Source organism: Eubalaena glacialis, chromosome 19 (genome assembly GCF_028564815.1).
Source record: "Eubalaena glacialis isolate mEubGla1 chromosome 19, mEubGla1.1.hap2.+ XY, whole genome shotgun sequence".
Classification (NCBI taxonomy): domain Eukaryota; kingdom Metazoa; phylum Chordata; class Mammalia; order Artiodactyla; family Balaenidae; genus Eubalaena; species Eubalaena glacialis.
Genome location: NC_083734.1, coordinates 38,357,293 through 38,428,928, shown reverse-complemented (window position 1 = coordinate 38,428,928; position 71,636 = coordinate 38,357,293). Strand labels below are relative to the sequence as shown.

At 46.4% G+C, this 71,636-nt stretch overlaps 1 protein-coding gene across 3 annotated transcripts; it reads right to left on the bottom strand.

Annotated features, from left to right (window-relative positions):
- Positions 1–17,201: 17,201 nt before the first annotated feature.
- On the bottom strand, positions 17,202–56,043 carry IGF2BP1 (insulin like growth factor 2 mRNA binding protein 1). Of its 3 annotated transcripts, none has more exons than XM_061175040.1 (15): positions 55,740–56,043; positions 54,496–54,556; positions 30,532–30,580; positions 29,962–30,013; positions 26,485–26,548; positions 24,917–25,198; positions 24,024–24,158; positions 23,378–23,500; positions 22,467–22,602; positions 21,678–21,800; positions 21,200–21,319; positions 20,296–20,370; positions 19,406–19,537; positions 19,027–19,140; positions 17,202–17,341 (listed from the first exon to the last, which is right to left on the bottom strand). In XM_061175040.1, the coding sequence occupies exons 1-15, from the start codon at positions 55,912–55,914 to the stop codon at positions 17,249–17,251; spliced, it is 1,734 nt and encodes a 577-aa protein (XP_061031023.1). In that variant the 5' UTR covers positions 55,915–56,043; the 3' UTR covers positions 17,202–17,248. The 3 variants fall into 3 exon arrangements, with proteins under 3 accessions (XP_061031023.1, XP_061031022.1, XP_061031024.1); XM_061175039.1 differs by having other exon boundaries at positions 21,200–21,316; XM_061175041.1 differs by lacking the exons at positions 24,024–24,158; positions 24,917–25,198.
- Between the last annotated feature and the right edge of the window lie 15,593 nt (positions 56,044–71,636).

Below are 71,636 nucleotides of genomic sequence, written 5' to 3'. Positions count from 1 at the left end.
ATCTACAACATGAATGAACCTTGAAAACATTATCATGTTAAGTGAAAGAAGCCAGTCATAAAGACCACATATTGCATGACTCCATTTATATGACTTGTCCACAACAGGCAAATCTATAGAGACAGGAAGTAAGTCAGTGGTTGCCAGGGGCTAGAGGATGTGACCTCTAATGGGGTTTCTTTGGAGGGAGAGACAAAAATGTTCTAAAGTTAGATTGTGGTAATAGATGAATATGAATCTCTGAATATACAAACACCACGGAATTGTATACTTAAATGGGTGAATTTTATGTTATGGAATTATATGGGTATATGGGACTATATGGTTACCAAAAAAACAAACAAACAAACAAAAAGAAGCAATGAGGGGACTGTCTTTTCATGGTGATTAATGCTGCATCTTACAACTGATATCATTTTGGCATTGATTAAATATGGTAGCTTGTTTTCTTAATTATCAAAGCAATCCTGGAACTTAAGTATTAATAGCCCTATCTTGCAGATGAGTGAACAGTCCTGGATTTGAGGTTAGGTCTACATGGCTCCCGCACTCTGCCTAAGAGTTTGAGTGATTGCAAACCCAGGGTTAGCGCATGGCAGGAAGGAGGCTGTGGTCTGAAGGAGCCAAAGTCAAGGCTGAGCCCATAGGGAAAGCAGAGCTGATTTTGACCCTGGGAGTCCAGGTGGAGGAGAATTAAACAGGTGCTGATTTCTTCTAGGCTGGTCAAGAAGATAGTTCCTAGCTTTGGGACATGAAAAAAATGGGGCTGGTGGCAGAGATAATCATCCTAAACTCAGTAGTCTCCTCAGGCCCCAGTCCAGGTGCCAACTCCTCCACTGAGTAAACACTATGGGCTCCGCCCCCAACCCGCAGTGTCAGGGCATCTTAGTTCTTCCCCTGGGGTTGGGGTCAGGGTCGCATACCAGCTCTGACTCTCCCTGGGAAGGTTTCACTCTTCTGTCGGAACACTACAGCCAGAAAGAAGGCTTCTTCTCTCCTCCTGGTGCAGGGGCTCTTCCCTTTCGGCAGGACTGGTTCTGTCCCAGGAGAAGATTGCAAATGCTCTCACAGGAGAGCGGGGCCTAGTAGACAGCTGTTTGGACAGTTTCTGGACCCACCTTCCAAGCCATGCCTTGAGACTGGCTTAGAATTTTGGCTTCAAACAATTAGTAAAACTATAAAAGCCATCTCGGCAAGGAGGAGAGAAGGCAAACGAGTTAGGTGTTTGCATCTAAATGTACGGTTTCACCTCCACATGATGTCCAGAAACCAAGGACCCTCTGAGCAAGACCCTTAATCCTGGAGAGTGAAAGTAATATGTAAACCCATCCTGAGTTCCCTCTCTTTCCTCCCTTCTCTGGATTAGGTTTCCAGCCTTTATCAGTTTCTTAGCCTGTTTTGTCCCCCACCCCAACTCCCCCCATATCTGCTGTTATCACCTTATTTTCCCTTCCGGAGGCTCAGTTTGTGCTCAGTGACATGGGTAGATTCGTCTCTGCCCTGGAAACCACTGCTGCTGGGAATGTTGCCACTTCCTTGTTCTTCCCAGCCTCCTGCAGGAGCGTCTGCTCAAAGCTCCCTGCCTCATCTACCCCTTCCCCTGCTGAACTGTCAGGACTCTGCCCTGGGCTCTCCTCACCCTGCATTCTCCCTCCGGAGTGGGGCAGAGGTAGGGCTCTCCGCTTCGGTCAGGAAAGGAAAGACACAACAGTTCAGCTGATTGGAATGAATGATGCAGCACCTGGAATCACATATCTGCACGGGTCAGGCTATCAGGTAGAAAGATGGGAGGTAGAATCTGCACACTTAGGTACCTTCCCTCTCCTTGCCGAGAGAGCGGCGAGACCCACTTGGTGGGATTAGAAATAATAGGGAGGCCTACACAGCCCCACAAACCTCTGCCCCACTCTGCCTTGTCACAGTGCCTGACAGCCTCACTGGCTAGCCTCTCGAGGTCTAAGATTGTCTCTCCCACCGACCCAAGTTCTTCCCTTCTTTCCACAGCCACGTGATTATATGACCAGTCTCTGCAGGGACCATTCCACCCTTTACCCAGTCCTCCCCATGTCTTGCCTGCATCGCACACTCAGCCTCATCCCTAGGTGGCTCAGCAATTTCTTTCTTATATAACTTGTACCATCCTAGACCATCTCACCTTGTACCTTACCCACTGTGTGAGCTCCACCACTCTGTGATCTATGCCAAGACCAGCTTAGGAGTTGTCACTTGTATTCTTGATCATTATCTTCAGTGTCCTTAATTGTCCAAATCCAGCAAGCATGGGCAGGGGGTGGGGGGTGGGGGCAGAAGAATCACCGGGTTGGCGATGCCTGATCTTCTCTGTTACTCTAAAATTCCAGTGGTCCAGTCCCCCAGGGGTAGATATGGAAAGGAAAAATGTGAAGTGAGAAGGGTTCATTACGTGGTTTGGGTCTCTTACAGCCATTCTGGGTCTCTTCCCCTCCTTCCCAACCTCGTAATTAAGCAATTTATTTAAATGGGAGGTACTCTCTAGAAAATTGCCACATTCAGAGACCAAACTGCCTTTCTTAAGTGTGCTTTGCTGGAAACTGAACCTCGGTTGTCTGGTTAGTTGTCTTTTCCAGTTTTTCCTTTAAGAGTCCATACTAGGGGGGCTTCCCTGGTGGCGCAGTGTTAAGAATCCGCCTGCCAATGCAGGAGACACGGGTTCAAGCCCTGGTCCGGGAAGATCCCACATGCCCCGGAGCAACTAAGCCCGTGCGCCACAACTACTGAGCCTGCGCTCTAGAGCCCGTGAGCCACAACTACTGAATCCTGTGCCTAGAGCCCGTGCTCCACAACGCGAAGCCACTGCAATAAGAAGCCTGCACACTACAACGAAGACTAGCCCCCGCTCACCGCAACTAGAGAAAAAGCCCACACAGAGCAAAGAAGACCCAATGCAGCCAAAAATAAGTAAATAAAATAAATAAATTTATTTAAAAAAAAAAAAAAAAAGAGTCCATACTAGGCATCAATGGCACCTGCAGCCTGGGGATGATATGGGGCATGAAAGATCCAGCGAATGTTCCAGCTGCTGCCCACTGCTGCTGTACTTCTTGCTGCAAAGGCAATGCCATTGTCTGATTGTATGTGTTCAGGGAATCCAAAAACATTACTCAGTCCATCTAAGAGTCCTTGAACAGTATGGCACCCATCTCTTGTGCAGACAGAGATGGTTGTGCCACCCCAAGAAGATATCCATGGACCCCCAAAGGTATCCACATCCTAATCCCTGGAACCTGTCCACATGTTACCTGGGAAGGGGAATTAGAGTTACAGACGGAATTAAGGTTGCTGAGTTTGAGGTGAGGAGATTATCCTGGATTTTCTGGGTGGGCCCAATGCAATCACAAGGATCCTTATAAGTGAAAGAGGGAGGCTGGAGGGTCAGCGTCAGAATGATGCACGTGAGAAAGACTGGATCGGCCATTGCTAGCTTTGAAGATGGAAGAAGCCAGGAGTCAAGGGTGTGAGCAGCCTCTAGAAACTGGAAAAGACAGGGAAAAGGGTTCTCCCTCGGAGCTTCCAGGAAGGAGTGCAGTCCTGCCAACATCTTGACGTTAGCCCAGTGAGACCCATTTTGTATTTCTGAACTACAGAACTGTAAGATAATAACTGGATGTTGACTTAAGCCTCTAAACGTGTGGCAATTTGTTACAGCAGCAATAGGGAAAGAACACAAGTCTCCTGCAGCCAGTGCCCAGCAGTGCCCTCAAGAAAGAGTAGGGGCCTAGGCAGTCTACTTGCCAGGGCCAGCCCTGTCTGATACCCCTAACTGTACACTCTGAAGTCCCCTCTGCTATTCAACTACGTAGCTGGCAGTCCAGGCACATTTTCCAGGCTTCCTTAGCCTCCTGGGCTGGAATCACTAGGCCTTGTTTTAGGGCCCAGTTCTGAATTGTACATGGATGACCACACCCTGTGTGACAGTGTATCCACAAAGTCGTGGTCCTCACCTGGGCAGTGCAGACCAGCTTGTCGATTCCACCGATGTTCATCCTTGAAGGGTCTCTTTCCCCACAGGTCATGAACAGGGGGTGTGGGTCTTGTGCAATCTGCTGCCATGGTGTTCGTCCCCAGAGGGCCTGAGACTTGATGATCCGGTCAACTCCGGCCAGGCACCACACCACACTGCCAGTCCCATGAGTTAATAAATAGATCACAAGGTACATTTTGGGGGGTGTTTTCAAAACAAGCACCGAAGTCTGCACTCTGCCTACTGAGCAGAATTCCTTTGCCCATGCAGTCTGAAACCATTTTCTAGGGCTGCCACAACAGAATACCACACACTGGGTGGCTTAAACAACAGAAATTTATTTTCCCACAGTTCTAGAGGCTAAAAGTCCAAGATCAAGGTGTCAGCGAGTTTGGTTTCTTCTGAGGCCTTTGTCCTTGGCTTGCACACGGCCACCTTCTCACCGTGTCTCCATATGGCCTTTCCTCTGGGTTGCACATCCCGGGTGCCTCTGTGTGTCCAAATTTCCTCTTTTTATAAGGACACCAGGCAGACTGGATTAGGACCTGCTCTAACACCCTCATTTTAACTTAATCACCTTTTTAAAGCCCCTCTCTCCAAATGCAATCCAATTCTGAGGTACTGGGGGTTAGGGGTTTTGTTTGGCTGTGCCACGCGGCTTGAAGGATCTTAGTTCCCCGAACAGGGATCGAACCCCTGCCCCCCTGCATGGGAATTCTGGGGGTTAGGGCTTTGACACATGAATTTTAAGGGGACACAATTCAGACCATAACAGTTTCCAAGAACTTTGGTTGGGTTACTGGTCCCAGATTCATGATGGGGTTAATCTTCCAGCCCTGTTCACTCAGAAACTGAACCATCTGCTAAGGCAGTCAGTATGCTGTCCTTAGCCCTTCCAGTCAGAAGAATGTCTCCATGTAATGGTACTGGACCCTGCTGGTGAGATGTTAGCCTTTTTAGGTCTCGATCTATCCACTGGTGACAAGTTGTGGTAGAGATTAGGCCGCCTTGCAGCAGCCCAGTGACAACATTGTAACCTAAGCCACGTGAAGGCAAATCGGCTCTGATCATCTGGATGCAGTGGGATGCTGGAGTCGGCGTCAGCAATGCTCCCCCACAGTGTATGAGGCTGCTCCAGTCTGCACAGCAGGGCACTAGGCCACATTGAGCTTGTAGGGGTCCACAGGAAGATGCCAGGTGCCAATGGCTTTTTCACTGACCACATAGGGTTATTATAAGGTGATAATACTTTGGGGTTTTTTAATTAATTAATTGATTGATTGATTTTTGGCTGCATTGGGTCTTCGTTGCTGCACGCGTGCTTTCTCTAGTTGTGGCGAGCGGGGGCTACTCTTCGTTGCGGTGCGTGGGCTTCTCATTGCGGTGCCTTCTCTTGTTGCGGAGCACGGGCTCTAGGCACGCAGGCTTCAGTAGTTGTGGCACGCGGGCTCTAGAGCGCAGGCTCAGTAGTTGTGGCGCACGGGCTTAGTTGCTCCGGGGCATGTGGGATCTTCCCGGGCCAGGGCTCGAACCCATGTCTGCTGCATTGGCAGGCGGATTCTCAACCACTGCGCCACCAGAGAAGCCGCGATAACACTCCTTAGCATATGACTGTGAACCATAGCATCCTGTATTGGTTCACAGTCATAAGAGTAGTCCAGGGAAGCCTGTTGGGCTCCTGACTATGGACTTGTCCCACTACCACTGTTCTAACTGTGGCATTTCCCCATTGGGAACATTCTTTGTAGTCAAAAGCAGTATCAGTGACAACCACTCGAGTGTGTATTGGCCCAAAGGGCCCACTCATTGAGTTACAGTTGTCCACTGTCCAAACTGAGAGTTAGTCCCAAATCCAGTGGCAGTAGTTTTCCAGCCATGTCCCTGGGTGTTTCCTGGCACCACAGACTTGTTTGTACCTCAGTGTCCAAAAGGACTGAAAAGGTTTGGCAACCTTGGTTGCCATCAGGTCCCCAGCACATCTTGACTAGTGCATACAGCCTCCAGCCCTCCTTAGGGAAGAGGGGATCTTGGCTTCTGCCATAGTCCTGTTTGTTCTTGAAAGGGTGACATCTGGTTAGACAGGCGAAGTGAAGGCATCGGACCAACACAAGTGTAAAGAGTGCAGACCTCAGCACGGCCTCTCAGCCCTCCTGGTCCTCCTATTTGTCCACAGTAAATGTCACAGCTGGCCAGGCATCTTCACCTGCTACAGCCCAGATCTTTAAAATTTGTGGCCCTCTAATGGCCCAAGAGTGAGAATTTCCTTCATGGGCAAGTCATCAATCTCCTGTTTGGGAACTCCCTGACGTAAATGCTAGGTCCACATTGTCCTACAGCCTGGATCTTCAATCTGTTTCTCTCCTCTTTAGTCTGAAGGGCATTTACCTCGACCTGTGTCAGGCCTCTGACCTGGGGAGTTGGTTACCCAGTAGCTAAATAGTTTTCTGGACTTAATTGTCCCTGACGATTGGTGCCAATTGACAAGCCAGTCAGTCTGACCCTAAGTAACTATCTCATCACCTCGGCACTCATGGTTTCCACTGAAATTCCAGGCTGGGGTTCCAGTGACCCTAAGGAAATTTACAGGTTCTCCTTCTGTCATCCATGGATGCTTATCAGACAAGGGAAGCTCCTGTAGGGTAGGCCATTGTTTCATTGTGGAGGTAAAGACCCACTAACTGGGCTTCCCTGGTGGTGCAGTGGTTAAGAATCTGCTTGCCAATGCAGGGGAAACAGGTTCAATCCCTGGTCCAGGAAGATCCCACATGCCGTGGAGCAAATAAGCCTGTGTGCTACAACTAGTGAGCCTGCGCTCTAGAGTCCATGAACCACAACTACTGAGCCTGCGTGCTGCAACTACTGAAGCCCGTGCTCCGCAACAAGAGAAGCCACGGCAACAAGAAGGCCACGCACCACAACTAAGAGTAGTCCCCGCTCTCCACAACTAGAGAAAGCCCAAGCGCAGCAACGAAGACCCAGCACAGCCCTCCTGCCACAAGAGGACACAGCTAGAAGACAATTGTCTATGAACCAGAAAGCAGGTCCTCACCAGACACAAAATCTGTGGGCAACTTGATCTTGGACTTCCCAGCCTCCAGAATAGTAAGAAGAAAATTTCCGTGGTTTATAAGGCACGCAATCTATGGTGCTCTGTTATAGCAGCCCCAGCTAAGACACTGGGCTTTTGTCCAAACCTAATGTTCCTCCTTTCCCACTCACTGTAAGAGCAGACCACAGGACAGTTCTGCATAACTGACTGCACTTGACCACCAGGGAGTATTTTATCTCGGGTTACCCCCACAGGTGGGAGGGAAGCAGTTTTGCTTTCCCAGTGGTGCAGAAGGGTGAACAATGACCATGCTACGTTTTTCTTAGTGTTATGGGGTCCTCTAACTCATGGAACACAAACCATGAAGGTTCTTGGGGCAATAGTCAAGTGCCACTTGTCCCCTTATCACCAAATGTTTCACTAACCAGGGTGCTACCATCCAAGTATCCTGATCCATAGCTGGTAGGGTCTCACCTGTCTTTTTCCAAAAGGGCATTGTGGTCTTATCAACCTCCAGGAGAAGGAGGATTAAAAATCCCATGTAGGACTTCCCTGGTGGTGTAGTAGTTAAGAATCCACCGGCTAATGCAGGGGACACGGGTTCAAGCCCTGGTCCGGGAAGATCCCACGTGCCGTGGAGCAACTAAGCCCGTGTGCCACAACTACTGAGCCTGCGTGCTAGAGCCCGCAAGCCACAACTACTGAAGCCCTCGCGCCTAGAGCCCATGCTCTGCAACAAGAGAAACCACCGTAATGAGAAGCCCTGCGCACCACAACGAAGAGTAGCCCCCGCTCGCCACAACTAGAGAAAGCCGGTGCGCAACAACGAAGACCCAATGCTGCCAAAAATAAATTAAAAAAAAAAAAAACACCCATGTAGCCAGCCTGTCAGGTAGGCCCAAGTAGTATGTCTTCTGTAGTAAGTTGCATGGTGTCCCCCCAAAAGATATGCCCACCCCAGACCTTAGAATGTGACCTTAATAGAAATAAGGATCTTTGCAGATATGTGCAAGGATCTTGACATGAGATCATCCTGGATGAGGGTGGACCCTAAATCCAGTGAGGACTGTCTTTATAGGAGACAGAAAAACAGAGACAGAGCCACAGAGAAGACCATGTTGGCAGAGATTGGAGTGATCTGTCTTCAAGCCACGGAGGGCCAATGATTGCTATTAACTACCAGAAGGTGGAGGACAGGCATGAGATGGATGTCCCTAAGGGCCTCCAGAAGGAACAGATCTGTTGACACCTTGATCTGACTTGTTGTTTTGGGGTAATTTGTTACAGCGGCCCAAGGAAACTAATATGGCCTCTTTTACAGCAAGATGAATAGGCCAACTTTGACCAACTTTTGCCAAGAGTTACAAGTTTTGAATTAGGACATAGAGTTTCTTGTTAAAAAAAAAAAAAAAAAAGCAGCTTTTCCTTGACTGTCAGAGAAAATCATTACTTCAAGACACTTGACTTGGCAAGCAGGCCTGAGTCTCGCTGAGGCCCATGGGTTGCAGTCGCTGCCACTGGCAGGCATCCAAGGCCACTAAGAACGAGACCTCTAAACTCGCCAAACAAGATACCAGCATAGAGTGGAAATTTTGGACACCAGAGGAATTTTCTAACACTTCATGCACAGTCACAATTCAAACAGGTGACACATTTCAATACCAATTGCACGTTTATACAATAGTTCATACAATGAATGGGCTGGACCCTTGGCTTGCAAAGTTACTTTAACTGTTTTTTTTCCTCTCTTCACTGCAAGTTCTTTGCCCAAACTCTATTAGGTGCTTTTTCACAGAAACAGAGACCAAGGAGTTTTAACACAGGCACTGCAGTAGCTGGAAGCTGAGGCAGCAACTTGCACCAATAAGCAGCTTTGCACTTACTTTGGGTTTTAAGTGGTCATTAATTCAGCCTCAAACTCACTTTTAACACCTGAAAGCACCAATCCTACCTCTAGCCACTTGACCTCCAACATTTATCAAGTGGCATTAGCTATCAGATCCCTGGAAGTCCTGTCCCCTAATGCGACCCACGAAGCACACAGCCCCTGAAGAGATAGGACCCCTGCCCTCTTGCCAACCACTGAGTTACCAGGTCCGGGGGCAAGTATATTATTCCCTAGCCTGGCCCACGCAGCCTCCAGTCTTCTTTTAAGGGCATTTTAACTTTTTGAGCTCCACACTGGGCACCAAATTTGTCAAACTCATGTACACGTGACAAGGCAGGGCCAAGGTCAAGGTCTAACAGATTTGACCAGCAAAGATACAAAGAGATTTCCAGTTTATTACTTACATGCATGGTGAAAAGAAGAAAAAGGTTTTCCAGTAAACCTTTCATCTTGTCTCACATGCACCAATGACGATTTCTCTCACAGAGATGCTGGTTAGCCTTGTTGTGAAAGGTAGTTTCTAGAATCAAATGTCTGTGTGACTTTAGTAACAACCACTCTGAACTTCAGTTGCTTCATCTATAAAATGGGAATAACATTCACTTTAGAATTGTTGTGAGGGTTAAATAAATAATCCATCACGTAAAGTCCTTAATGCCTTAAATGTGTAACAAGCACAATATTTATCTCAACAAACACTGGCCACCATTAGGAAAGTATCCACAGGGTTTCATTCCCATGTTTAACCACCTTAATTATTCCTGTTTTCTTTCTTTTTTTTTTTGGCCGCACCTCAAGTGGCTTGCAGGATCTTAGTTCCCCAACCAGGGATTGAACCTGGGCTCCGGCCGTGAAAGCACTGGACCACCAGGGAATTCCCTAAGCTGCTTTTTTCCACCTTAATTATTCCTAAAAAAAGTCAGGGAACCAATAAATATTAATCTCCTATATAAAGCTTCCACTAAGACTTGAAAATCACGTCCCAACATTTATCCATTTGGGAAGGCACTATAACAGCAACACTAAATCTAGCCCAATGACCTTATCCCATCCAGTCGCTTTGCAGAGGAAGAGGGTTAAGTATGGTATCACCATACTTAGCAAATATCCCTCACTGTCCCCTGTGGAAGTCAAGTTTTCACTGATCTGCTCAATATCCAGGGCTGCTAAAAAACCTAAGTGGGAGGGACAGTTCTTAGTGTGTTCCTTCTACACCAGACTTCTGGGGGTAGCCACATCTATTCACTCAAAAGATAACCTGGAATGTTTCTTTAAGCGTGGCGTTGCCCAGTACCATCATGTCATCTTTTAAGGATGGGTGATAGAGTGGAAAAGGCTGGACCGAGAATCAGGAAAGCCAAGTTCGGGTCCAAGTTGTGTCACACAAGGCTGTCCCTCAACCAATCTGGGCTTCAAAAAAGGAAAAAAAAATAAGGGAGTGCAGGGTCACAGTAGATGATGACCAAGCTCCCTTCCAGGAAACCCCCCAAAAAAGCCATCGGCACCGTTTTTCTTAGCGCAGGTGTCAGGAAAAGCAACTGCAACTCCTATGCAGACGTTATCCAACATCTTCTTTAACAGTGGAGGCTTTATTCCACTATGCAAAGTAAATGAGGAGCAAGGCCATTTAAAAGCCACTCCTCTCTTGCTATCCTGTAAATATAAGAAAAACGCCTACTTTGCATTTGAGTGGCTCTGGTCCCTGGAGACCAGGGCTCGACCCCCAGAAGTCTGAGCATCTCAGCTACCAGATCCCCAAAACCCTCCCTGAGACACAGACACAATTCACAGCTTTCAATATGTTTCCTTTTATTTTGAAATTGAAACAGCGGAATGAAGTGATTTGTAGCTGAAACAACCTTCACAGGAAAGAAAACTGGAGCGCTCATCCAGCAAAAGAACAAACTCCAAAAGTCTGAGCCAGCCGCCCCACCTCCCCAGACCAAGCACAGAGCAGATTAAAGGGTGGAAGGAAGGGTACAATCAAAACCGGGTGGTGACGGGCCGGCAGATTCCCAGCCAAGTACAATTTTCAAAGTGGCCGCAGTTACAGAATACGGTTACACAATCACAGGCATGAGTCCCCCCTCCAGCCCCCACCCATGTTTTGCATTTATAAAAATACATTTTTCACTCTCCCACGTGAGTGATGTCTCAGGACCAGACACCAATTCACTTTGCCTCTGGGGAGGGGGCTCTTTTATTCTGGTTTCTGGGACCAGGATCAAGATGCTGGAGAAAGGGGAGACCTCAAACGGTGGCAGAGGACTTTTATTCCTCCTGCTAACTCATTATCGGCTGAAATTCATCTTGAACACCTTTACACTGCAGTAGGTTATAGAAATTTTACATGGAAGTGTTACAAGTGCCCCCCCAACCCCCAAAGGTTGAAATGGCGAGACCAGACTTCACCACCCCAACATACACAAAGCCTTTGTTCTTGGTGGGGGTGAGTGAAGTCACCTGGCTGAGAAGCAACAGGGAGAGCACAGGTAGGAACTCACTGGCAGGAATGGGGTCTGGGGTGGGGCAAGCCAGGGGGCAGATTGTGAAAGCTGAACCTGTTAGAAGAGCACATCATCTTAAACAAGTGGAGGAAATCGCCAAAGAGTGAAACTTATTTGCGGGGGAAAAAAAGAGAAAAGTTTGGGGAATTAAAACAATCCAGCAGTCACTGGAAAATGTCTCCCTCTTAAAATTTTTTTTTTTTGGTTTTTTTTTTTTTTTTAATTTTTTGGAAAGTATTTTTAAGGTAATATTTTTTTTTTTTTCCTTTGGAAAAAGAAATCTTTTTCCCCCCCTAATCTAAGCAAGTGGAGTTGCCACTACCTAATTTATCTCTATTGTCTTGCTAAGAGGTAGATAAAACAAAAGTGAAATGGGGCTTCTATGAGGAGGTCCATTAGAGGGTGGGGAGGGGCTGGGATCGCCCAGTGGAACTCCCCGACTACAAAGACTCCTGAGTGACCAGAGGACCATGCCCTCGGACTCTCAGGGTAAGGGATCCTGCTCCACCTCTTCTTCTAGAGCCAACCGTCCCCGTGAAGACTGGGAAGGGGTACAGAGGAGGTGGAACATCTAAAGAAACCCTGTTGAAGAGGTCTTAGCTCCGGCTTCCCCAGGCTTCCTGGCTTTGGGGCTGAGTAGCGGGTTCCAGGCTGAGCCCCACATCTCACCTCCAGGCAGCCCCCTCTGCAGGAAGAGAGGAGGCAAGTCCTCTCCTCACCCTCTGGTCCAATAAGATACAGCAGGTGAGGGAGGGACAGGCTGAAGGGGAAAAAGGTGAAGCATAGGACCCCGGGGCAAGGAAGGCAGAAAGGGGGGCCTAATGGCCAGTCCTCCCAACCCAACCGATGAGTATCTAGCAGGCATGCCTATTCCTCAAGGACAAACCTTTTGTGGCACAAGCCTCAGCTCACTCCTACTGACTGGGATCCAAACCCTTCCTCACCAGTCCCAGCCCTTGGTTCTAATCTCACTGTGAGGATTGAGGTAGTTAATCCATTTATACTCCTAGCATCCATCACCTGTGGTTACTCAAAACACATGCCCCGAGGAGCTTCCTGCTATTTCATTTCAGAAAAAAAATTCTTTCTTTTGTCTTGTCCATCCAGATTCAACCAGACTAAGGCACCAGTAATGGTGCCATCAGACTGTGCCCCCAAGGAGTTGCACAGGGCCGAGGGTCAGGGTTGGGGCTCTGGCCCTCACCCTCCAAATCCACCTTCGGTCATGAGGCCTCCTCCCTGTCCTGTACCCCGATAGAGAAGCCTTATGTATCCAAAGGAAAGAAACTGAAGTTTTTAGCTGGTGTTGCTCTAAGTCTGAATACAAGAGAAAAGTCCTGCATCTAAATCACCAAGAGTTTGGAAAGGAAATGGCTTTATGTCCCCTGGCATTGAGGATTCTTCTATCTTCCTGCAGTTACGGTGGCAGGCTGTGCTGTTTTCCTCCTATCAGTTTTCAACAAATAGGCAAAAGTTGGCATGGTTTGAACGTCAAAGCCACTAGGATCTCGCCACCAACACTTCAGGGGGAAAGGGGACTCCCCACCCCTGAGCGAGGAGAAGGAGGGAAGTGTGGACTGAGGCAGAAGCTCGGGCAGTCCCTCTGGGGCTCTGTGAGGTAGTTACGTAGTACTGCTGTTCCCAGTTTGGCAGAGGGTATGTCTGGGGTGGGAGGAGGGGAAGGCACCCTTGAGAGCTAACTGAGGCCCCTCCTCGTTGCCAGTCTGCCAGGCCTGAAGAGAACTCGCAGTGCTGCCTCTGCAGTGGGGTCAGGGGACAGAGCACAGCCCCACTCGGAGGAGCCCCAAACTTCCCCTCCTTCTCCAAAGTGCAACCAGGAGCCATCGGACCCCCTTCTCAGCTCCCCGCCCCTTGGCACGTACCGCCCCCAATCCCCCAGGAGCCTCAGAAGGGAAGGGACGGGTCTTTAAGCCCACGCTGTTTCCAGGAGCCCTCCCCCTCTCAGACAGCCCAGGTCTATGTCGAAAGATGGCTATTGCTTTGATTCAGAAATGGCGTCTCTCAGCCTCTGTCTGTCTGTCTTTGGCACAGAGGAAAACGGACACACAGAACCAACTGGAGTGTTCCCCTCCAGTGTTCTCTGGGTTTTACACAGGGTCTTTTCTGCCAATCGCGAGGCATAACTTAACAGCCCCCAACCGCCCCCGGAAGTGGAGAGCTCAGGGTAAAGGGAAGAAGACTGGGAAGGACCAGGAGAAGGGGAGGAAAGAGAAGGTGATGAAACTCCCTGTCCCTAAAAACAGCTCTCTCCTCCCCAGACCCCTCCTAAGAGCCACGTCCACAACCCAAACTGCAAAAGGCAAGCAGACCCCCGAGGGGATTCAAGCCATTGGGTGTCACTGTCAGATGCAGCTTCAAAGTCAGGGAATCAAACCATTTTGGTTTTTTACGTGTTCCACAGAATTAAACAATATATCCCAAAGTGATGGTCCTTTCTTTAAAATATATATGTAGCTCACACACATATCAGAGCACAGAAGCTGTTTTTTAAAAGTCGTTTTTCTCAAATCAACCAAACCTCCCAAGTGAGTTTCAGGTTGTTATCTCACCAAGGATGGGGAAATGGAGGTGATGTGCAGGGGGGCATGAGGTGCCCAAAGCCCTCGTCTATAGGTCAAAGACAGACCCACCAAGACAGGCCTTTTATCCTGCTAAACCTTAACCACCAAACCATATTCCTTTGCTTTCTGGTAGCGTAACTTCCACAATTTTCCTGCTGGGCGAGTATCAGCCGTGCCTAATCCAAGTCAAGTTTGACAGTCCCTTGCCACACTCCTGGTCTCTTCTGGGAGCTGAATCAGCCAAAGGGAAAGGAAGTGGGCTTAAGGTGTGAAGGGAGCAGGATCCCAAGGAAACTGAACACTGCAACAATCACATTTCAGGTACTGTGGGGATCTTATTCTGATGGTAGTTTGAACCGGATATCAAAGCATGCTTGCTGCTGGAAATTCACCTTACATCACTAAATGGCCGATGTCTGAACGTTATCTGCTTCATTTTGGAATAAAGCATATAGAGCCAGAAAGAGAAGTTGGGAGACCCTTTTTTGTGGTTTGGACAGGTGGGAAGCTTAATTATACTGGCCTGATATCATCCCTAAATGCTTTCCTGCTTCCTCCTCTTTGGGGTAGACAGTTCTGGGGGCTATAAAGGAATGTCATGGGGAGAAAGTGACAAGACACAAATGAGGCAGGAACCTGTCCCCAGTCACATTCCCGAATCCCCTCCCTACCACCCTAAATCAAGAATTTGGTTAAGTTTGGGTCCACAGTTAAGAGTCCATCAGGTCAATTGAAAGAAGACGGGGAGACAGAGGGGGCAGTTATCTGTTTGCCCCTTGGTCTACTGATTAAGACCAAGAATAGCAAGACGGGATTGAAATGAAATAACAAGAACAAAAAGTGAAAAGCACTGCAACGACAAACCAGGTGGACCTCTCTGAGGGTGAGAGGATGGCTTTGTCTCTTCCACTAATGGAATCTTGGCTCCCATATTTTTAGACAGAGAAGTATAGATTTTTTAAAGGGTATCTTTTTAGTTATTATTTCTCTCCTCGATAAAACGGAGGCAATATTTTTAAATATCTCAACAGCACCACTGGTGGGAAAAACCGACTGGGGTGCCCTTTAACCAAAGGGGGGAGGGGAGACCACAGGCCGGCTGTTGGAGGCTGTTGTTTCGCCCTTGGGGCCACAGCTCTGCTGGGCCTGTTAATCTCATCAGGCAGGATTTTCCTGGGAGAGGCTGGTGGCTTAGAGATCAGAGCCTGGCCCTGGGCTCTCTCACACGTGGGCCTTCCCACTCGGCCCAGCCTCCGTCCAAGGGGCAGCTCCAGCTGCCTTTCCCACAGGGCCTGTTCTCCATAGAGAGTTCCTAAAGGGTTACACTGGCTCATGTTGTAAGAAATTATGAAACATAACTTTCTCGTTTTTTTCTTTTCATTAAAAAAATAAAATATTCAAGACTATCAGCTTCTCTTTTGCTTTGCTTTTCTTTTTTATATAAAATATCAGCAAGCCGCAAAGAAAAAAAGATTAAAAAAAAGAGGTGGGGGGAACAAAAAGGAAAGTAATTGCTGAGGTAACTTCATACCTTGAGGTAGTTTACTTCGCGCACAGCATTACCTGACTGACTCCGCCCACATGTCAAGGTGGTCTGGTTGTTACTGTCGTTGTTGCAATGTCGGAAGGAGGGGAGTCCAGAGCATGGGCTCTTCCACATGCGGGAGGCCTTCCTCCCTTCCCAGCACACTTGATAGCATTGTCCAAGGTAGCTAAAGTGCACCACCTGGCTAACATGCACTGACAATCAGTACATTAGGAGGGGAGGCCTAACCTCATTTAACTGATGGCTGATGTCTTCCACAAGGGCTGAACTGAAAACGGGATCTTGCTGAGCCTGGAAAATTAATAAATTAAGCTTGTTTACCCCTTTGTGCATAATGTTGCTGGTATTTTGAATTTTGTTTTTTTAGGCACACATAACATCATGCCAACGACTCGTGGAGGCAGAAGCCATCAGTTCAATATGCCTCTAGGATGAAAACAGAAGCAAATTTTCTCTCCAATTTACTGAACAGTCATAAAAGATGCCAAATGATGGACTTCAGCTTTATCAGGAGCTCAGGGTCGGGTTCCACGTCCCACCACCACCAAGGGAACAGTGCCGTGGGGGGGAGTGCCCCGCAATCCCTGCTTCTGGGAACCAGCCCTTATGGGAGCACGTGGGCTGGCGTGAGGGCACAGTGGCAGCCTTTGGGGCCACTCAAGTCCTCCATGGAACTGAGACTTTATCAAGGGGCGTTAGTATCCCCTTCCCAGTGCTCGTATCCAATCATTAAAATAGACTTTAAAAAAATATAAAATCTGCCTGAGAATGATAGGAATCAGGGACAGTACAGTGGTCAGCCCCTATCCCGCTGAGCAGTCAGTACCACCCATGTGCACCTGGACATGACGTGGGACTTACATGGTTAGAGGGACATGAACGGGGCGGGAATCCTAGTGGGGAAGCCCCAACAGAGCGGGAAATTTGAACTGTGCCAATTTTTCAAGGTGGTGATCTGGAATCAATCAGCCACAAGGGCACTCCTTTTAAACGTGGATTACTGTATAGTTCAATCACCTTTCTCCCCATTTCTCCCCCATTCTTTATTCCTTGCTGTTCCTACTGGTTGGTTAGGAAGGGACTGGAATTAATCTACAGATGCCGATGTGTCTTCTCCCTTCGAGTCAATAACGTAAGCAAAGCAATGGATTGGTTCTCACTTTTGCCAGTAGCAGAAAGGTAACATAACCAATGTGAATATACGAAAAGTCTATGTCAGGGCACAAGAATAGAGGTATTTTAATCAATAAACCAAGTAGAAGAAGGTTGGAAGGATCTTAGGGTCAAGAAGTAAACCATCCTTTGAGGTTGATTAAAACACCCCTCTGCATGTTTTAAAAACCTGAAGGAAATTTTATTTCTCTTCCCACTGGGGTCTGACCCACCCTCTAGGTGGGACCTGGAGAACTTAAACAATCCACGTTTAAAAGCACCCTGAGCTAGAATTTCCATGGTGACACCCTCAGGGGTGGGCAGTGTTGGGCCAATTGGTTGGGTGTTTAGGGCTGAGAGATCAGGGTTCCTCACTGGAACAACTTCCTCAAGCAAGTGGGCAAACCTGATCTACATCCCGGCCCAAGTGTCCCTGATTCCCGCTCATTCTCAGGCCTGCTGGGGAGAACGTGCTCTCAATTTCGGCCTGTTGTCCTTGAGCCGACGTGATGGGAAGGGGCTGGTCACTTCCTCCGGGCCTGGGCCTGGTTACTCTGTCCCTTTTGGTGCAGCTGTTTGACTTGGGCCAAGATGTCTCGTATCTTCCGCTGAGCCATCTGCAGATAGAACAGGTGAGAGTGAGGATCTCCGAAGGCGAGGAGGTATAGCCTTACGTGGGGAGAGAAGCCATCGGGGTCTGGACACCAGCGGCAACAACAGGTCATGTTGGACTTGTACAAAAGGTAAGAGAAGACTGAGGATTAGAGTGACCTTAAGTTTCTTTGCCTCCGAGCAGACCCTGAGCACCCACTGGATTCATACAGAGGAAGGGAGGATAAACAGTAGTATAAACTCATTCATCAGTATTTAAAACATGACCAAGTCGACACACGTTACTGAACTCAAGGGGGAACTCCCAGAGCTTCCAGGAGCATGTGTTGTCAGAAGGTCAAAAATCAGGAGACCTCGTCAGCAATCACAACTCCACTATGCACGTAAATATCCCAGGAAAGGGGATGACTTGGGATAACCAAAAGGTAGTGAAATAAGCTCCACTGTGAAAATGGACAAAACACCAAAGGACTGGTATCTTTACTCTTTCCTTCTTAAAAGTGTCTTCCCTATGAACAAAGTTTTATAAGGGAAATCAACTGTAGAATGTGATTCTCTTGACAGAAATTTACCAGAATGTCTCCTTTCCATAAATTGAGTGCTTGATTTCTTGGTTAAAGAGAAAGTTGGTCTAGGTTGGGGAAAGAATGTGGAGTCAATATTTATACATTAATTCCTACTCTGTCACCCCTGTGCTTGAGGTTTTACATAGTTTTTCATTGAGTTCTCATTTTAACCAATGAAAAATGTCCCCACTTTGGTATTTAATACACCCTGGCTCTCTGCATACCTGGATATATCATTTAAATCTCACATTCCTCATTTGTACAATGAGGTTGTTATGAGGATTACATGAGTTAATAGAGACCACATAGAATAATGCTTGGTGTAGCAGCAGAACCCATAAATCTTAAATATTTTTGTGGCTATTAATGGCTCCCAAACGGCTGTCAGAGAAATTTGTCACGCTACACTGGGGTCTGGGTTCCTGTTTTGCCCTTGATTGTGTGAGCAGCCTCACGTGGGCCACAAGCCTGATGTGACATGCTTATCCTCTGTGAGTGGAAGGGACTGTATCCAATACTCTCCACATCCCTTCTAGCTCCAACACTAGGGGGTTTTAGGAAAACCCCACTAGCTTCCAATCATCCTATAATTTGAACCTGATACCTGTCCTCCTTTCTAGACCCTGGGGTCAGTCCCAATGCTGGGCACTGCTGACTGGCTTACTGGAAGCAGTGCCGGGATGGATGGTGAGTTCCAGGAAGAGAACAGGAGGGTGGAAGAACTGGAAGCAAGGATGGAGCAGTGGTTCTGGGAAAGGTGAAGGAACTGCTCTGCAAACGGGCAACCCAGGACGTTATTCCATGAACAGGGCTGGGTGGTGGATAAGACCCCTTTTTCTCCTCATCCAGTGCAAAAGAGAAGGACTAAGGTTAGACGACAGGGACGACTATTAACATATAACATATGCTACACCATAGTTATTACGTAATACAGACTACCTATGAAAACGGTCAAATCACTGTCCCCACAGCCTTAAGAGGGAATAAAACATCTACACCTCACACCCTTACACCTGGAAGGAAAGAATGACCCAGCCCAGAGGCAGGCAGAGTGCACGGGACTTGTCGCGGTCATGCTTCTGGAGCCCTGCTGCCCTCTCGTGATGGGGGAGTGACATATGTACCTGGCTGGCATAGAAATGCCCAATGATCTTGACGATGACCTGGTCGTTCTCATCAGGGGTCTGGTCTCTTGGCACCACCACCTCCGCTGCTGTCAAATTTTGCAGCTCATTCACCTGGGGGCAGGCGCAGGGAGGACAGGTCAGAGAGGAGCTCAGGGTGCTGTCCATGTCAAACATGGGTGGGACTGGAGGGTCAAGAGCTTGGTCACTAGCAGTAGAAACTGGAGGAGTCAGGAGCTGGGCTTGGGACGTGGAATCAAGTAAACGGGCAAATTGCGAGTACCCAGGCTGGGTCGGGTGGAGGAGGTAGGGGCCAGGGAAGAGCTGTCGGGTTTGGGGACTAATGTCCAGAGCTTTCAACCTGACCCTCACGGCTCACCGTTTTGCCACCTTTGCCAATGACCCGGCCAGCTGCCGATGCTGGCACCCGGATATGGGTCTCCAGCTTTACTTCCTCCTTGGGACCGAAGAAGTTCTCCTCCTTGAGTTTTCCATAAATTCTTCCCTGAGCCTGAGAAGAGAAGGTCTTTGTTGCATCAGCGGGCCACATGTATGTGACGAAAGGGAAGCTCCCCAAGCCCCACCCCTTCCTCCCCTGGCCCACAGGCCCACCCCCACTCGGGGCGGGGGGGTCACCATCTAGGCCAGGTGATACGGAAGGTCCACAGGACTGACCTGCCAATACTCTTTCTGCTCACTTGTAACACTGGGGAGCCTGGGCAGAGTAACTGAGTATGAATACGTAACTCCCCAGAGGAACATAGTACCTAAGCTACAAACCAGACCTATGGGGTCTGGGATGTTTGCATGGACTTGGACAAGCTGTGGCTGGCAAGTCAAGGCCCTGAGTGGCAGCTGGTGGAAGTCACTCACTCAGAGGGCAGGCTCTTGGTCACTCCACACAGTCTAGAGAGCTGTCCCCTTTCTCCATCCCTCCCTAGGTCAGAATAAGCTATCAGCTCTTTGGCGGTCTGCCCAGAAGTTCGAGAACCTCGGCATGTCATAGGGACATAAAGGAGAGAAGGGCCTTCCTTAGTCACTAAGGCAGAGGGCAAGGAAGAAGCCCTCAGACTGCCTTCTTTCCCATGTGCCTATTTACTCTCAGGAAGCAAAGAGGGAAAGCAACAGAATTCCCGTTTGATGTCAATCTGAAAGCAGTCTTGCAGCCCTGTATTTTGCAGGGAAGCTTAAAAACGTGATACAGATTTGCACTCCCATCCAAACTCGATTCCTCTGGGTCCTACTTGGAAAAACAATAAAGATCAGAACCTTGAATTGGGCCTCTGGGGGTCCAGTGATGATGACCATACGAACTTTGGAGTCCGGAGTTTCAGGAGGAGCAATCTACAAAGCAAACACCGGTCAAAGAAGTGCCCTCTATCTCCACCTCCTCCAGACCCCTACCACCACCCTGCTTCCACTCCCCACTTCGGGCGGCCAGGGGAGTGAAGAACAAAGACCCCGAACCCCAAGGCTATTGCGCCTGCACCAAAACTCTTATCAGGGCATGGGTGCGTTCGTTTCTTGACATTTTCTAAGTAGGGGCACCCTGCCCACACCCCATCTCCCCCACTCCCCAGCAGGTTTCAGTAGAGTCCTGCCAAGAGGGAGGGGCACAGATGACCAGTGGGGGGAGGGCAGTGACCTCCCAGAGAATCTCCTGGAGCTTTTTCAGAGAACACATACTGCATTTGACCAAAACCTTTCAGACCACTGAAACCAATGGCTTGAGACTTGTGAAATTTAACAAAACATTTGTTCACTGTGACAGGTTCTCCATGGCCAGGGAAGGTGGAAAGACAGCTAACATTAACTGAGCAACCACTGTGCACCAGGCACTGAGCCAGGGGCTTTGGCTGCATTACTTCAGAGTATTATCATCCCTACTGTACTGATGAGGAATCGAAGGCTCAGGTTCTATAGCTCAGAAGCTGCGATTTGAACCCGGTCAGTCTTGCCTGAACTGAAGTTCTCTTCTGTGCTACAATACCACCTCCTCCCTTAGCCTGAAAGCCCAGGAGCCTGGAAGGCATCCCACGGAGGACCAAGCGAGGTCAAAAGCAAAGCATCTGCCTAACACTAGGCAGATGGGGTGCCTGAGAACAAAAGTAGAGGGTGATGGGAGCAGAGCACTCTCCCACCCCGGGAACTGGAAGGAGACAGAGCAGGTCACCTTGATGGAGGCACTGGCGAAACGGGAGAGCTGTTTGATGTGCTGCCCCTTCTTGCCGATGATGGCGCCCACTGCCTGGGCAGGAATGAACACCTGCACCATCTCCTGCTCTGGAGCCTGCTGCCAAGACAGGACATGTTATTAACGCAGGTCAAGGGACGCAGCCCGGAAGCCCTCCGTGGCCCTGCCCTGCATCCTCGAGGAGGAAAGGGTGCAGGCACCCAGCGGCCACCCTGGGCTACATGCTCTGTAGCTCTTTGTAGCAGGGACAAATGGAAGAAGCCGGGCAAGACAAAGAGGAAGAGTGCTGCCAGCATCTGAGGCTGCCGTGCAAAGGGCTGATACTCTGGAGGGTTGGCGCCAGTGGCTGGGAGCCCTTCCCTCTCCCCTCAAATCCCCAAGCGTCAGGCTGCCACAAAGAGTTGGACCCTGTGGCCACATGGCCCAGGGGTCCCCTGTAACAAGACCCTGCACCTACCATAAAGGAGCTGTAGGGAGCAGCTCCGGTGACGCTGCTGGGAGGTGGTGGGACTGCACTGGAGGAGGCTGGAAAAAGGCCTACGGCAGCCAAGTTCAGGCCGGGGATGAGATGAGACTGCAGCTGGGGAAGGAAGGTCAAGAGAAAGAGGTCGGCTCATTCTGACAGGACCTGGTGGCCCTTGTACGTGGCCCTGGCTGAACAAGAGGGTGAGTGGGCCTAAACAGCGGAATGACGTGCTTTTGCCCCAAACCTGCCTGCCCTTCTGGTTTTTACACACACTCACATGTACACCAAGGGCTCTCGCTGGACTAAGAACCGGCAGCCCTGAGGAGAAGGTCCAGCGTTAGACCCTCAGACGTCCTTCCTCTCTAGTGGTTTACTCCGCTCTGACAGAGACATACCTGGGACTTAGCCGATGACAAGGAAGAGGAGACAGATCTCTGACTTTTAGGACTCACCTTTTTGGTCACGTGCCCCACATCCTCACTCCCTTTTAAAAACCAGATGAAAATTATGGACCCTCTCCCCACTAAAGTGCACATAAACACAAACTTTACAGGAGGATCATAGACCTCAAAGCCCAACACTGGACTCCCACTTGCACCCCAGGAATCAAATGAAGAATCCCTATTAATTTAATTTAAAAAGGATTCTGATGAATCGAGGTCCAAAAGCAAAGTAAAAGCTCCAAGGTCCCCCCAGCCTGTGAATGCCCACCTCACTGGAGACCCACTTCTGCTATGGCTCAGGCTCACAGAAGGGCAAGCAGAGGCACCCAACACTCACACTCATGGCAGCCACGTCATTCTCATAGGCTTCCCGAACTTTCTTCATGATCTCCTGCTCGGCCCTACAGCAGTTCTCAATGGCGCCCTTCACAGTGATGGTCCTCTCGGGGTTATAGAGGGTGAGGTCCTGTAGCCTGGGGCGGGGAGCAGAGCAGCGTCAACCTTCCACTGACAGCCCAGGACCGGGAAACAGGTCCTGGCTGGGGCCGAGACACAACAATGCCATTTCTGCAGGCTGTTTAGTTTTGGGCAAATAGCTCTCTGTTTCTGGCCTTGGGTCTGTAACCAGGGCAAGGATTCCCCACAGGGGGGTGCAGATACTCAGAGCAGACTGGTAAAGCAAGCAGGATGCTCATAGCTGGAAGCTGGTCCCCAGTGGTGCCAGGCAATCCATTTCCTGTGCCCTTAGGAACAGAGCAGTTACTTTGCCCACTGGTAAGTCTCTGACAACATCAAGAGGCACAGTGCTCACGGAGTTGCTAGAACAGCTGCACGACTTTGGTTCCCCCCACAGTGAGGCAAACCACCACGCACAGCACGTGCTCAGGGCTCAGAAAAGGATCTGGGTCTGTCCATTTCCCATGGCCTGGCAAATGCTCCCGAAACCCCAAAGTCCTGGCTCCTGGCCACAGGTTCTCTCCTCCAGGTGCAGAGCAAGAGAGATAGGATGTGGCAGCAGAGGACTGAAGAGGCAGCACGCTGACAACAGCCCACAGCGGTGATGGGCGCTATAATAAATGCTCCAGCCCTTACAGATAGATGCTCTTTACCGCTTCTTTGATTATTCGTCTTCAACAAGCAGAAACTGTATCTAACTTAAGGGGCAGATATTAAGGCTCAGTAATGAAATACTGCCACCCCAGGTGCCCAGGCATCCCACTCGTAAAGGGAAATGAGAGAGCGCCTTACGAGGAGATGGTGATTTTCGTCTCTGTGTCCTGCTCCACCTTCTTCAGGTTGCGCCCCTCCTTGCCAATGAGACGCCCCACGAAATTATTATGGGCCAGGATCTTCAGGGGAACCTCGTCGGCCCTTGGGAAGAAGTGAGGGACAAGAGCTTCTTAGATGGTGGGCCACCGCAGATGAGGGGTTTCCAAGGTAAACCCCAAGACAAAATTACGTTTTCAAAGAAAACCAGCAGATCAGTGGTTGTTTAGGGAGAGAAATGGGAAGTAGGGATGGGTGGCCAAGGGCACAAGGTCAATAAGGGCGATGGATATGTTCCTTATCCTGTGGTGATGGTTTTAGAGATACACTCATAGATGAAAAGAAGCCAACTATTAAAAAAAAAAAAAAGCCAACTATAGAACAGCATGTTCATTATGATCCTATTTGTGCTAAAATACACGCACATACATACACACGCACACACCTGTGAGGGCACAGCATTGCTAGGATATACAAGGCGTTATTTACAAGGAGGATTCATTTTCTCAGCTTTTATCCTTTCGTACAATTTCTGTGTCTCCTATTTGTCTCTATTCTTGCTTTAAAAAAGTCTGTGTTAGAGTCGAGGAGGTGGCAGTCCCCATGTGCCCAGAAGCTGAAGCCTTACGTTTTGGTGTCCTTTGCCTCCTTGTGCATAATCTCCAAGATCATCTTACAGGCAGAGGAGCAGCCCTCGGGGGTCGAGTGGATGCTGATGGCCTTCTCGGCAGCACCTGCGTTCTCCTTCCTGTGCACGTCGATCCTGAAGACCACAGGTACACGGATGATTAGCTAACCCTCAGCCAACGCTACAGTCCTGCTCCTTTTGGAACAAGGCCAAGTGCAGAATTGAAATGGGCAGAGAAAAGGGCCAGCCTGTTGCTATGGATTCTGTCTCAGTCAGGAGGTGGTGGCTGAGAATGGTGGCGTCTATCATGGGAATACAGGGTTGGGGGATCAACAGCCCTCAGCTCTGAAGCTGCATTTTCCCTTGAACTCTGGATTTCCCCCTTGAAACACTTACAAAGACAAGGCACACTGTCCCAAATTAAAAGTAAATAATAAAAGGATGCATTATGAAAAAGGACACAACGTGACCTGTTCTTTTTCCACAGAGCACACAATGATCAGCTATAAAGATCAGAGAAGAGGGGTGGCTGTGGTGGAATGGGAGACGGGTCAGAACTGTGACCTCTTACTAAGGTCCTTGGGGCCCCATCCTGGTGCCGCCAATAAGCGGTGCCAAAATCACAGAGCACTAAGGAGTGGCCACCTTACCAAGACTAGGTTTGCTCGATGAGACTTTCCACAAGAAATAGAACCCTTCTTACTAATGAAAGTGTGTGGCCCAGCCACTGCCACCAAATGGCACCCCCCAGGCTTATTCTACCTCCCCAACATTTCCTAAGAGGTAAAGTTGAGTCGAGGCCCCTCAGCGTGCTTCCAGGAGAGGCCTCGCCTCCTGGGCACCAACCACTGTTCCCTGGCCCCACCTCCACTTTCCCTGCAGCCAAGACTCACTTGGACTGGGTCTGTTTTGTGATGTTGCGGATGGTGGCACCCTCCTTGCCGATGATGGCGCCCACGTACTGGGTGGGCACGAGGAGCCGCAGGGGGATGTCCACTTGCTGTTGCTTGGCTGGGGCTCCCGCTGCCACAGGAGAGCCCTGGCGGGGCTGACCCCGAGAGCCAAAGCCTCCTCGGCGCCCATTCTCGGGCCCCTGTGCTATCTGCTCATCAGGAATGTAGGAGACCTTCAAGGCGTGGTTCTCCAGCTGGTGGCCGTTCAGCTTCATGATGGCTCTGAGGACAGAGGGAGAATCTACTGGTCACTCCAATCCATGCCAATCACACCAAATGCCCTCCAGGTGTAAAGCACCCAGCTGGGTTACAACATGGAACATGCCAGAAGAAAGGGAGATGACCACCTGCGCACCACTCCCACCTCCACCTTAGAGAACCTTCCAGTCTAAATAGCATAGGACATTAAGTAAGGTATTATAACACAAATAAGTTATATCCACTGAATTTTGGAATTGGCTTGTGAATTTCAACCAGAGCTACCTATCACATAGGATTCACGTGAGAATCACATGTGATTCGCGATAAATGAATAATAAATAAAACGTGCTAAAACAAGGTTTGTTGTGTCACCTATTGAGAGTGATACCGTCCACATTCAAGCAAACTCCATGGAAACAGAAGAGGTGGAGACAGAATGGCTTGCAGGAGTTTAAGTCTATCTGGAATGTCTGAAAAACGGGACTGATGAACACTGAAGGGAAGGGACAAGCACCATCCATTCCCAAGGCTGATGCTGGTTAGAAATGTTAACAAGGCAACAATATGTAGTAGGAAGTAAGCAAGTGTTGACTTAAAGCCAGGTTAAGGCCCATAGATCAGCCATAGGGACCTCCAGAAAATTCTGAGTCCAGCAGGCATCTAAAAGAAAACTGAATGGTTTGAGAAAGTGGGGGGATTTTACACTAGGTTGGAGGAAACAAATGGGATAGAGGCAACATGCTGAAGGGACAAGAAAGCCATCAAAAGCAAAACGGCCTATAATAGAGTATAAATGAGTACACAAAGTATACAAGTCTGTCAGTACCAGTGGGTGGAGAAGTGTGACTCAACCAAACAGGCTAAGGAGCCAGAAATTGTGGGTGTGATGGCACTCAAGGCAATCCCTGAGAGAAAATGTCTGCCTCTGCCACATCATAACAAATCCTTTAGTTCTTAGTTCCTTCTCATCACCACTAGATGGCGCCATGCACACATCAAAGGACCCTATGGGTTCTCCCGCAACCAGACACCTATTAAAAGCCAGTATCTTGTCCTAAAGAGGATGTCCCACCTTCCCTGGGAGGTCTTTGGGTCTCTCCCTTCAAAGTATTTGCTATCAATCCTGGTGAGGTTTCTGAACCTAGAGATTCCTGAACCAAAAGACAAGAGTCTGGATTTGGTTGCCACAAAATCAGAGGCTAGGTGCGGACTCGTGCCCACCTAGACCCCATCTCTGCCCAAGCAGGGGCACCTGGCTCTCACCACTCACAAAGACCCTCCCTTGCCCCACTTTTGGGTCCACTCACTGCCTGGTCTGTTCGCGGTTGGAATAGGTGACATTCACCACTGCTGTCTCACTCTCGGTGTTCACTGGGGAAGCAAAACAGAGGTCAAGGTTAGAGTAGTGAGATCTGGAGATGGCACCAATGACGTAAACATTGTAAAAAGCTCATCTTTGATGGTTATGCGATCAAGTAGGAAATACCTGAATGACAAAGCATTTCCCCTATAGACCGCTTTCACCACAACTCCTGGAAAATTCAAATTAGACTTTACATGCCTTCCTTTGATTCCCCTACCAGCCCTCAAGAGAGCCAGGAATACAAAAGGGTGTGCAGTCAACATATTCGGCAGTTATGCAACAGGGAGAAAAGACACACACACACACACACACACACACACACACACACACACACACATATACCCCAACCTGGAGACAAATTTATTCTTAGAAAGAAATTTAAACTAGTTAAAAATCACACACCTAGTGAGACTGGACCAAGAAATGGTCTGTAAGGACATGGCTGAAGAGATTTGGGGAAACACCCAAAACCATTTTAGAGTATCCTCAAGGATATACTGATCAAATGTAAGTGTATCATGACCTAGCTGAATGAGTTGACAAGAGTGGCTGCCATGGAGTCTGGGGGGAAGGATTTGGGAGTGGACCTGGGTTGGACATTAGAATTCCAGGCGATCTGGGCACATACTCTTCCCCCTTTTGGGATTGATAAAATTAACAGCTTATGCCTCGTCTTGTGATTATGGGTCGCCTAGGCCTGCTTAGCCCTGGCATGGAGGACTTGGACCAAAAAAATCAAGCCGCCGCCCCACAACACTGAAGGCACTTAGCCACAAAACTGTAATGCAGACCACTCTCAGCCCTTCTGACCTCAGCGGTACAGCTCTCCCACCTCAGTGGAGAGGAAAATTCTGAAAGAATAATCTGCCAAGAGACCTCCCTGGTGGCACAGTGGTCGAGAATGTGCCTGCCAATGCAGGGGACACGGGTTCGAGCCCTGGTCCGGGAAGATCCCACATGCCGCGGAGCAGCGAAGCCCGTGCACCACAACTACTGAGCCCACGTGCCACAACTACTGAAGCCCGCGCACCTAGAGCCCATGCTCTGCCACAAGAGAAGCCACTGCAATGAGAAGCCCGCGCACCGCAACGAAGAGTAGCCCCCGCTCGCCGCAACTAGAGAAAGCCCGCACGCAGCAACGAAGACCCAACGCAGCCATAAACAAACAAACAAATAAATAAATGTAAAAGACGGTGAGACAAAGGACTATTACTCAGCCATAAAAAAGAATGAAATTCTGCCATTTGCAGGAATGTGGATGGACCTAGAGAACATTATGCTTAGTGAAATATCAAAGAAAGACAAGTAGTGTGCTATCACCTATACGGGGAATCTAAAAAATACAAATGAATGTATGTGCAAAACAGAAACAGAAACACAGACAGAAGGCAAACTAGCGGTTACCCAAGAAGAGGGGGGAGAACCTTAAGGGTATGGGGGTATGGGATTGACAGATACAAACTACTATGTATGAAATTAGACAAGTGATGGGAATTCCCTGGCGGCCCAGTGGTAGGGACTCTGCGCTTTCACTGCCATTGGCCCAGGTTGGATCCCTGGTCAGGGAACTAAGATCCCACAAACTGCGCAGTGTGGCCAAAAAAATTTTTAAATAAAATAGACAAGTGACAAAAATATATTGCACAGGGAATTATAGACATTATCTTGCAATGACTTTGAATGGAGTATAATCTTTAAAAATACTGAATCACTATGCTGTACAACTGAAACTAATACTAATACATTATAAATCAACTATACTTCAATTAAAAAAATAATAATAAAGTCATTCTCTCCCTGAAAAAAAGTAAAAGGGTGGACAGAGAGGACTTTGCTTAGAAAGTGGCATCTGATGGGACTTCCCTGGTGGTGCAGCGGTTAAGCATCCGCCTGCCGGGCTTCCCTGGTGGCGCAGTGGTTAAGAATCCACCTGCCAATGCAGGGGACACGGGTTCGAGCCCTGGTCCGGGAAGATCCCACGTGCCGTGGAGCAACCAAGCCTGTGTGCCACAACTACTGAGCCTGCACTCTAGAGCCAGCGAGCCACAACTACCGAGCCCGCGTGCCACAGCTACTGAAGCTCGCGCGCCTAGAGCCCGTGCTCTGCAACAAGAGAAACCACTGCAATGAGAAGCCCGCGCACCGCAACGAAGAGTAGCCCCCGCTCGCCGCAACTAGAGAAAGCCCGTGTGCGGCAACGAAGACCCAACGCAGCCAAAAATTAATTAATTAAAAAGTGGCATCTGAGCAGACTAGAAGACTTAATTTTTACAAAATCAAACACTTCCCATTCTGTTCTCTCCAGGTAGCAGGTATTGCCCCCAGACTCGGTGTGTTATAGCTCCCTGGTGAGCCTCTTAACCAGCGGTGACTCCTGTTGGGCGCCCCCAGTGAGGCTCTCCAATGTGCTCCCAAGCCATTGCTGTCTCTTTGTCCAGGAGTAACTGAGTCATCAGTCTAAGCTGTGAGCAGGACTGGGCGATGGTTATCAGCGCTTCCAGTTGTGTCCTGGCGTTTATGATAAAAGGCAAGCTTCGGGGTCAGCAGGAGAGAACCTGTTTGATTGATTCAGCACTTCATACCTTTATGCAGGCAAGTATTGTAATCATTTATAATGATTTCTTTCCACAAAGAATTTGGAGATGAATATTTAAGTCTTGTCTAGGTTTCTTAAAGTTCTGCAAACTCAAACTGTTTATTTTGTCTACCTAATGACCAAGCTCTGCTTTACGTCCAACCCAAATCACTCCAAATTTTATTTTAGCTTATTTTCTCTGAAAATAATTTATAACCTTAAGCAATGGAGAAACTTCAAAAATCGTAGCAAACTTCTTATGATCTAGAATTCTTTTTTATTATTTCTCCTTCTTGAAAGAGAAGTAATAAAAAGAATTTAAATAATAATAAAAATAATTTCTTCTCCACTCTTGAAAGATTTTGCCTGCCCATCAATATGTACAAAAATCCTGTTTTTTTTAATTGACCAAAGACATGTAGCTCACAATCAGAGGTTCTACCAAAAAAAAAAAAAAAGACAACCCATTGATTATTCCAGACAAAAACAAAGAATTATGAAGCTTTTAAAGTAAAAGGGCTACAGATTTACTCAGGCCGCATGCACAATTTCCATTCTTAATCTATTCCTAAAATCTTGGGACCTCTATTGCTACCTTGGTTGGCCCCAGGAGCCTGGGGACCCCGTGCTTGGAATGAGTGACTTTGTTGAGTCTCTCATTAAACAGAGGAGAAACCTGTCCCGGAGAAGCAGCAGAGCTGAAGCCGGAAATACATGTCCCAGCCCCCACCCCAGCGTACCTCCCTCCACACCTCTGGCCATCTGCCCCTCTTCCCACCCACGCCCCCGCCCCCAACTCCAACACCCACCCCTACCCCACCGCCCCACTCCTCTGCCCACTCTTACCTTGTTCGCAGTTCTCCACTGTACCATACTGAGCCAGCAAGCTGTCCAGTACCTGGGAGCAGGGAGAAGGGAATACGGCTGCTCTGGGCATCCCAGGAACTCACAAAGCGTCACTAGACACTCCTCACCCCAAAGCACTGGGGTACAGGCAGAGCCTTTGGCGGGGATTGAGCATGTTACCTGCTCAGTTTGCCCTTTCTCAGGTACTAATGCTGATGGTAATCCGTCAGGGTGTCTTTACAGAATGTACTTGAGCTCCAAAAGGCATTTAAGGGCCTTTTTGGAAGCAGACCTGTGCCACCTGAGTCCCTAGCTGATCCTCTGTCATCACTAAGTTTGGGGTTCAGGGAATACCCTTCCCATCTCCCTAATGCCTCTCACGGTAGGGACTGCCCAAAGGACTAATATTGGAAGTCTTGGGTTAAGGATGCGATCCAACCAGCCTCCCCTCAGCACCAGCTTCTCTGGCCTAGCCCCAAACCCCCAGGACACCTCCCAGTCATCTCTGCCAACTCAGGCTGACCCAGACTTCTTTCCCAGTGCCACTGAGAGTTTCCCCCAATCACTTACTTCCCATCGAAGCTGGGGTGGAATATTTCGGATCTGTATTTTTCGACTCCTGAAATTAGAGAGAACAGCATCAGTGACAGCTCTGGATACTTTAGGGGCCTGTGACCTTGCATTTTTTAGTCCTGTTCCGGTCTATCTTCCTACCTTCTGCTCAACACCAAAGCCTTAGAGTCTGAGAATGATAACCTTTGGGAATGGAGATTTGGCTTCGTTTTAGAGAGCAAAATATAGTGCTACCACAGATAGGAAAGCCAAAATCAGATGCCCTAAGCACTGGGATAACATAATTTCCCCCCCACCCCAGTCACATCTGCTTTGTTTATCTCTTAGGTTCTCCTCACCAGTTCTCTTACTCAGCAACCATCTATTACCACCCACTGTGTTTCAGGATCTAGGAATACAGAGCTAGCTATGTGAATTACTACACGAATCATTAACCTGATACCTTTTCAATCGGTGTCTACTTCATGCTGGACTTTGTTCTGCATGCTGGGGACACAATGATAAAACAGACAAAGTACCTGGCCTCAAGGTGCTCACAGTTTATTAGGGGAAACGTATATGCAAACAAATTACAGCAGGATAATTGGCAGCAGCTCACCTCTTTCTTGGTACAGATATGGATTTAAACCTGTGCTCCACTTAACAGCACTGATCTTTAAAAGGTTATTTAACTTCTTTGAGGCTCAATTTTCTCCTTTGTAGAACAGGGATAATACTTATTCACAGGGAGGTATAAAGTAACGTTAGATAATATTATCAAGAGCTTAGCAAAGGGCTTGGGGTAAGTACTTAAAATGTAATAACAGACACATTTGTGGATGCTAAGGTGGAGTAATTAACACACACACAACCCAGCATTATGACCACCCCCCTCCCTCCTCCCAGCTTACTACGGTTTCTCCTTTCCATCTTTCCAATACCTCTTAAAAACGTAATTTTCCCTGAGGAAGGCTTTCAGGTTCAAGGTTGACTCCCACGGTGATTAACCGCTCACCACCCAAATCAATGCCCTAATCCCTGGGCTTAAAACATTTCAATTGACTTGATCTGCATTGGTCAATTGTCACTTATGTCTTTGCATATCCTTGATCACAAACTCTTAGTTCAGGGACATTGTCCAACAAAATTCTAGTGGCACGAGGGAAAATGAAACTAGGAAGCAAGAAAATCCAGTTCTAGCCCTTAAACTGCCCCTGATTGGCTGTTCTGACTAAGCCACTCAAGCTTCAGGCCCCGTATTCCTGGCTGACATGCAACAGGGCCCAAGGCAGTTCTTGCCAAGCTAGGGGGAAGGGGTACTCAAAACACATGAGAGCAAGGGAAGGGATGCTAAGCTCTAACTGTAAATGTTTTTGATCTTGGCTCTGTCCTCAGCCAGGTCACTCATTTCATCCCTGTGACCAAGTGTCTTGAGATGTAAAATGGAAACAGAAGGGTCTTTAAGATCCCTTCTAGCTCTGCCGCTTTGAGGGCAGAAAGTCTTAATCAATGAAATCTTTTCCCAGGTTGAAATAACTTAAGGGAAATGTAGCATAAGTGTTGGAGAATCTATGTCCACAGTTCTCTATTTTGGTTGGTTCATGAACCTGATCTAAGGAGGTTAGATTATAGCAGGACAAGGGTCAGAAACAAGTCCAGTTCCAGGTCCTCGGGTCCCACACCAGGCCAGCTTCTTGGGATCCAATTCACTGGCCAAGAGGGAGCCTCATGGCATCTGCATGACATGGCATATAGGATTTCCCATACACAACACATTTCGTGATGAAATGGGCAAAGAAAATGCACGGGCCCTCACATGAGGAAAATCAAACTCTTGGTGAACTGAAGAGATGATTATACCATTGGAAGATTGAGAACACTGATCTACCTTAATGCTAGTGACAGGGGTTACCTAAACTGAGGGAGGACCTCCCTCAAGCAAACACTTCTGGAAGGACTGCAAGGAGATGGGCGGTGCCTGCCTGGAGTTCAAACCAGTAAGAGCTTAAAGCAGTCCCCTGCAAAAGTTTCGTTTGAAGAGCACTCTTTCAAGATGGTCCTATAGATTACTATAATCTCAGGTCAAGGGTCAAAAATACCCTCTTCCTACTTCAAACTCCCAGTTTTAAGGGCTTCCTTTTCAGGGTAGGGAGGAGTTGGGAGGGGATGGGGAGGTGAAATCAAATCTCAGTTTGGGATGTTAATCCATATCCTGAAAGCAATGGCAGTCTGGAATGTCTGGAATGTTCCAGGAGGGGGAGGAGGGCAGGGACACCCAACCAATGAAAGAAAAGACATCCTGGCAACCCTCCCCCACCCCCAACAGGCAGGGACTCACCCACCCCTCCAGGGCACACACACCCAATCCTGGGAACCCATGCCAGGCCCCTACAGGCCTCCAAACCTGGCCAGCAAAGCCCCCAACCCTGACAAAAACACAGAGACCAAGAAGAACCTTTGTCTTTTATGCCGTTGGCCTGGTTTGTGTTAAGTATGGTGCTTAACACACCATAATTTCTTTCTGGCCCAAAGCACATGTGACCACGCTGAGAACTGGACCCAGTACTGCCTTCTAGGAACCCATGGGTAACTCACTCACCCTACAGGTATTTCTGGATGCCTAGCTCATACTGGGCCGGGGCAGTGTGCTGAGGGTTTGGGGGATCAGCATGGAAGCTAAGAGACCCTAACTGCTTACTTCTTCACTCAGTACCTTAGTTTCCTGCGGAAAACTGATAGGGCTTTTGTGAGGGCTTAAAGCAGGCGGGCGGGGGGCGGGGGTGTGCCTGCCATGCCGTGGTGCTCAGTCCCGGTCCCCAGGAGCCACTACCTGTGATAGTAAAATGGTTAGGCTTCTGCACTGGTGGGGAAATAGCGGGAGATACCACAGCCTAGAGAGAGCCCCCGCACTCCCACCTCCCGTGACAACCAAAGGGCCCCACTCCAGCACTCCTGTTGCTCGGCTCCCACTAGGTTTGAGTGGAGCCTTCGCCCTACAGGCAGTAGGGCACTGCACTATGAGCAGGACCCTAAACTCTAACACCCATTGTTTAGAAAAGCAAGGGAACTCCCAGAGGTTCAGGAGCCACCACCCACCCTGGAGCTGATAAACCTGTTGAGTGAAAGAATGAAGCTTCCAGCCCCTGGCAATGAAGGCAGTGGTTGCGCCAGTCAAATTATTTCCCTGGATGCTGACACCCGGTGGCTTCTTGCCCCCTCTGCCTGCCCTGACCAGCAGGGCAGTTACCAGGCCCTGGGGCAGCTCCCCAGATACAGAGCAATCACAAGGGATGCTCCTTTCTAATGTTGCTGGGGACAAGCAGGGGACACCAGGGCCACAGGGACCAAGTGACCATTCAAGCCCAGGGGAGATTCCAGGAGAGACCGGAGGGAGAGAGCATCTGAGCAACAGCGTCCTAAGGAGTTAAGTAGGAAAACAAGAGATTCAGGAAGCACAGGAGCTAGGCACCCGGAAGTATGGCTGGGAGTGCTCCCTGGGCAGGAAGCTCTCGTCCTTTTCACCTTTTTAGAGAAATGTCATTGACTTAGAGACTGAATGGGAAGGAAAACAGTTCATTAAGGAAGAAGCTTACATTTGAGGAGTGCTTACCAGATGCCAGGCTCAGATTCAGCACCTCCTATAAGCCTCCCACTACCCATGACCACGATAACCACGGCTCCACTTTACAGACTGGGGTCCTGAGATTGAGGGCTTGAGTATCTGCCAAGTCACATCGGTTCTAAGAGCCAGAGCCAGTATTTGAACCCAAAGACTGTCTGGTTCCAGGCTCTTTGCACGGTCCCCCGCGCTGCCTTTTTGATGGCAGAAAGGAAAAAAAATCCTTTGCCAAAATATAGTCAAGTTTTGGCTTGAGAACAAATTTAAAATACTCAGAGTTCACACAACAGAGTGAACAACGGGCCTGCTGAGTGGGTGCTGCTCTCCAATAAGTCGAAACATCCCAATTGTAACTCCTTAAGACGCATATTTCCATTGTTAGTGGAAAAGTGATTCTGTGCTTATTGAACACTGACTAGACATTTGACAATATTGTTAATATTTTAGGACTTCCCTGGTGGCGCAGTGGTTAGGAGTCCGCCTGCCAATGCAGGGGACGCGGGTTCAAGCCCTGGTCCCAGAAGATCCCCACATGCCGTGGAGCGGCTGGGCCCGTGCGCCACAACTACTGAGCCTGCGCTCTAGATCCCACGAGCCACAACTACTAAGCCCACGTGCCACAACTACTGAAGCCTGCGCGCCTGGATCCCGTGCTCCACAACAAGAGAAGCCACCGCAGTGAGAAGCCCGCACACCTCAACGAAGAGTAGCCCCTGCTCGCTGCAAGTAGAGAAAGCCCGCGCGCAGCAATGAAAATCAAACGCAGCCAAAAATTAAATAATAAACAAATTTATTTTTTTTAAATATATATTGTTAATATTTTAAAATCAGGTAATTCCCTGGCAGTCCAGTGGTTAGGACTCTGTGCTCTCATTGCCGAGGGTGCAGGTTCAATCCCTGGTCAGGGAACTAAGATCCCACAAGCCGTGCGGCACGGCCAAAAAAATAAAATAAAAAATAAAATAAAATCATACTGATTTCTAGAAATACATACTGAAATAGTTACAGATAAAATGTCATGTCTAGGACTTGCTTTAAAGTAATTAGGGGGAAAATTAATACAGACCGGATATGATTTGGTAATTTTATTTATTTATTTATTTTTGGCTGTGTTGGGTCTTCGTTTCTGTGAGCGGGCTTTCTCTAATTGTGGCGAGCAGGGGGGGCCACTCTTCATCGCGGTGCGCGGGCCTTTCACTGTCGCGGCCTCTCTTGTTGCGGAGCACAAGCTCCAGACGCGCAGGCTCAGTAGTTGTGGCTCACGGGCCTAGTTGCTCCACGGCATGTGGGATCCTCCCAGACCAGGGCTCGAACCCGTGTCCCCTGCATTGGCAGGCAGATTCTCAACCACTGCGCCACCAGGGAAGCCCTGATTTGGTAATTTTTAAAGCTAGGTGATGAGTACATGGTGGAATTATTTAATTATCCTTTCCACATTTCAAAGTTTTTTTTTCCATAACAAAAACCTTTTTAAAAAAAGATAATTCTGAGAAGATGTGGTACATATATACAATGGAATATTACTCAGCCATAAAGAGGAATGAAATTGGGTCATTTGTAGAGACGTGGATGGACCTAGAGTGTCATACAGAGTGAAGTAAGTCAGAAAGAGAAAAGCAAATATCGTATATTAACGCATATATGTGGAACCTAGAAAAATGGTATAGATGATCTTATTTGCAAAGCAGAAATAGAGACACAGACGTAGAGAACAAATGTATGGATACCATGGGGGAAAGGGGTGGGGTGGGAGGAATTGGGAGACTGGGATTGACACATATACATTATTCATACTATGTATAAAATGGACAACTGATGGGAACATACTTTATAGCATAGGGAACTCTACCTAATGCACTGTGGTCGCCTAGGTGGGAGGGAAGTCCAAAAGGGAAGGGATATCTGTGTGTGTGTGGCTGATTCATTTTGTTGTGCAGTGGAGGCTACCACAACATTGTAAAGCAACCATACTCCAATAAAAATAAATAAATAAATAAAATAAAAATAAAAAGATAATTCTAGCTCACCCAATTTTAAAGTCATCACAGATTCAAAATTAATGGGTCTAAGCCAATGAGGTTTTCCTCTTTTATTTTTATTAGCAAGAATCCAGGCCCTGGTGAGGAGCCGGCTGAGGGCAGGGAGAATGGGCCTGAGTCCAGCGGAGAGAGGAACAGATGCATACATAGGACACTTTTCAGAAGGGGGCCTCCCCATATGACAGATGCACACCTGGACGGAATGCACCCGGGGAACAGTCTTCAGGTCTTCCGGAGGACAGCTAAAAACTGCCCCAGGGGGACTTCCCTGGTGGCGCAGTGGTTAAGAATCCACCTGCCAAGGCAGGGGACACGGGTTTGAGCCCTGGTCCGGGAAGACCCCACATGCCATGGAGCAACTAAGCCCGTGCGCCACAACTACTGAGCCTGCGCTCTAGAGCCTGTGAGCCACAACTACTGAAGCCCGAGTGCCTAGAGCCCGTGCTCTGCAACAAGAGAAGCCACCACAATGAGAAGCCTGTGCACCGCAACAGAAGAGTAGCCCCCTCTCACTGCAACTAGAGAAAGCCCGCGCACAGCAACGAAGACCCAACGCAGCCAAAAATAAATAAATAAATAAATAAATAAAAAACTGCCCCAGGGAGTGTTCGTTTTCTAACCCTTTGCAAACCAGCTCCTTCCTCTTTCCACCCCCATTCCCAGAGGGTAGCGTGCCATCTTCAGTCACGCTGGCGGCCTCACCCTGCCCAAGAGGGAAGCGTTCCTTTAAACCAGGGTGGAGCAGGCCAGTTGTGAGGAGGGAGGCAACAGTAGGTTTTGGAAATCTTTTCAGGCTTGGGGCCTCAACCCCCAGAGGCCACTATCAGAGTCAAACCTGGACTTTCATCTCTCCAGAGAACTAGGATTAAACCAGGATCTCCAGATTAGACCCTTCACCTCCACCCCTCCCCCGGGCCGTGATTCTCTGACTAGCAGGCTGCTTGCTCTTGGGCAAGTTAGGCCTTCAACTCCCTAGACCTCAGTTTCTCACATCAGGGGAACAAGGATTAGGATTAGTCCATTTTACTGGATCTTGTGTCCCCAGACAGAGATCAACCCTGTCCACCTATAGTGATACACTTTAATTAGAGTGATTTTCTGTGCCTTAATGGTCTGCCTAAGTGGTTCTTAACCCCCTTTTTTTCCTGGAGACTAGGTTCCCATTAGGAAATATGATAAAAGCTAAGAACACTCTCCACCAGAAAAATGCAAAATTCACTCCAGCCTGCAGACATCTCCTCGAAAATGTGGGAAGAAACTAGCCCAAGGCAATTAGAAAGCTAAGCTTGACTGGGGATGGAGTTGGGGTTATTACCTGGCAATTTTAAGAGTGAGCAACTAAGATTTTTCAAACTTGCAGTAACACCATGCTCTTTCAATTCTAATCAGCAGTCAAGAAGGTCACTACCACTTCTCCAAGGTTTCTGGTGTCCAGCTGCTGTGGAATCATTCCAGATTTTCTTGGCACCTACTATGCACTGGGCCTGTGTTGTCCACACTACAGTAGCCATTAGTCTAGTCACATGTAGCTACTGAGCACTTCAAATCAGCAACTGAATTTTTTCTTAAAATTAAAATGTTTGTATAATTTAACTTTTTCTTCTGTATATTTTATGAACTCTAAATACAGATCAACTGTTTCCAATGAAAATTTAGCATATGAATTGGGACAGGCTCTAACAGTAAAATAAAATACACACTGGGTTCCTAAGACTTAGTAGCCCCCCCAAAAGTAAACGATCTCATTAATCGTTTATATTGATTCCATATTGAACTAATAATCTTTTGAATTAACTTTAAAAATAATTTTTGAATTAATTGTCTACATTAATTTCACTTTTTTCTTTTTTAATGTGGCTATTAGAAAATTTACACTTACATATGTGACTTGCCTCGCATTTCTACTGGACAGTGCAAGGTGCTATGCTGCAGCACAGAGCATGGAGGGACGAAGAGGCCAGGCAAGCCTCCTGCTCTCAGGAGTTTACAGTCCAGCAGGGGACCCCAGTTTGGGTTTTTTTGCTGTTGCTGTTTTTTTGTTTTGTTTTGTTTTGTTTGACCATGTTGCAGGGCTTGCAGGATCTTAGTTCCCCGAACAGGATCGAATCCGTGCCCCTGCAGTGCAAGCGAGGAGTCCTAACCACTGGACTGCCAGGGAAGTCCCCTCAGTTTGGTTTGGGATGGGAGAAGAGAATAGACAAGGTTAAGTGGGTTGGGGAGGTGGGCTGGCCACAGTACCCTTTCAGAAGTGGGTGATCCTGGGACTTCCCTGGTGGTCCAGTGGTTAAGATTCCATGCTTCCACTGCAGGGGGCGTGGGTTCGATCCCTGGTCAGGGAAGTTCCGGGTGCTACGCAGTGCGGCCAAAAAAAAGAAGTGGGTGATCTTGTTGACTCCTCAACAAGAGTCCCATGCGGCTGACACCGGAGAATAAGCACCGCCCCCCCAAAGCTGGCTCCCATCCCAGTTTTTCTCCCCAGCTAGAAATCACACATAAAAGATGTCCTAACGTGCCAACCTCTGCCCTTTCCATAAGATCACCACTGACCTAGTCCTTCCTCCCCACCCTGCCTCCTTATCCCTGTAGAGTGGAGAGGTGGAGAAAAAAATAATTGTCTAGGAAAGCTTCTGAAGGGGGCGGACCTGGCACGCTCCAAGCATGGCAGTAGCTGAGAAAGCGGGCCAGGCTGGGGAGGGGAGGAGGAGCTGGCCCAATGCCCAGGGCTCCGTGCCAGGCTGATCCAGAGGCAGGGCAGCCAGACAGGCAGGCAGTCGGGTGGGTTGACCAGCAAGGTAGGGGCTAGAAAGGAAAACATTGACCTACTGGAAGGTGCAGGACCAAGCAGAGCAGATGCCACCACCAAGGGGTCAAAGTACTGGGGGGAGGAGCTGGAAAGCAGGGACACCACTGGAGTGTATCTGTGGTCCCATGAACATGGTCTTTTAAAGGTATGAGGCACACACACACTGTCCCACATGTGCTCCTGAACTAATGCTGAGGACAGGAAGGAAACGCAAATCTCGGGGAGAAACTCTGGGATGGACGATATTCCCTCTCTGGCAGGCTCTTGTACTGTGTTTAATGTGCTCCTGGCCTACCTGGAGTCAGGGAAGAAGAAGGGGATTCACTAGGCCTCTTACATGACCAAGGACACACACACCCCATTAACCCGGCAATCGGAAGTTCCAATTGAAGAAAATCAGATTCCTACACTGAGGAAATAAGATTCATACGCCGAGGTCTGAGAGGGTCTTAAATAGTCACCCTCATTTCACAGATGGAGAAACTGAGGCTCAGGAAAAGGAAAGAGACTTGGCAACTGTGAGGTAGGACTAGAACTCAGCTGGCTGATGCTGAGTTCTAGTCCTACCTGGTTTATGATGAGCATAAACCAGCCTCCTCCCAGGCTGGTTTATGCTCATCTCACCAAACTTCGCTTCTTTCTGACAAGAAGTGTTAACACAGCAGAAGTTGTATAGCCCCGATGTCAGCAGCAGGAAAAATGCCCATATCCTGTATGGCTAAGTGCATGCCAACTGGCTTTTACTGCATGCGGCTCCAATTTGGGCACAGGATTTAACTTGCAGAAGAGCTAACTATACTATAATACGGCTGGATGACTGTCAGAGAGATTTGTTAGCAGGGAAAAAGTGTAGTCACCAAAAATTCTGTCTTGAAAAATTTCACGTCGGTTTGGGATAGGCAGGGCTGCAAAGGTGAGAGGCGGGTGGGAAGGCGCCACCCGATGTTGGAAAGCAAGCAAAAGAGGAATAAATCCTTTGCTCAATTCACTCATCTCGGAAATACATGGTTTGACTAGAGAGAGCTCACGTTTTTTTTCTTGCCCATCTGGGCAGTGCCAGAGGAAGCCAAAACAGAAGCTGAGACAGTGGAGCTCTTTCCAGTCAAATTCCAAGTCGGCGTGGGCCAACTGCCACTCCCTCCCTCCACCGTGCTCTCTCTGCCTAGAACCGTGCTCTTTCACCTGAGGGGCTCTGAGAGCCAGAGCTGGCCTCCTGAGCCCTACACAGTGTGAAGTGCGAGATGTGATGAAGCCATCAGACTAAACCTAATGCATGGAGACAAACAGGAGAAGTGACCTGGTGTAAGCAGTGCAACCCTGTTGGTGCAGGCAGCGATGGTGTGGATAAGAAATTAACCACTGGGGACACTGCTCACCTGCCTTCTCTGGCTGGCAATGGGAAGCATTTCCAGGATCTTCTTGGGGGGGGGGGGCGGGTGTTAATTCGCTCTGACAGAGGGAAAGGTGGAGGGGGGCTAGAAAGACCATTTCCTGCCCCAGCCTCACTAGAGACGTTGGTTTAGCTCACCCCCCAGTGGAGATGTCAGCATCTCTCCAGAAAGCTTAAGAGCCAAAAGGTCTGGCACTCTGGGGCCCAGAGACCTGACTGAGGGTGGAGCTGACACCCAGAAAGCCCTATGGGGCATGCCTCGGAAATGGAGCAAGGGGGAGAGGCTCTCTCCTCAGGGGGAACCAGCAAGCTTGGAAGCACAGCTCCAGGCTAGGATTTTGAGGCAGAGAAGCAAAGAAAAGGATACTAGACCAGACTCAAGAGAAATCAGTTTTCTGCAACTCACAATTTGCACTGAGAAAGACCCTAGTGGAGTTTGGGTACTTCTTGGAATTGTTAGTGTTCCTGCTAAAGGATGAGAATGCATGCCAGCATACGCTGAAAAATACTAATTCACCCTACTAGTGGAAAGGTGCTCTGGTGTGTCCCTTAACAACCTCAAGGAATCCTTGTCTCCTCTCCACAGCTGCCAACACAGACCTGTTGGTGGCCAAAAACTTCAGGAAGCTGCTGTTTGTTTCTTTCCGGTGTGTAGGTCTTCATCAGAACAACTCTCTTCTGACATGGACACCTATCCTGAGTTCTGCCTTGGCTTGTGCGGGAGCAAAATGCCCTCTCTGTAGAGGTCTTTCTCCCCAGCCCCAGACTCTGCCAGGGCGTCACGACAGCACCATTCGAGACGGTTCTCATCCATCCTGGGGGGAGCAGGGGCGAGGTCTCTAACAGCCCAAGGGACGGCGAACACGGCCTTTCAGGAGGCCGGCGGAAAGCAGGCGCTGGCAGGGCAATTGAGAAAGAGGTGCCGGGGAAGGGCGGCAGCAGCTGAGAGTGGGGGAGGGCTGGCAGCAGCTGGGGGGAGGAGGGGAGTCCTCATGAACGGGCAATTGAGAAGGGCCGAGCAGCTGAGCGGCCGGGTTGGCGTCGCCGGGCCTGTGCCCCACGTGGGCCGACCCCTTCCCCCAGCCCCTCTCACCTCACCCAGGGGAAGCTGAGCGCTCGGCCCCGCACCCCGGCCGCTGGGTGGGCCGAGTCGGCAGAGCACAAGGAGGGGGACAGAGGATGTCCCCGGGGGCCCCCTCTGCTGCGGGGCCCGGCGGTCTAGAACGTTCTGCCGCCAGAACCCACTCGGCGTCCCGACTCTCCCCAGCCGGTCCCACCCGGCCCAGGGGGCCCTGGGCTACGCGCGCAGGGCCCGGAGGGGGAGGGGACACGCGCCGGGGGCTGCCGGGTGGGGGTGGGGACCAGGACTTTGCCCTTTGTCTCTCTCTCTCTCCAGAGCCACCGGCCGAAACCCGACCCCATCAGTGAGCCAGGCAGCCAGCGAGGGGCAGGCTCCCCCTCCGGGGTCCTTTAGTAAATCCAGACCCGACCTCCCCGTGGTCAGGGCTGTGACTGAGGTGGTCCTGTGGGGGCGGGGGCTTCCCGCCTGCGAACAGGCCTGCAAGCATTTAAGTGGGAACCGGCTGGGGGTAGGGGGCTGGGAGGGGGCTGGAAGTGGGGCCGCAGAAGCAGAAGGGGAGAAAATGGCCCGGGAGGCGGCATTCCTTGGAGACCTCGGCTGGGCTGTGGGAGGAGGCAGGACCCGGGCGGGAGGCCTCCCACTGCGAAGGCAGGAACTGAGGCCTGGGAGTGGGGTGGGCTGGGGGTGCGGAACCAAGAGGCCTTCCGGGCCTCGAAAAAAAGACCCTCCCCTCCCAGGGCGTTCTGGGAGCGGCTACAGAAAATTTATAATCGAAGAGTCACACCTCCATGCAGAGTAGGGCATTTGTCTGAGGATGCGAATGACCTTCTTTTGTCTGCCCTCTTGGGGTGTCATCAATTAATGGTAGTCTTATTAATAACTCACGTTTACACAGTACTTTAGGGTTTACAATCCACACTCTCCTATGAGCCTAGAACACAGGTTGATTTGAGCCTCTAAACCACAGAAGATTGAGAATATTTTTATTTCCATTCTGCAATTCAAAAAGAAGCTCAGAGAGGTTAAGTGCCTAGTCCCAAGTTGACACTAGCCAGCCACTGTCACCACACCATGAAGCCGGCTCCTGCTCATCAGGGAAAGGTAACTGGGTTCTCGCTCCTCAAAAACATGTATGAGCTATGAATTATGATTCTGCAGGCTTGTAACAAAGGTCAACTCTTTGTCCCTTCCTGCTAGGAGGAGGGGGGATGGGAGGGGAAGCCACTCGATCCCTGCGCCCTTCCCCCCAACCTCTCATTTTCCCCAGGTTTGAACCCAAACAAAAGGAAAGGGGAAGGGAAAAAAAAAAAATTAGCCCAAAGCGCCAGCCCTGGCACCTACAGGAATGCCAAAGGATGGAAGCTCTTAGAACTCAAAATAGCTACCCAGCTTATTTAGCGGGATTCATGGAGATGGGGAGGCTTCATATGAGGACACGAGGCCCAGGAAGATACTGACCCCAGATCCCACAGTGTGCACACATCTGGCAGAAGGGCAACCTGAGGTTGACGCCTGAATCCTAAACCACTCAAGTCCTTCTCCACTTCATTCAACCCCCTTTCCGTGGTTTTTCATTAAAAGCAGAATTCTCATTTCCCATGATAGCTGCCCAGACAAGGGGAGAATGTTTAGTTTTCTTCAGCCACTCAAGATTACCTGAAAGTCTCAATGGTGAGACGAAAAATAATGCAAGGCAAGTATGAAACACCTACGGAGGAAGGAGGCTCAGAGCACGGAGAAGTTAATGTTGGGCATGTTTTTATTTGCTAACCTTATGCTCTCCCCCCCAAAACATTCAACTTCTCTGAATATTAGAGGATCAGCTATTCCCACCTTCTAAGAGAGCTCAGCCTTGAAGGTAGAAAGGCCTGGGTTTGAAACCCAGCACCAGTATTCAAGGTATGACCTTGGCTAAGTTACCATAACGACTCAGAGTTCCAGCTTCTTCTTCTGTGGAATGAAGAATAATGCCTGCAAGGTTCTTAGGATTCAATGAAGGAACAGTGCCTAGCTCTGAGTAGATAGTCAATAAATGCTCCCTATTATTTTTTTTAAAGCATTTTTTAAATATTTATTTATTTATTTATTTATTTATTTATGGCTGCGTTGGGTCTTTGTTGCTGCACATGGGCTTTCTCTAGTTGCGGTGCATGAGCTCCTCATTGCGGTGGCTTCTCTTGTTGCAGAGTACGGGCTCTAGGCGCAAGGGCTTCAGTAGTTGCCGCACGCGGGCTCAGTAGTTGTGGCTCGCGGGCTCTAGAGTGCAGGCTCAGTAGTTGTGGCCCACGGGCCTAGCTGCTCCACGGCACGTGGGATCTTCCCGGACCAGGGCTCGAACCCGTGTCCCCTGCATTGGCAGGCGGATTCTTAACCACTGCGCCACGAGGGAAGCCCTGTGCTCCCTATTATTGCAGAAGGAACTCGTCTTTTGACCCACAGCACGTCACACAGAGCTCTAGAGAAAAGAAGATGCTCAATAAGGGAAATTACGGACATCTGCCATACTTACCTGGGGGCTTCTCCCCACTAGGATACCATCCCTCTCCTTCAGAAGAGTTGTCTTCCCACAAACATCTCCGTGCCTGTCCACAGTGCTCTCCTGAATCCACTCCTATTTTTTCTGCCTGTACTCCAAAAACACAGCTTAAGCTCACTCAAAGCCTACCTCCTGTTAGTTCCTGAGGTTGTGTGCCTCTCATTGCATGCAGTCTCTTAGCCTCTGCTGTCCCACAGCTTTTCCTGGATCTAAAGTGAAAACACTGGAGGGCGGGAATGTTATCTTGCACCTCTTTTGTGCAGCTCCTTCTCCCTATGTCTCCCTTCCCTGCCCTGAAAAAGACCCAATAATGCTAAATAAAAACCCAATAAATAATCAAATGTTTAATTCAGGAGAGGGGTCAGGCAAAGACCCCCATTTTATACAGAATGAGGAGGTGACCACCATGTAAGAATCAAAATTGGTGATGCTTTAAATATGGCCAGAGGGAGGCGGGAATGGGGTGTTACTGTTTACTGGGTACAGTTTCAGTCTTACAAGATGAAAAGAGTTCTAGAGATGAACGGAGAGAATGGTTGCACACCACTGTGAATGTTCTTAATACACCCAACCTGTACACTTAAAAATGGTAAATTTCGTGTTATGTATATTTTACTACGTAAAATTATTTTAATTATTTCATATTAACTTTAATTTTTAATATAAAAATGAAATTTAATTTAAAATTTAATTTTTTTTTTTTTGGCTGTGCCATGCAGCTTAGCAAAAAAAAAAAAGGATAGAGGTGGAAACCTAAAAGCTCCTGGAGAAAAATGATCTGATAAATTGTATTTCTTTGCCGTCTCCACTCTAAAGACCAAGGTCTTTTGTTTGTTCTTCATTATATTTCTATAACCTGGCAGAGGGCATGTCAGTAGCAGACTCTGGGGCTTCGCTGGTGGTGCAGTGGTTAAGAATCCGCCTGCCAATACAGGGGACACAGGTTCGAGCCCTGGTCAGGGAAGATCCCACATGCTGCGGAGCAACTAAGCCCATGCGCCACAACTACTGAGCCCACGTGCCACAAGTACTGAAGCCCTCACGCCTAGAGCCCGTACTCCGCAACAAGAGAAGCCACCGCAATGAGAAGCCCGGGCACCACAACAAAGAGTAGTCCCCGCTTGCCGCGACTAGAGAAAGCCCGCCCGCAGCAACGAAGACCCAACACAGCCAAAAATAAATAAATAAATACATTTATTAAAAATAAATAAATACTAGACTCTGAATAGATAAAAATAAGTGGGTGCACGCATACATGTGTGAATGAATGCATGATTAGCAGTACCAAGCTTTGGAGCAATATGCAAGCTATCAGATGTCTATAACATGTTAAATATTTTCTTACATGATTTAGTTGTAAATATGTGTTTTTTTTTTTTTTTTTTTTTGAAATTAACACCCCACTCCATCTCCAAAAAATGGCTAATGACTGACTGGCAAGAGCCCCACACACCCAGGCTAAAGTGGCTGACCATGTGATGTTCTGAAGAGGAGAACAAAGGAGCTTGGGCCTAGACAGGCATCATTCCTCTTCTAGTTAGAAGTTTAGGGAATTCCCTGGCGGTCCAGTGGTTAGAACTCTGCACTTCCAATGCAGGGGGCAGGGGTTCAATCCCTGGTCGGGGAACTAAGCTCCCCCATGCCCTGAGGCATTGCCCCCCCCGCAAAAAAAAAAAAAAAAGAAGTTTAAAGGAAACTACTCAAGATGGTCAGGGGCAAGGGTGGGAAAGTGAAAGAAAGATGATCTGAGAGATCTGTGAGGTTATGAGGTTCGTGAAGATCATTTTATTCCACCTCTTGCCTCCCACAGCTTATTCTGGACAGATATCACTCCACTCTATTCTAAAAAGTCAGCAGAAGCGGCTTTGAATCAAATGGTAATAAACATTGGGAGGAAACCTCTCTATATAAAATAACTTCCGTCAGCTAGATTTTCCCTTCTACATTAAATAAAAGGTTGCTGGAGTGGACACTCTAGAAAAGAAGTGAAGAGATTATCCTTCTGAACCCTGCCGTCTCCGCAGCCAACATCCTATTTACATCTCGTCCTCGCTCAGAACACACTGGCTGCAGCCACCAACAGCCACGTCTGTGAAGGATCATCTTTGCCCTTTAATTTAGGGTTCTGTCTCCAAATCCTGCCAAAGCAACTGCTCTCTATTACAGTTGGACTTCTCCTCCCAAGCAACTTAGAGACCTGGAGGAGGAAGTAGCATAAATACGTCTAACTCTGAATAGATAGCCTCAACAAGCTTACTCCACCCAACAGGCCCACTCTAGTTCCTCTCTCCCCTCATTTTCTCCTCCTCAGAGTACCTAATGGAAAGGTGACAAGTTCCAAGCAATCCCAAATGCCATTCCAGAAAAGAGGCAATACACATCATTCTGCATAAACTAATTGTAAAACCCTTCATAGTAACTGAATAAAGTCACAAGCCTGTTAAATGGCCTAAAACCACATCCGGATTGGAAGCCCTTCTCCCCACCCCACTAAGAGAAGATTCAACCTTCATTCCCTGGACTGAGATGTGGAAAGAGGCTATAAAGTCTGTGGGTTTGTGAGTTTGTACCTTTTGGGCAGGGAGGGCTGAAAAAAGGAAGTGGATATCAAGGTGGGTCCTGAGCACACCTTTGGGGACTGTTTCCAGACCAGGGAGAGAAACTGAGACCACTGTGGCTTTGCCATCTAAGAGGGCACGGGAAGGGAAGCCATGTATGCAGTCACTTCCTCCGCAGCCAAGGGTCCCCAACTCCTGAATGCCTACTTTGTTAGCTTAAGCAAGAACAGAACTTCAAGACAAACATGCCCATCTCCTACCAGATAGGGGAAGCTGCCCATTTCTTCTTCCTCAGACCCCCAAAAGGACTTACACAGTCCCCTTCATCCTGAATTCTTACAACACCTCATCTGCAGAATTAGGATAGTTCTCCTCTCATCAAAGTCCCTACGCTACATGCACTTTTGACAGGAGCACCGAAGTGTGAAATTTCAGCGAGGAACCTGGCCCAGGTTGAGGGCATCAACATTGCAATGTATGCTCCATTCTCCTAAGAGGATGGTTAAGAGACAGTGGTAGGGTCCATATCTAGGGGCTCTTGAGGGTTGCCCTGATGAGCTTCATCTCCCTCTCCCAAAAGGTGGCCTTTCCTTTCAGCACACAGGTTATCAAAAGCATCCTGCACACAAAGCCCCCTCAATATGCCTATCCATCATTGTTCCACATAAAATACACGCCATATTCACAGAAGTGTACTTGAACACCATACCTGTTGCCTTAGATATATGGCCAAGCTGTTACACACAGTCCAAAGACAGGAGGCACAGGTCCACATGGGAAACAAAGAAAAATAATAGCTAATGTGTAACAGCACCAGCTTACAGTTAAGGCAATGATGGCTCAAGGAGGTTAAGTAACTCTTCCAGTTTCCCAGTCATTGCCTGACTCCAAAACTCTTGTTTTTGAGCACTGAGCTCTCCTGGAGAGACCTTTCCTCCACACTCCTGTAGGACTGAGTGAGGGACCTAGGGTAGGTCATGAGACTCTGACCTAATAATAGAGCTTCCTCCCTCCTTGAGCCTCAAGAATTCTGAAAATGATTCCTGTCCTCCCTGCTCCTGTTGCCAAAGAACTCAGAGTCCACAAACAACCTTTACACAAAACAATTTTTTTTTAATTTCTAAATTCTCTGATTTCTCCTCTTAAAGATTCTAACTATATCCAATCAACTAAACTATCCAATCAAACTTCACTTAGACTTAACATTTTCCATTTCAAGTGGCCAAAACATCTGGATGAAGGACTAATTTTTTAACTGAAACTAACTCAAAATGAATAAAAATTGAAGCCTTCCTTAACCCACTTTTCCTAAGGAAATGTTGAAAGGATTGACTAGAATCCACAAAACAGATACATTGGAGAGGGAAAGAGAAAATGAAGAGAGATCCTCCACTTCTCCTGTCTCCTCTCTAACAGAGATTTTCTCCACAACCCTCCCCCTAAACTATGGCCAAAATTCCCACCCATCCTGATGGGTCACTTATACGCCTTTAGCCACCAAAATGCCACTTGTCTAATAAGCAGACTTGTCCTAGGGGTGTTGAAAATATCTGGACAATCCAGTCAAAAATTCTTTTACTCATCCAGCTGCTTGCTCTGTATTTCATACAAAAGCAGTTTACTGGTGGGCTCGCCATGCTCTCTGCTCTCTGCCACACGACCAGAACATCAAATCCTGGAAGCCTGGACTTCTGCACTAGGACTGCATTTCTGGTGGTGTTTGTTCTGTATACAGTTACATTTCAGTGTTTCGCAATCAGGTTTTCTCCAACTATATTAAAATGATGAGGTCCAGACCTACTTTTCTCCTGTGATTTACCCATAATCAACACACGTTTTATTTCAGCAGTCTGCGTTTAGGGTGAAAGCTTGTTCCAGCCTGTTGTTCCTTCATTCCATGACTATTTATTGCAAACCTACTGGCTGCAAAGGAGAAGCAGGTCTTACAAAGCTGCCTCTGCTTGTTCAATACTAGGATGACCCCTTGGACCCACTAAAAAGTACAGAGCCCCCTTTGAACAAACTCAAGTTCTTCTACTAGAATGCAGTTAACAAACTGGGGACTGGACATCTCCCTGCTGGCGATGCGCCCTTGAAACGGTTTGTGTTGTCACAGGCGCTCTCCTGGTTGATCATTTTCTAGCTAAATCAAACTTTTATCAATAACCAAAAAAGCATACATTTTGATTCCACGTTTTTTGAGGAGAGACCTTTTCTTCTTTGTTTTGACAGACATTTAAAAAGGTGTGGACTGGGCACAGGTGGAAATGGTATTATGCAAATTTGACATTAACATGGAGTCAAACACTGGCTGAGACCCTGAGAAAGATCTTCAAATCCTCGCCAGTGGCCAACTGGAAGACCCGTTGTCAATCTTTTACAACATAAATAAAACCCATCATAGAACCTCTGGTTACTATTACTCCCTTTGTTATTGTTTCAGTCAGCCTTTGGGACATGGGGACACACAGTCCATCTACTGAAGATTACAGATTATGCGACGCTGTTAACTCTCCAAGGTTCTATGCCCCATGGCCAAGGGGGCCTCAGCTCCTGGGAGAGGGCAACAGCTAACATGCACTTCCATTTTCTCTCCACCTCTCCCCTCTTACTTTCCCCTGACCTGCTTTTTTCCTCCCTCCCCTGACTCTTCACTCCACAATCACTCTCCAGCCTTTAGCTTTTGCCTTAGAATGTAAAGGTCTTGAGACAGCGCGGGCGCTGGAAGGTCTGCACTGCGGGGCCTGGGACCTCTCCCAGTGGGGAAGGCTGGGGAAGCCGCGGCGAGGTTTGGGATCTGGGGGCTCCCAGGACGAAAGCGAGGCTGTGGGCCGGCGCGCCGCAGCCAGGGGTCTCGGGACCCTGGGAAAGGAAGCCCTCGTCGGAGACCCAGGCCTGAGGATGTTCCCGGGCAGGGGCTGGTTCAAAGGCAGGCGAGGGCCCCTGCGCGGAGCGGGCAGAGATTGCGAGGCTGGGGCTGGGCTTGGTCTGCGGCGGGCGGGGAAGGGCAGCGGGGCCGGCGCGGGCTCTCCAGGAAGCGCCTCCAGCGCCGCCGCGACTTTCTCTGTTTTTTGAAAAAGCGAAGGGAAGGCAGGCAACTCCGAAAGCAAAAATCGCCTTGCCCTGGGCTGAATCTACCACCCGTCTTCTAAACCTGGTGTCTGCGACCCCCTCTCCCGTGGGTCGCTGTGTGCCTCCAGCCGCTCCTCTTTAAAAGGGAAGCGGGCAATCCACCCCAACCCCCATCTCCCTCTCGCTCTCTCTCTCCCCCTCTCTCTCCCTCTCCCTCTCTCTCTCTCTGTCTCTCTGTCTCTCTCTCTCTCTCTCTCTCTCTCCCTCTCCCTCTCTCTCTTTTTTTTCCCCCGTCTGGAATTTCCAACCCAGGACTAACTCGTCTGATTTTTCCAGTCTCCCCTGCTGCTTTTTTCCTCCTCCTCTTTTCTCTCCCAAACACTCCCATCCCAAAATCTAAGCTGCACTTTCTGGAAGGCATTAGCCACATTTTAAGAATCTTTTAAGAGGATGGGGAGCGAACAAGACTGAATTTAAATTCTAACAGCTGGCAAAATGTCTGTTCTTCAAACGCCTTTGCTTCATACATTTATTCTAATAACAACATCACCAACACTACCACCCCCCCCACACACACGACAATCAACACAGGTACAACCAATACATATCTCTTCAACACAAAAACCCTTAGACTTCTACAAATAGCACTTAGGTCTCCCTCTTTTCACTTAACTAAAATTTTAATGTTTTAAAATTTTATACTCACTAGCCAATCTCAATGGTATCTTTGTCAACTGGATGTTACACATTATAGAATAAATAAGCTCAAAAAATAAGCCTTAAAAGTACCCAAACACATTAAATATGATTCAAATGACATATATTAAGGTAATTTTAAAAGATTAGAAGCTCTGGACCTTTGAATCAAGATTCTTCCAATGGTAATGTCATGTATTTTGTCTCTAAAACATAATTACAAGAAAGAATGTTTTGCTCTTGTTCCAGCAAAATCTATGCCATTAAAACTTTACATTTGAAACAGTTAACTATACTTTGAATAAATTAGTGATGGGAATTACAATTCTTCCCCCTCTTTACTCAAAAGTTCTCCATCTGGGAAACCACTGGAGTAAAATTTCATCTTTCTACTTTGGGTTAGAAAATAAAGTGTTCTGGAAACCTACAACTCTTCCAAAGGATAGTCATATACCACTGTCTTTAGGAAAGTCACCTTGAAATACTGAGCACTAAATAACAAGTTAAAGATTTCTCTAGCAGTGAAAAAAACTTAATTTATGAATTTGTAAACATTTATTTTCTAGGTGAAAATTAAAATGGAGAAAGTGAATTGATTTCCACCTTTCCTCCAAACAGCGCAGAAAAATTAAGAATCAACTTATTTAAAACTCAAAAACTTGATATTAGTAAGAAAACCTTTTTACTAAAAGTGTCACAAACCGTTTCTACTTTAAACTTACTAGTTGAATATCTGGTCAGACGTATCTTTCAACCATAACCACTAAGGCAAAAGTGCCTGCAAGTACTCCCACCCTAGTACTTGTCCTCCTTTATAGTTGTTTTTTAAAGACATTCCCTTGTTTCTTAACAAACCCCATACTTAATTTTCAGCCCATAAGAACAATTTTCCTTAAAGGCAAACCCATTTCTGACGGCAAAATTTTTGTCTGTTTTGAAAACATTTAGTGACCCAATTATTTCTTCAGAGTCTCCGCAAATCACTTAAAAATATTTTTGCCACTTACAAGACATCCCTTTGCAGAGCTTTTTAAAGCAACTAACTTTAGAAAATTAAACCATAAAATCAGAATTAAGTTTGAATACTTTCTCTTCTGAGAGTTCTCACACTTATAGGGCTAGGAGACCAATTTCTGTGTGCTTTTTGATAGTTAAAAATTTAAGGGAAAGTGTTATTAGCCCACCTCATTTTAAGTCAGAGAAAACAACCATTAATCTGCCTAAGGAAATCAAAGCCTTTAACTTGAACACATTTCACCTAGAGAAATGCAGTACATCTCTTCACTTTTTTTCTTAACAGCAACAACTTTTATTTTGATGACACCAATGGACAGGAGGTATGCTATCTTTAGGCCACATTCCTCTAGAAAAAGGCACACACAGTGGCAAATGAAACAAAAATTTAATTCCCTTTTAAGGAATTTTCTCCCCAAATACCCAAGCCTCACTAACATGATACCCCTTTACCTTAATACTCAAGTGTCTCAAATTAAAACAAACAAACAAACAAAAAAACACATACAAATCCTTTCCACAACTGTCTTTAAAATGCTTTTGGTTTTCCTCCGTTGTCCTAATACTTGACAGTGAATATATACAAATTCTCAACAATAAGCTGAAACTCTTGACCAAAATTCCAACACTGACTAAGAAGGTATTTGGGAAGGTGATCTCAGAGAAATTTAACGCCGCCCCAATTTTAAAAATTCAACTTAATGTTTTCAGTTTTTCAACTTAATGTTCAGTCTCTTGAGTTCTTAAAAAGGAATAAATTATATTTAGCAAATAGAGACAAGGTTAAAACAAAATATATTAATACTTCAAAATCAATTACTTAGAGTTAATAACTGCTAAAAAATATTGTAGCTTTTTCTCAATAACCCCCCTCTTAAAAAAAAAATAATAAAGGAACATTTAGGTTGCCAGGTTTTTATGAATCTCTTAGAAATGTTTAAAAAGTCATAATTCATTTGGAACTGAGTACATCAAGAAGAGTTCTCCTCTATTTTAAACAGTGAAAACAATATATATACACACACACAAAATATATATATGCACCATTGTTCATTTTGCTTAAAATATATTAGTCATAGTCAATTAACTAGTTCCTGTTCTATACATCCATGAGACTGAAAAAGCCAGGAACAAACCAACTGAAGAAATACTTTCAGACAGACTAAAAACACATACCACAACATGCTTCCTCAAAGAACACAAAATGATAGAGCAAACTGACTTCATGAAAACAAACTTTCTTTTTTTAAATCCTAAAACTTCAAAAATTGATTCACTCTAGAAAAATGAAGTGCCTTACCACCACTCAGAGAAAAAAATAAAACACAACTGACTCAATGTTTGTGCTCAAAAATTATTTCAGGAAGGGGGAGAGAATACACAAAAGATTGAATATGGGTGTGGAAGGGAAGATTCTGTACCCACTCCTCACAAACCCCACCCCTTCCCAACTGAAAGGAGCCCTCAGTAATACATTTTGGAGGGAACAAGAAGGAGCCTAAAAATGGCTTTAAAGCAAGTAGATGGCTTAGGGGAAAAGATCCATAAACACTGAGCACCATGAAAATTAAAATATAAATGTTTTGGGTTCCACTTCATCACATTTTGCTATTTTCTTGCTTATCACTTCATTCCCTTTAAAATTTAAACCATCCTTTAGAGCAAAAGAAAAAAATTCCATATATTTCAGAATTCCAGTTATTCTGGTTATTGTTCATCAACATGTTTCAAACACTCAGCTTTCAGTTCAAATATCCACTATCTTCTCAGTAGATCTACTGATGTCAGTGTACATAGTTCTCTCATTCCCATCTCCAGGAAATGCTTCCAAATAATAAATAAGACTTTTTTCCTTTCTTCCGATTTTATTGCCTCTTTACTCCTAACTCTAATTGCCTTTCCAATAACAGAGTATTTCAAGCACTTGAGGTTAAATCACAAGCTCTATAAACATAGTTACAAGCCATATTGATCATCTATAGAAACAATAGTTCCAAGTTACTTAAATATCTCAAGCTAAACCACTGAAAGATTTTTCTCACATTAAACTTTCTAGACTCTCTTAACTGCCTTCAGAAAAACAGAGCCACCCACCTCTACCTTCCCACCCAGAAAAGGCCAGGAACTATTCTAAAATGCAGCAAGTTTCCAGTTGAAACGAGGGGAGAAAGCGAGGAGAAGATCAAAGATTTACTGGGGGCTGCAACATGAGAGAAAACTCTGCACTGTCAATATGTTTAAAGTCAGGTCTGAGAAAGCAGAAAGACTCTGCCCTTATACTTCCCAGCCAGAGTTCAATGAAAGATTTGAACCATGAATCAGCTTTGGGGATAACATGATAAGAGTTACCCCCTTTGCTGAAGTGAGGATAGGAAGGTATTGGAACACAAGTCTCTCTCTCTCTCACACACACACACACACACACACACCCCATTCATCCAGGGAGTTCTAGACCCTCCAAAGAGCCCCAGCTCACAGCCTGAACACAAAGCTCTCACCCCAGATGGTCGGTCCCCTTGCAACAATGGACTGAAGGAGTGGGGGTGGGGGGCTCAGAAAGGATAGTACAGCCAAAGCATATTTGCAAAATCCAGTTGGGAGGGAAGGATGTGTGATGGGAGGGACTAGAGGTAGGTGTCTGTGAAAAAAATAATGTCCTTGCCTGTTGCAGAAATATAAATAAAGCACAAGCACAGAATTCTTTGGGGGGCAGGAATTCATTCCACTTCCCCTAGGGAGTCAAAGGGGCCCCCCTCCCAATCCACTTAAGAATTATGGTGAGAGAAGGGGGGGGAAACAGTCCTGCCAGAAAGTTGCTGAATGTCCATGAGTCTCAACTCTCTAAAGATTTTTAGCTTCCCCACAAAAATGGTCCCACACACCTTGAACAAACTCCACAAGGTTTCTCCTCTATTGATTTTTCTCCCTTTTACTTCTCCAAGTAACATCTCCTAGCCCACCCCAGCCTCAGCTTTTTTTTTTTTTTTTTTTTACAAGCTGTAAACCACCCATTACAAGATCTTAGCCAATCTTCCCTCCCTGCCCCCAACATCCGGAGTTGGGGGTGGGAAGGCCAGTAATGGGTTTCTTCCACTGGAGACACTATGGACCCCTGAACACAGCCTCTCAGCGCCCCCAGGCTGACCCCCTCCCCAGAGAAGAGCTCTTTCCTACCTTTGTTTTTTGGGGACGGAGTGTTCAATCTCTAGGCGTTTTCCTTGCAGCTCCACTTTCCCTAAAGATTAAATTGAAAAAGACAACATGAGAGCTTGAACGGGGAGGGCGGGGGGGGCGGCAAGAGGAAGGAGAAATCAGGGTAATTCAGGAGTTACTGGGATTTGAGATCTTCCTAGGAATCCAGGTAGTGGGTTCCGCAGCCGGATGCGAAAAGGTCGCCTGGGGAATGGTGGACTCTCTAAATTCATTATCGTGTTTTCTGAATTTTTGTTTTGTTCTCTCACTGAGGTAGCCGAGTAGTGGACGGCTCTGGGAGCCGGATCTGGGGGAGGTGCGAGGGCGTCCGTGTGGGCCGGCTGCCTTTACGGCTCCCAGATGTGGGGAGAAGGGGCCGAGAAAGGGCTCCCCGTTTCTCCCAAAGTCTGTGGCGGGGGGTGGGGGTGGGGCTGCAGAATGAAACTTTATTTTCCTGTCGAGCCAGGGAGAAGGGCTTCGGGCGGCGGGGTGGTCACCTGTCGGGGCCGACCGGGAGGCGAGGTCCGGGGGAGCGGAGCTGGGCCCCGCGGGAAAGGTCCCCGGCGGCCGCGGCGCGCGCCTCTCGGCCCAGCCTGGGCGTCTCGGGAAGCAGCATGGCGACCCGCCGCCGCCGCCGCCGCCGCGCCACCCCGCTCACGCCCCACTTTCAAATCAAAATGGCTCAAGCCCCGGGCCCTGGGCGGTAGGCGGGACCCCGCTCCTCTCAGGTCAGGCCCGAAGGCTGCCGTCCCCACGGAAACCCTGGAGGTCGGGAGCGGAGCGGGGACCCCTTCCCAGCCCGGAAAGGCCTACGGCGGAGGAAGGGGAGGGGGTGCGCACGGGGTGGGGGCGTCCAGCCTCGGACACCGAGGGACTGACGTAGGGCGCCCAGACTGAGTTGGCCTCGGTGGCGAGCCCCCCCCCCCACTCCTGCCAACATGGGCTCCCGCCCCGTCGGTGGGGAGCTAGGAGGATCACCTCACTAAAGCCTCCAGCTCTTCATCTCGGGCTAGGAGGAAGGGGCGAGGAAAGCCGAATATTTCCGCGCGAGGGGCCAGCGGGGGGACGGAGGGGGCGTCGGAGAAGGTGGATGGGAGTCGGTACCGAGGCCAAGCCCCGCAGGCCGGGGGCAGAGAGGAGTTGGCGGGCAAGGAAAGAGGAGGAGCAGGTCCCCGTTGTTCAGGCATTTCGCGGTGCTTTTTCCGGGGAGGTGGGTGCACTCTTACCGGAGAAAGTTTCGATGGCCTTCATCGCCCAGTGCTCGTCGGGGCAGTCCACGAAGGCATAGCCGGACTTGACCAAGAACTGGCCGCTGTAGGAGATCTTGTGCTCCGCAAACACTTTCTCCAAGTCCGCGGGGGTCACGCTCTCGTTGAGATTGCCGATGTACAGCTTGTTCATGGTGGCGGTCTCGGGCAGGACGCAGTCCTGGGCAAGGCCGAGCGGGCGGGCGCGGGCGGCGAGCCTCCTAGGCCGAGGCGGGAGGCGGCGGCAGCAGACGCAAACTTTCTTTGCACCCCACCCCTGAAGTTGTCCGGAGCCGAGGAGGGGAAGGCGGCCGGAGGGCGCGCAGAGGTCGCGGGAGAGTTCGGGGAGGCCCGGGAGAAGTGCCCGCGGCGCGCTGGGAGGCGGACGACGCGGCTCGGCTCCTTCCCTTCTGTCCGAAACCCCTCCAAGCGGGCTGGTGTGTCACGTTTCTCCGCGGCCGCCCTGGCGCCGCCTCTAAATAAAATCGACTTGAAAAAAAAAAAATGGAGCGGAAAAAAAAAAAAAAAGGCGAAGCCACGTGGTGAAAGCCCCCACCCACCCTGCAGGGGAAGACCCCCGACGCCTCCGGGCCCTTGGGCCCTCCAAGCCGGCCCAGCCCACCAAACTCCCGGCCGGGGGGGGAGGGTGCCTCTCAACTCACCCCCCGGGTAAGTTGGGCGGGTGGGGGCTGTTTTCCCGAAGCTCTACTTGCCCCCTTCCCCTTGCAAGAATCTGGCCCCTAGGGAGGCGCCCCGCCCCCCACCCATCCCCCTACCCGGGCCCTAGCTGGGGGGAGAGTGGTCCGGCCCAGAATCTCCCACCTCTTAATGGGTTGGATAAAATGTGCGGTTATTTTTTATTCGAGTGGTCGGGAGTGGGGGGAGTTTGCCCACCCTACCCCAGCTAACTGCTAGCGACTGACAGGCGGGGGACGGCCGAGAGAGACAAAGAGAAGCCGAGGACTCTGGGGTCTTCAAGAGGGGGTCGCGCGAGCCGGTGATTTCAGAAGAAAAGCGCTATTCCCCTAGATCTTTAAGTGGGAGGGGGGGGTCTCGGCCTTCCCAGCCACAGCGCTAGGAGACTCCCTCGCCTCGGGGGATACAGGATCGAGGGGCCCTGCGAGCGCGGGACTGGGAAGCTGGAAACACGGGAGATCGTGGCTGGAAACCAGGGATCCACAGGAAATCATGTTTCGGGATTCCCCCGGGGTTCATACCGGGGGTTCGGCTGTTGAACTATAACGTCTCGGGGTCCTGGGGGGAAAGCGCGGATCCGGCCCAAGATGACCCCGAGACAGAGGGAGGGGTGGAGAGAAGGAAGAGGAGTGGTCGCGTGAGCGGACCCGGGCTAACCGAAGGGGGAGGTCTCAGGCAGGGAGTGACAGGGTGGAGATCTAAACGATCCCTTTCTCCCTCCCTGACGCGGGGGCAGACAGGTGGAGTACCCTCCCCCCGTCCCACCCGCGACAGCGACGGCAGCTTTCCCAGCGCTGGGTTCGGGTCTCGGAACTTTGTTTGGGGTGCGGGATTTGGATCCCGGCGGGAAGGCGGGAGAGGCGCCGAGGGCCGGGGGCCGAGCTCTAAGCCCCGCCCACGTCCCCAGGTCAGACCCGCAGGGGGAGGGGGTAATTTCCGCTCCGCGCTCGGGGAAGCGAGGGGCGGGAGCTGTGCTGGGAGGAGGGGGCGGCGGCCCCTCCCCCGCCCGCCTGGGGAGGGGGGAAGCGGATCCGCCCTGGTCCCTTCCCTCGCCTTTGACCAACTGGTTCCGGATCTTCTAGCCCCGGGAACCCGAGGGACGGACCCGACTGGGCAAGGGGCGACACGTGGGCGGTCGCACCCTGTCTCGGCGGTGGGGGAGGGGGCAGTTGGCCGCGCGTTTCGGAGTACCGGCTACGCTACGCAGAGCCGGGCGTGCGGTCCACGAGCACCCGGGATCCCAGGCCGAGGGGCGAGCGAGGCCAACGAGTTTCTAGCAGCGGGGGCTGGGATGGCGCCAGCGGGTGGTGGAGAGCGCGGCCAGGGGACCCTGGAGCCCCCTTACCCAGCGAACCAGGGAAAGGGGCGGGGGTGGACCCCCAGTCATACCAGAGTCTCCTCGAACTGGGCGGAAGCTGGGGTTTTGCTCTGGGTTCTGCGGGAGGGAGAAATAATTCTGTCGCGGGCACGCGTGCTGCGAGGGCAGGTGAGGAAGGGGGTCACTCTCCCTTTCCCGGTCCCCGACCCCATTGTCTCAGTCGCCTGCGGCCCGGGCCGACTCCGCAACACGTGTTGGCTGCACCGATATGAATGCCTTAGATTTTTTTTTTTTTTCTTGTTATTATTTTGTGTTTGCAGAGTCAGTGAGCCGACTCCGACTTCGGCGCACCGCCCTTCTGGCAGAAGATTTTCTACCGTTTAAAAGTCAGGAGTTAAAGAACTGCACGCTCCACCTTTGTCCCCCTCCCCGTTTTCCCCGCGCGCTGAAAAGAAATGGGGCTTGGGGGTGGGGATGGGGGAGGGCTTCCAACTCGGTTTCTCCATCTCCACCACCTTCAAAACCCACCCTCCAAATCCGCGTTTTGTTCTTGCCAGCCACGTGTTTGTCGGATTTTTACTTTTGTGATATTATTTCTTTCCATGGGTCTGCAGAAATTAAAATACTATAAGCCATCAGTTGCTGAGCAGACAAAAAATGTTTTCTCTCCAAGAAGGTGGGCGATATCTCTATTCCACCCCCCACACCTCCTCCGACTCTACTCCCTGTTTCTGACTCTTAATATTCAGTCAGCTCTTGACCATAAACAATTTTAAACAAACCAACGAGCTGGAAACTGCCTGCCACATAGTAGGTATTCAATAAATAATTTCTTAACTGAAAAGCAAGCTAACACAAATGTTCTTTGTACTAGAGCAAAGAACATTCGGAGGAAAATTAAGAGGCCAGGGGAAAAAAAAAATTATCTTGGCGAGAATGTGTGGGTCTGTTGCCCGGGGACTCTTCTTGGTGCTGTGTGTGTACTTTTGAAAGGGCTAAAAGATGGTCTCAGAAAGGCTGTTGTGTTCCTTGGCCTTTCCCTATATAGGAACCCCGATCTCCTGAAACCTTTTCTGTTATATCTGGGAACAAGGAAGAGGGTACTTGGGAGGGCATTCCAGTTCCCAGAAACTTTTAAGTGCTGTTTGCTTCATTTAATTTAAATCTTTAGGAATTAATAGAAGCACCTCTCAGGTTTTCTCCCTGGGGAACATGTCCACTACTCTATCTCTTTATTCCTAAGACAAAAGCAAGTTACACCCCACAAAAATCTTCATTCAGATCTCTAGACGCCTGTAAAATGCAGCCCACCTTTTCCTATCCTAAATTCAAAGGGAAACAAATTTAAGTTAATAATTGAATTCGGTTCACTTTTATGTTGATTTTTTCCATGTAAAAATAGAAGTCTAAATGTTAGCTGAAATTAGTCAGTTTCTTTAATGTTTTAAAATGACAGAGGAAAAAATATAAATGTATTAAATTAAAAATTTACCAACTACTGATAAATTGAAACTGATTAGTTCTTTTTAAAAATAAGCTGTTCACTGAATTCTAATCCTCCCCCCACCCCCACCAAGAGCTTCTGTGTATAGTCAGAGGCTGCAAGAACACAAGAGAGAGGAGGCAGCTGGGGCTGAGATGCAGACCCTTTTAGCCCCCAAATCAGTTTTGCCTCAGTGACCTGGCTATTTTAGGCTGAGGTTGGGGAGACTGAATGATGTTGATTGGTGCTTCATCTCTCCCCTCTGAGTGAGTCCAGCTCTAAAATTAACCTGAGAGAAGGGTTATTTCTTGTCAAGACTCACATTCCCAGGTTAGGGATAGGAATGGGATGACTTGGGATTCCATAATTTATCATCATTCTTTTCTTTGGCTTTTTAAAAATTAAAGACAACTAGTCAACATTTATTTGTTAATAATTTTTTTTCTACACAACTTCTCTGGGAAAATTTAATCTTCAGTGCAGAGTTCAACTTAGTTTGTGAGGGTTGAAAATATAGCTGCAGGATAAATTGTTTTCTTTAAGAATAATGATTTTTAAAAGTATTATCATTATACTTCTTGTTGTTCTCCTCCCCCCTTCCTCCTTCTTCTCTATTTTTTCCTGGAGAAGTGTTTGGTCTAGTTACATAATTCAATTCTCTGAATTCAGAAACACTGAAACTTGACTCCATTTTAAAGATGAGATTCTGATCCATTTTCCTTCAGTGTGAACATACAAATACATGCAGAGAGAAAAAAAATTAAGAGAATAAAACAACTTAAAAAATTTAAATATAAAGTAAAAAAAATCAATGTCCACCATTGTCATACAAAATTAATTTTAGTATTTCTTTTCAGTTGTTTTCCATTTGTAATAGTTTTATATTTTGTCATCTTATTTGTATATCTTGATTTTTTACTTGCTGTTGTGCCATAAGTATTTTCCCATGCTGCCTGCAAGTTTTGATAATGATCATTTTTAGCCAGCATGTTCTCATCAGCCCAATAGATGTAAGTTAATCATTAAGCATTATTCTTAGATATATGTTACATCAAATTTTTTTTACTTTTGTTAGTAGTGCTGAATAGGTATTTGAGGGCATATAACTTTTTCCTCTTTTAGATTAGCTCCTTTGGATAAATCCCCAAAATATATATTGCATTTTAAATCTAACAGTTATCAATGACTTTCTATTTTAGAAGCTTCACATGTTTTACGAAAAAGAGGACACACACACAAACTGGAAAGCAGTTAGGAGGAAAATACATTAAAATAGAATTTTTCCATTTTTTGTTTTCTAATGAGTCGTAATCAATATTGAAATAAACTTATGGTTTCTATGAAATATAGAAAAAGAAAATTTCACATTTACTGACATATGGCCACGTTGACTTCAAAGTGTTTGAAAGAATTTGTCTTTTGTTTGCTTGGTTTTTGTTTATTCTGTTGTTGTTTGCTTGTTTTTCATTGTTATTGTCTTCAGATATTTTATTTCTTCCTGCAACTTGAAGTCTTGGTGTGGTTCTTTTAACTGCCTATAAACTTTGAAAAAGTGTAAATTTGTCCCAATTTTAAAGCACATTCAGCATTTTCTCCTGTCAAATAAATAAAGATAACTATGTGTTTAAGATAACTCATAAAATGTAAGAGAATTATAAGCAGAAAAGGAAATTTCCTCCTTCAAATTATTATTTTAAAGTGTTCAATGTTTAAAGCCTTAAATAGAAATGTATTTATTACAGAGATAGAAGAGATTCAAGGAGGAAAAAGAACTTTAAGAACAATCATTTGTTTTTGTATGGGTCACACAATGTGTGTGACAAAACTGCTCAATTTTTGGTTTTGGCTCAGGTTTGCAATGTAGAAACTTGGATAAGGCAGGGAATCATTTATTTTATTAACTTAAAAAAAAATGGATGTTTCCAAATTCAATTTGTTAGTCAATTAAACTGCACCACACTAGCCCCTATTGACACATGTAAAAGAGATGGTCGATAACATTCCTCAGATTACAAGTACTGCATTTCACTCCAAAATCATTTGGTTAAAAGATAATGAACAACTTTGTTTAGTCCCTGTTTTGCACAAAATGTAAAATAGATTATTGGTTTGTTTGGGGGGAAATTGTACAGTTGAAGAAAAGACAAGGAAATAAATGTTATTTTTCAAAATAAATTGTAAAAAGCAACAAAAGTGAGGGAATACATACCTCAATATTATTTAAGTGGGAATAGTAAAAAGACAATTTTGTACTTGAAAGCTACATATCTTCTAGGTATTTAAATGATTTTAATTCAAAATGAATCAGTTACAACATCAAACTGCATGGAGTTAATTTGACTTTAGCTGCATAACTTCTATGTTTTTTAAGACAAAGAATTTTTCTATCTGGAAAGCAAAATATTTTTGTTCGCTTCATTAAAAATTTACTTCTGATGATAAAATTAATTGATTTTACTCCTGTTTCTAGTTAGGACTTTTTTTGTCACGAGGTGTCTTAAATGTTTCTGAGTGCTTAAAAGGGGATGCTACTATTTTTTTTTTTTTAAGTTGAAAAAAGTAATACATATACTATTTCACTAATATTTCATCAGCAAAATACTCATTAAAAACACTTCAATCTGTCTTTGTAAAACAAACCTTTCCTTTGTAAAAGGAAAGGGACCCAGCCTAACAGTATATTATTTTTTAAAAACTGTTTGTTTAACTAAATTGAGATACAATTCTAAAAGTGATTTCAATTTTCATGGGTTAACAATCTAGAAAGAGTTTTGGTCCACACACTTCTCCCATAAATGCTGAAAATTTTTTAAGAATTATTATTAACACAACTTCCATTCTTAAACATAACTGGAAAGTATTTGATTAGCATGTGTATGGTAAATGATTGAATAATTTTTATGAATTTCTTATCATTTCTAAAATGTGCTTACAAAGTGTGTAGGAAGCAATATTAGAGTTATTTCTAAATTGCTTTGAAATGAGGTTCAGGATCTCTTTCCCTATCTTCCTCTTCCTCCCCGCCCCTCCCCCCCGCCCCTCCCCTTTTTCTTCCCCCCTCCTCTCCTTTTGTTCCTCCATTTTTCTTCCTACTCCCGACACTGTCAATTCCTTTCCTCCTCCCCCTTTACCTTTACCCTCTTTTCAATTTTTCTTTTTTCTTTGTTACTTCTCTTCCCCCTTTTATTATTCTCTGACTCTTCTGCCCCTCAACCCATTTCTTTCCTCTTTTTAATCGGTATACCTATTCAAACTTTCTATGCTTTTCTTCACTCCTTCCCTCTTCCTTCTTCTCCCACTATCACTGGCTTGTTGTCATTCAAACTGTTATTTCCGGTGAAGTGGAAGGATACAGAGATGCTTGAATTATTTTATACACCAAAACGGGAAACTTGTTACCTCTTTGAGGAGAACTCCAGGGTAATTCAGACCCCAGAGCTCCTCCGCCCTGTACTCCCAGCATGTGCTGTCTGAACATTCCCGAGACACTTTTACTTCTTCGTATCATTTTCCTGTGTCTTGTGTTGCTTATAACTAATTTGGTTATTAGCATTTTATGTTTCAAATCCTTGGGAGTAAAGACTATCTCCCAGGGAGTCAGACACAGGTGTCTGATATATATATATATATATATATGTATATGTATGTGTATATATATGTATATATATATGTGTATATATATATGTATATGTGTGTATATATATATATGTATATGTGTATATATATATAAAATAAGTATCTTTTGATACTACCTGAGAAGAAGATGAGGTCAGTGTGATTAGATAAAATGCTGTGCTCAGCCTGTAAGTGCTTTTTCTTTCCTTCCTTCCTTCCTTCCTTCCTTCCCTCTCCTCCCCTCCTTCCTTCCTTCCTTCTTTTCTTTCCTTTCATTTCCCCTCCCCTCCCCTCCTCTTCTTTTCTTTTTTAAATACAATACTCAACAATCATCAGATGAAATACAAGTAAATGCAACCATCCAAAAAACTGATTGGTCTACATCAAAAATAGCAACCAAGGGGTATCTCTGGGCTTGTCGCCCCCTAGTCTTGTGCCCATGACAGTACCCACTGCCCACTGAGGAACATCCTCTCTCCCTTTCTGGTCAAAGGAATAGCCTCGGAATTATTCTCAGCTCAGGGTTTCAGGCACTCATTGGCAACCATCAGAGTTAGTTGGCACATCTCTGTCATCCTGATCTCCCTTGATGCCACACAGCCAGCATGACGATCTCAAGGGACAGTCTACATGCACCTCCTGCCAAGAGCCCTCTTAGGGTCTTCCTTCTGGGAATGCAGCTAGCACCCCATTAACCATGTAATGATTTGTTATTTTGTATGTCATCCAAAGCAAAAATGTCACTCCAGGACAGCCTTCCATCTTGGTGACTCTCTCCCAGAATGTCTGGTATAGTCACCCACCCATAGTAGATGTTTATTGAATATCCTAGCTATCAATACAGCTATGAACCCTCAAGGAGAAGGCAAACCAATTTTTATAGCAGGTTAAATTAAAGAAAAAATTAAGCCGGTCATGAAAATAGCAAAGTGCTTTGTTTTGTTTTTAATTTATAATACTCATTACTAGCAAGAATATAGTGAAATAAAACATTCCATATAACTGTGGAGGAAAACAAGTTTAAAGCAACAAAAGCCTTTCAAAATTCATACCATTTGACTAAGAAATTGCACTTTTGAGTAACACTTCTACCAAAAGTCCAGTATATAAAACTTTTTATTCAGCCTTAAAAAGAAATGAAATGAAATTCTGATACCTGCTACAATATAGATGAACCTTAAAAACATTACACTAAGTAAAATAAGCCAGATACAAAAGGACAAATATATGTTTCCACTTACATGAGATACCTAGAATAGTTAAATTCACAGAGACAGAAAGTACCAGGATTTGGGAGGAGCAGGTGGGGTGGGTAGTTAATGTTTTGTGGGTACAGAGTTTCAACTTAAGAGGATAAGAAAGTTCTTGAGATAGTGTGATGGTTGCACAACAATGTAAATGTACTTAATGCCACTGAATCTTACACTTAAAATGATTACAGTTATAAATTTTATGTTATATATATTTTACCATGATTAAAGAAGGCAAAAAATATCTTTTTCAAAATTAAAAAAAAAACCAACAATGAACAAGGATGTGTTATGTGCGTGTCGAGAAAAAAAATGTTGGCAATATAAATGCTTAAAAGTAGTGGAATCTTCAAGTAACTTTAACATAGCCACTTAGTAAAATATTATGTAGCCATTAAAAATTATGTTCAAACAAGGCCAGTGGGGCTTGTGTTTGGGAGAGCTGGGGGGTTGTTAGAAACAGAAACTCTGCTCCTGAAGGACATACACAAAATCCCACACTCTCTGAGTCACATTCTTGAATGGGGTTGTGATTTCCTGGGTGTATACATGTGTCAAAACTTATCAAATTGTACACTTGACCTATATTTTATATTTCCTACCATCCTTCACAATAAACTGTCAAGAGTTCCAGATCAAGCCTGAACATATAATGCAGAGGGAGAAATGTGATTTACATTGAGTTTAAAATTAAAGTTTTAAACTAGACTAAATTTTAAAATAAAAAAATTTGAAATTATTAAATTTGATCAGTTTTTCATTAAGTGATGTGAAAATGAGATTCCATAGATCATCACTGATGATTGTGATTAGAGAGGCATAAAACTATCTCATGTTACACTCTGCTTAGTTTACAAACTGGCCACATGAATACAGTAATGGATGTATGTCTGTATGTTGTTTCCTTAATTAAATACAACAGAGGTAATATCATTTCAAAGTGTAACCTCAGTAATATTAGTTTTACTGACAAAATAGATTATTTATTTAATTTTATTTTTTTTTGGCCGCACCACACAGCATGTGGGATCCTAGTTCCCCGACCAGGGATCTAACCCGTGCCCCTTGCCTTGCAAGTGTGGAGTCTTATCCAGTGGACCACCAGGGAAGTCCCCAAAATAGATAATTCAGCATTTGTTATAGAGTTAAATTTGGGGATATTGTTTGGACTCAGTATTTTGTATAAAATTCCTTGAATACATGTCTTACTATTTTGAATTTTCTCCTTTATCTTATTTTACCTGAGTATACAAATTCTTAACTCAGTTACTAGCAGAAATCTTTAATAAAATAAAACTACATTTGTGTTAAAACATCAAAAAAAATTATGTTCAAACAGAATTTAGAAAAACTTGGAGGATGTTTACAAAAAATGCATGTCACAAAATTGAGTATTTGTGCTCATATAGTCTGTGTGATTGAAAAAAAAAAAAAAACTACACGTGCATAAAAGACTAGAAATTACCTTACAGCAACTCTTGCCCGTGGATACCCAGAGACATGTGCAAGAATATTTTACATCAGCGTTGTTTATAATAACAAAACCTAGAAACGCTACAAATATTCATCAACAGGAGAGTGGGTAAGTGAAGCCAGGTATAGTTATGCAATGGAATACTAGCGAGCAGTAACAGTGAATGAATATTAGCAACGTGTATCAGCATGGGTGAATTTCGTAATGTCGATTGAAAAAAAGAAAAAAAACAGAGACTGAGTAATATACACATTATGGTTCCATTTATATAAGTTCAAAAAAATATGCAAAACTAAACAATATATTGTTTAGAGATGCATCCAGAAGAGGTTAAACTGTAAAGAAAAGAAAGAGAATGATAAGCAAACTTCCAGAATGTGGTGAATTTTGGGAAGTAGCACAGGGATGATTGTAGAGAGGCTCATAGGGCACTTCAAAGATATTGGGAATGGATGTCCTAGTTCTTAATCTGAGTCATGGCTACGCAAGTGTTTGTTTTATTATTCTTGAAACCGTACATGTATAGTTTGCATTATTTTCATTAAGTATAAATATTTCATAATAAAAATTAATGGAAATAATAAAGTTTGAAAAAATTGTTAACAATACTTTTTTTCTTCCAGTTTTATTAAGATATAGTTGGTATACAGCACTGTATAAGTTTGTGTGCAGCGTAGTGACTTGACTTAACGCACATCATGAAATGATTACAAGTTCAGCGAACATTCATCATCTCATATGATACAAAATTAAAGAAATAGAAAAAAATTGGTTTTCCTAGTGGTGAGAACTCTTAGGATTTACTCTCTTAACCACTTTCGTATATAACACACAGAAGTGTTAGTTACATTAATCACATTGTACATTACATCCCTAGCACTTCTTTCTCTTATAACTTGAAGTTTGTAACTTTTGACCACCTTCCTCCCATTCACCCTCCTCTCACCCCCCCATCTCTAGTAACCACAAATCTGATCTCTTTTTCTATGAGTTTGCTTGTTTGTTTGAAGTAATGACATACAACACTATGTTCGTTCCTGGTGCAGAACATAGTGATTCAATATTTCTATACATTTCAAAATTATCACCACTAACAATAACTCTTTGGTTTTGAGAATATGAGTGGATTTCTTTCTGTTTCCTCCCTCTCTCTCTCTTTCTCTCTCTTTCTCTCCCCCCTGTCTCTTTTGCTGTCTCTTGACTCTGCTATATTTTCAAGATTTCTAGACTGTCTATTACATTTTTACAACAAACTTTTAAAAAAGGTAAAAGGGATATTCAAGTTAATCATCCCCAAATACCTTTAAAAGCCAAATAGGGAATAGCTTTGGCTCATCCGCTCTTCCAAGATTTGATGCAACCAGAAGTTCTTTTTCCATTAGCAGTCAGGGTTGAGGGTTAACTGCAACTCACCCTGATCCATCATGGATGTGGCTTGACTTTAGCTAAAGGTCTGATTAATTATACATGTATTCATAATACACTGAGGTGGTATGTGCTAAAACTTAGGACCAGCTGGTGAACAACAGGAAGCAAGCACCCAGATTCACACCTGCCCAGTCTGTCCTGGATCATGCAGACACATTGCTCCTTTCAACTCCCAGGCTTGAGTCATTTTCGTTTTCATTTGCATTCACTGGAAACCCGTAAGGCTGAAGCTTATTTCTTCCTCATTAGTCTCGGAGTTTCTTGCTGAGGGATCTCATGTCCTTCAATACACTGGAAACCACATGGCAGGATCCATGTTGCTTCCTGTCTCTGAGTGGCTTCATTATTTTTACCACCTAAGATCTCCTTTATTATTCCCCCATGAGGCCAATATTTTGAAAAACGTTGCCTATCAAAAAATTCCATTGATCAAGTAATATCAAATATTGAGTGGCTAAGCAGGGCTTCCACACAAGTGGCAAGAGGTTATACTATTTCCACCAAAAGCAAAGGGACTTGGCATTGGAATTTACCCATACAGCCTTGCCTGGAATAATGTCTGATTGGTTTGATGTCCTAACCGGCTGAAAATAGTTCATGGATATACTGTACGCATTATACCTTCCTTCCTTCCTTCTTAGAGCCCTGGATCTGAGGACCCTAGGGTTTGAGAAACAGTCAGGACGAGCTTTCCTAATTCCAGCACTTTGCCTGGGAGGAGAGCAGAAGAGGAAAGAAGAAACGCAGAAAAAACATTGTAAAATGTGGTAAATACCCTGAGGTGGTAGTATCATTGTTTCTATTCTATAGCTCAGCTAGGCCACTGATAGGTAGCAAGACCAGGAGTCTAACCCAGATATGCCTGGACCCAACTCCTTGCACTTGCCATTATACCAGTGGAGCATTTAAAAATCTCCATGCAGGGCTTCCCAGGTGGTGCAGTGGTTAAGAATCTGCCTGCCAATGCAGGGGATAGCGGTTCGAGCCCTGGTCCGGGAAGATCCCACATGCTGCGGAGCAACTAAGCCCGTGCGCCACAACTACTGAAGCCCGCGTGCCATAACTACTGAAGCCCGCGCACCTAGAGCCCGTGCTCCTCAACAAGAGAAGCCACGACAATGAGAAGCCCGCGCACCGCAATGAAGAATAGCCCCTGCTCGCCGCAACTAGAGAAAGCCCGAGCACACCAACGAAGACCCCACGCAGCCAAAAATAAATTAAAAAAAAAAAATCCCAATGCAACCCACACGTGTACCACAATTTATTTTATAGAAAGGTGTAAAGACAACTCAATGGGGCTTCCCTGGTGGCACAGTGGTTAAGAATCTGCCTGCCAGTGCAAGGGACACGGGTTCGAGCCCTGGCCTGGGAAGATCCCATAGGCCGTGGAGCAACTAAGGCTGTAGCCACAGCTACTGAGCCTGAACTCTAGAGCCCACAAGCCACAACTACTGAGCCCACGTGCCACTACTACTGAAGCCTGCACACCTAGAGCCTGTACTCCGCAACTGGAGAAGCCACGACAATGAGAAGCCCGCGCACCACAACAAAGAGTAGCCTCCACTCATGGGAACTAGAGAAAGTCCGCACACAGCAACGAAGACCCAACATAGCCAAAAATTAATTAATTAATTAATTAATTTTAAAAAAAGACAACTCAATGGGGAAACGATAATCTTTTCAACAAATGGTGCTGGAACAATTGAATATCCATATGCAAAAAAATAAATATCCTTCCATACCCCAACCTATATACAAAAGTTAACTCAATCATATACCTAAATGAAACCACTTAGGTCATGTAATTAACTGTAAAACCAAAAACTATAAGAATTCTAAGAGAAAATCCTTGTGACTTTGGGTGAGGCAAAGCTTTGGTACAACACCAAAAGCAAAATTCACAGAAAGCCTAATTGATAAAGTGGACTTTATCAAAATTTTTAAAAACTGCTTCTCAAAAGATACTGTTAAGAGAATGAAAACACAAGCCACAGTGGTGATCATCTTGCAATGTACAGAAATACTGAAACACTATGTTGTGTACCAGAAGCTAATATAGTGTTGTAGGTCAATTATACTTCAAACAAACAAACAAATTCATAGAAAAAGATCAGATTTGTGGTTACTAGAGATGGGGGTGTGAGAGGAGGGTGACTTGGAGGAAGGTGGTCAAAAGTTACAAACTTCCAGTTTTCAGAGAAAGAAGTGCTAGAGACGTCATGTACAGCATGATGAACATAATGAACACTGCTGTGGGTTACAGATGAAAGTGGTTAAGAGAGTAAACCCTAAGAGTCTCATCATAATGAAAAAAATTTTTTCTTTTTTTAAAATTTTCTATCTTTGTGAGATGATGGACGTTCACTGAACTTACTGTGGTCATCATTTCATGATGTATGTAAGTCAAATCATTATGCTGGACACCTTGAATTTATACAGTGCTGTATGTCACTATACCTCTAAAACTGGAAGAGAAAAATAGAAAATAAAAATGCAAAAAAAAAAGACACACCACAGACTGGGAGAAAATTTTTGTAAATCATATATCTGTCAAAGGACTTGTATCCAAAGAACTCTCAAAGGAACTCTCAAAACTCAATAACAAGAAAACAAACACCCCTCCCCGCAAAAATTGGCAAAAGATTTGAGCAGACATTTCACCAAAGAAGATATACAGATGGCAAATAAACCCATGTAAAGATACTCAACATCATTAGCCATCAGAGAAATGCAAATTAAAATCACAATGAGGTACCACTACATACTTACTAGAATGGCTAAAATTTAAAAGACTGACCATATCCAGTTTTGGCAAGATGGTGGAAGAACTGGAAATTTCATACAGCTGTTGGGAATATAAAATGTTACAACCACTTCAAAAACAGTTTGGCAGTTTCTTAAAAAGTTAAATATACCCTAATCCTAGGTATTTACCCAAGAAAAATAAAAGCATTATGTCCATACAAAGACTTGTCCACAAGTGTTCATAGCAGTTTTATTTGTAATAGCCAAAAGCTGGAAATAACCTAAATGTCTAACAACAGGTAAATGGATAAACTAATATAGCCATACGATCGAAGACTATTACTCAGCAATAAAAAAGAATGAACATCATGCCACAATGTAATTGAATCTCAAAATAAGTATGCTAAATGAAAGAAGCCAGACAAAAAGAGTACATACTGCATGATTCCATTTATATAAAATTCAAGAAAATACAGACCAATCTACAGTGACAGAAAGCAGATCAACGATTGGACAGAGTAAATAGTAAGAAAGAGAGGCTCAAGGAAACTTCTGAAGACAGCAGATATGTTCCTTACCTTAGCTGGACTGATGGTTTCATGGGAGAAGACACATGCCAAAACAACAATTTGTACACTTTAAATTAAATATGTGCAGTTAATTATGTGTCAGTTTTACCTCAACAATGCCATTTTAAAAATCCCAACACTGTGGAGGGAGTAGTAAATTGGAAAAATGACCATTTTCCATCATCATAGTAAAGATAAGTTCACACAAGAATCATCAAAGGTGTTAAATAAGTCTGAGGGTGGGGGAAGTCTGATGAGGAAGAGGGTATGTGCATTGTCCTAATGTGTCTCCGTGTACATTACTTATTAGTTATAAGGAGAAAAATAGTAACTGTACAGTGGGAAAATCCAACAAAACTTTGGGTGATCAAAATTATCATCAATTATGGGAAGGTGGAAGGCAGAAACATTGTTCCTCCAGGTGCAATACCTCGAAAAGGACACACTTTCATTTTCTAGTGTTCTGGTCAGGACGCATAACCTGAATCTCAGACAAAACCAAATGGAGAAACATTCTATAACATAACTGGTCTATACTCTTCAAAATGTCAGTATCATGAAAGAAAGAAAGACTGAGAAACTGATTAAAGGAGAATAAAGAGACATAATTAAATGCAATACATGAGCCTGGACCTGATCTAAGAACGGAGGAGAAATACCTGAAAGGATGTTATTGGGATAACTGAAAAAATTGTAATATGGACTATATGATTTATATCAATGTTAAATGTCTCGAATTTCATAACTGTACTTATTGTGGTTAGATAAGTGAATATCCTTGTTTGTAAGAAATATGGGTGAAAATATTAACTGGTAAAGGAGCATGATGTACATAACCTACTCTCAAATGTTTAAAAGATACATAATAGAATGATAGAAGAAAAGTGGCAAAATGTTGAAAGTTGGTGAATCTGTGGGTATATTGGAGTTCTCCATATTATTTTTGCAACTTCCCTGTAAGTTTTAACTTATTTCAAAATAGAAGGTTTTAAAAATCTCCAGACAAATGACACAACAGAGTCTCTGGGAATGACACTGAGGCACTAGGATTTTAAAAATCTTTCCAGGTAGGGTTGCCAAATTTGGCAGATAACAGTACAGGATGCTCACTTAAATCTGAATTTCAGATAAACAACAATCTTAACATTTTTTAGTATAAATACTTCCCATGCAGTATTGCTGCCTACCCAAGGAAGTACCCTCTTGGAATGCAATTCTTTTTTTATTTTATTTTATTTTTTTATTTGGCTGCGCCAGGTCTTAGTTGTGGCACGTAGGATCTTCATTGCTGGCATGCG

Bases quoted from the DNA above. Each gene is read 5' to 3' on its own strand.
- IGF2BP1 (XM_061175040.1), bottom strand. From the start codon at position 55,914: ATGAACAAGCTGTACATCGGCAATCTCAACGAGAGCGTGACCCCCGCG. The intron at 24,159-24,916 runs GTGAGTCTTGGC...TGTGGTCTTCAG, and splicing joins ACAAAACAGACCCAGTCCAA to GATCGACGTGCACAGGAAGG. The intron at 20,371-21,199 runs GTGACCTGCTCT...TTTGCTTTGTAG, and splicing joins TCGCCAGTGCCTCCATCAAG to ATTGCTCCTCCTGAAACTCC.